At 47.2% G+C, this 61,945-nt stretch overlaps 2 protein-coding genes across 14 annotated transcripts; both read left to right on the forward strand.

Annotated features, from left to right (window-relative positions):
• The first annotated feature begins 10,529 nt into the window (after nucleotides 1–10,529).
• ZNF384 (zinc finger protein 384) lies at nucleotides 10,530–34,539 on the forward strand. 11 transcript variants are annotated; one of them, XM_063394219.1, is made up of 11 exons: nucleotides 10,530–12,227; nucleotides 12,558–12,606; nucleotides 13,505–13,694; nucleotides 16,348–16,418; nucleotides 16,561–16,801; nucleotides 17,139–17,460; nucleotides 29,402–29,626; nucleotides 30,269–30,451; nucleotides 31,247–31,325; nucleotides 32,153–32,311; nucleotides 32,477–34,539. In XM_063394219.1, exons 4-11 carry the CDS (start codon nucleotides 16,353–16,355, stop codon nucleotides 32,750–32,752), a joined length of 1,551 nt encoding a protein of 516 aa, XP_063250289.1. In that variant the 5' UTR covers nucleotides 10,530–12,227; nucleotides 12,558–12,606; nucleotides 13,505–13,694; nucleotides 16,348–16,352; the 3' UTR covers nucleotides 32,753–34,539. The 11 variants fall into 11 exon arrangements, with proteins under 11 accessions (XP_063250289.1, XP_063250283.1, XP_063250284.1 ...); XM_063394213.1 differs by having other exon boundaries at nucleotides 16,352–16,418; XM_063394214.1 differs by having other exon boundaries at nucleotides 10,530–12,171; nucleotides 16,352–16,418.
• A 7,428-nt stretch (nucleotides 34,540–41,967) lies between these two features.
• Nucleotides 41,968–56,350, forward strand: ING4 (inhibitor of growth family member 4). 3 transcript variants are annotated; one of them, XR_010079961.1, is made up of 9 exons: nucleotides 41,968–42,054; nucleotides 53,176–53,247; nucleotides 53,442–53,608; nucleotides 53,818–53,932; nucleotides 54,252–54,360; nucleotides 54,671–54,818; nucleotides 55,214–55,275; nucleotides 55,486–55,660; nucleotides 55,754–56,350. XR_010079961.1 is itself a non-coding variant. In XM_063394227.1 (9 exons), the coding sequence occupies exons 3-9, from the start codon at nucleotides 53,220–53,222 to the stop codon at nucleotides 55,523–55,525; spliced, it is 669 nt and encodes a 222-aa protein (XP_063250297.1). In that variant the 5' UTR covers nucleotides 41,998–42,054; nucleotides 43,757–43,813; nucleotides 53,176–53,219; the 3' UTR covers nucleotides 55,526–56,350. The 3 variants fall into 3 exon arrangements, 2 of the variants coding, with proteins under 2 accessions (XP_063250296.1, XP_063250297.1); XM_063394227.1 differs by adding an exon at nucleotides 43,757–43,813 and having other exon boundaries at nucleotides 41,998–42,054; nucleotides 55,486–56,350; XM_063394226.1 differs by having other exon boundaries at nucleotides 55,486–56,350.
• The last annotated feature ends 5,595 nt before the right edge of the window (nucleotides 56,351–61,945 follow it).

Here is a 61,945-nt window from a genome sequence, read left to right on the forward strand (position 1 = left end):
GAGCTGCTTTAAGGGCAAAGTCGTTACGAAAATGTGCTGCAATTGCATAAGAAGAGAGGACTGGCAGAGATCTCCTGGCCCGTGGCAGGCAGCCCCATTGCATTCGCTTGCTCAGAGACTTCCAGTCCCACAACAAGTTGTCTCCTGGCCTCACTGCTGCTGTCGAAAGGCTGTTCCAGATCCTTGCACTGGCAGGTGGGAAGCTCCTTCTAATCTCCATCTTCAGTGTACCCATGGCCCAGCCTGTGATAACTCATTCTTGTGCCAGCATTGTCCTCAGGCTTAAATTCAATGTCAAAACCCGTTGTTAACACAGAGTTAATGTTGCTTGGTGATAGCTCATTCATTCCCAGAACATTATGTTCATCAAAACGCAAACTTGTGGAAAAACAGGGCATTTAGAGCTAGAGCACATGCCCAGGCAACCTTACTTGTGCACCTTCTGAGCTGGCAGCTGCCAGAGGGACTGTCAGCTCTCTGTCTGCATTCACTGCGTCAAGTATACAGCGTTCTGTGATGATCAGTGGCAGCATTACCTGGGCTGGAAGGGGTGGGCAAGGAGGGGACAGCCAGTCCCTCGGGGGCAGGTAAGGGGGGGTTCTGGCTCTGGGATGAAAGGCAAAGTGCTTCTGCCCATGGGATACCCAGGTTCTTTCAGTGCACCACTTCCAAGGACAGAAGGAGATTACATGTGATTAGGACGTCCTGGGGTAAAGATTTCACCAGGCACTCCATTCTGCAACAGCACCGAAGGCAACAACTCTCTGGCAAGTGTCAGCTCGTAAAAATGCAGCTGGGTGGCATCAGTGCTTTGGGAAGAGCACGCCAGTGCTCCCCAAGAGAGCAGGTCCTGACCCACTGCACTGCAGAGTCTCTGGGGCAGGGGAAAACCATCTCCAGCAGCAAGTTTAGCTAGCACAGCAGGTGTGGCACAACCACAGCTGGGGAGGACTCCTGTGATTTTTGGCAGCATCAGGCTGTTTGCCCTTTTGTGCAGTTGAAGTCATGCTGTTTCTGCCACAGAGGCTGCTGTGTCTAAGGTGAAGGATGCTAGGAGGCTGCCATGAGCTTCAGCCCCATCCCAGGCTCCATATTAAGGGAGTTCAGACCAGGATTGCCAGCACGGCTACAGAGATGTACAGTGCACAAGAGCCAGGGCTGAAGGCTGAAGATTTTGGAAATTTAAATAAATGGTGATTGCATAAGCTTCAAGCACAGAGGGAAAGAATGGCCAGAGGGACTCTCTCTGTACACCACTTCCCTGTTACCCGTGCTGCTGCCATTTCCAGCTCACTTTTCTCACTGCATTAAAACATTAGTGCTTTAGAAACTGCTAATGTTTAAAACAAATTTTCTTACAGTGGTTGATGCTGGGTATTTTCTAAAGAGTGACTTATAAGAAGTTCAATATGAAGGACAGCCACAAATCCTGACATAGGATGCTCAGCATCCTTCTGTCAAGCCAGGCTTTGTGCTGGGCTCCTGATCTCCAGAAGTTTTGGGGGAGCAAGTAGCATTTCTCAAACTTATTCGCTACTTTCTGTAGTTTTTTGCATGTGTGGGGTAAGCAGTACCTGCCCTCTTGCTGAGCCAAAAGGGCAGCTGCCCGTACTTGCCATGGCAAGGATGTTCAGATGATGGGAGCTGATTTAGGGGGAGCAAAGGCTGTCAGCTGGCAGGCCTGGAGGGCTCCACTCCAGAAAAAGGAGACAGGGAATGAGCAAAGAGTGAATTCTCAGGTGGCAGCTGCTCCTCAGACAGAGCCAAGGCTTCTGCGACAGATGCTCCCTCTGCCTGCAAGGCTGGAGGAAGCGAAGCCCCAGGTGACCGTGGTGCTGAGGGAGTTCCTGGAAAACACAAGCAGCCTCGCTAAAATGAGGCCCAGCAATGATGCAAAAGATTTTCTAGGAACTCTTGAGTATCTAGGTGAGGCTGAGAACTGCCCTGAGGATGTGGAGATGATTATGCCAGTCTGTCTGGGAGGAGGAGCTCATCCAGCTGAGTGGGAAGGAAGCACTTGAACCTGCAGAATGCTACTTGCTGCATCCCTGGATTCACCTGCCCTGATCCAAGGATTTGCTGCTTCTGATGAGGCGCTGAGCAGGGAACATGTGCCCTTGAGTCCCACAGTCCTCCAGGCAGAACATCTGGCCACAGCTGTATTCCCTAAAGCTGTGTCTAGAGAAGCTTCCATGTGGAGAATCAATAAATAATCCAGGAGCTTTTGGGTTTAGTAAGAGGGAACAAGTTCGCAACCCTGGTGCGCTCAGCTTGAATAGTGGAAAACTACCCAGAAAGCAGACAGCAGTGTGGAGTGTGAGGAACATAAGGATGGAGAGTGCAAAATGAGAAAAGGACAGTGCTCAGTCAAACAGGCAGAACACACTTATGGATACAGACAGTTGGATCTGCTTGCCTCTGAAACACAAGAAATACACCAGATCCTGATGGGATGCACCCACAAGTGCTGAGTGAGCCAGCAGAAGTCATTGCAAGGCCACTCTCGATAACCCTTGATTGGTCATGGCACCTGGGAGAAGTACCTGAAGACCCGGGGAAAGCAAACATCTCTCCTGTCTTCAAGAAGGGCAAGAAAGAGAATCCAGGGTCAGTCAGCTTCACCTTAATCCCTGAGATGATGGAACAGGTAATCCTGGAAATCATTTCCAGGCAGATGGATGACAAGAAAATCATCAGGAATAGTCAGCATGGATTCACCCAGGAAAAGTCATGCTTGACCAACTTGACAACGTTCTATGATAAAATGCCTCACCTTGAACAGGGCCTTTGACACTGTCTCCCACAAAATCCTCTCAGACAAGTAGCTGATGTATGGGCTGGATGGGCAAACAGTGAGGTGGCTGAAACCTGGCTGAATGGCCAGGCACAGAGGGTGGTGAGCAGTGGCACAAAGTCTAGCGGGAGGCCAGCACCCAGCATTGACTCCTGGCTGATAGAGGCCCTCTGGGCGATTCCTCAGTAGGGGCAGGCTGGACCAGATGACCTCCAGAGCTCCCTTCCAACCTCAGCCACTCTGATTCTGTGAAACCACTTACTGGGAACGGCTTCTGAGGAGTGCCAGCCCAAGCCGTGCCTGGGCTTTGTCTCAGGCAGCAATAGCTGAACTGGGCTAAAACTGCAGCAGCTGTGTGACAGAACGGGTGACTGCAGGTCCCCAGTCTGCCCTGTGTCCCAGGGCTGAGTACTCTGGCATAAATACAGTCATGGCTTCAGGAGATGGCAGGCTTAGTCTCTAACAAGGACAGGATGACTTCTGCATCCCAGGAAGAGGTGGAATGAGGGAAGGACAAAGCTAGTGTGGGAGAAAAGGACATGATGGACAGGGGAACTGTCTGCAACTTTTGCTCTGCTTCTCATCAGGAGCTGCTCCCTCCTGCCATATGGCTATGTGCCTTGCCTGCTGGGGAAAAAGGAGTGTCCAGGTATGTGATATGAGAGAGAAACAGTGGCAAGCTTGCAAGATGTGCTGTGACTAGCTAAGACTACTGCTGCTGAGCTTAGCTCTTTGCGAACTACAGCACAAGGAGGACGATGAAGTAACCCTGGGAGATAAGCTGTCTGCAGTACAGTGAGAGGAAGCAAGGCAGCTGGTGAGTTCTCCCTGCTGATGTTGTAAACACATCTGAAAAAGTACTTCCCTGAACGTGATGTTTACCTGAAACTGGGGAGCCTTGCCCAGAGGGATCTGCTCCAGATGCTGTGAAAACTCTGGGATACAACAAAGGCGCAAGCGCTGCTGAAATCTGAAAAGCCACCCAGAGCGATGCAGCCCAAGCCTGTTAACTCTGAAAACCTCTCAGCATGTTCTGTCCATAATGAATTCCAGAGGGGTTCACGGTGCACAGACTTGATGCATCTTTGATGTTACACACTGTTAAAACACTTGTAGCAGACCGTCCTTCCACACTTTGCTTACCCACGGGGCTCCTGGCAGACTCTGTTACCCCTAGAACCCAAACAGCAGACTACTTGTCCAGCACTGTATTGTCTCCTGGCTGGATTTGCCTCCACCCCTTCAGCTGGCCACAGCCCCAGGCCCCTCTCCCCCAGCCTCTCTCTCATCCCTGTCAGGCAGCAGCTGCTCGTATGAATTAGCTTCCCCTCCAGTGTGCACTTCAAACCTGAAAAGCCCCTCCAACTTCAATTCATCAGGAAGATCACATTAAACCCATCTAACCTCGCTGTCTGACAGGGTAACTGCACTAGCAGACCGGGGGGGTGTAGTGGATGTGATACGTCTTGACTCCAAAGCTTTTGAGAGAGTGAAAGGCACAAACAGTGGGAAAAACACCCACAGCTGGAAGTGCCAAAAGATGCACACAATTGCCAAAAAGTATATACAGCTGGTTTGGGGAGATTGCACTGTCAGGGTGGAAAGGCACTTTTCAACGGGGCTGTGGAAATCGGTAGATTCATTTTCATCACTGAGAGCTTAAGCTGTGTGGTAGAAAAAGCTTTTTAACTATTGAGCAATAAAACGCTGGACTAGATTGGCCAGGGAGCCTTGTCACTGTAGGCTGTTGAGAACAGGTTCAACAAATATCTGTCAGGAATGAGTTGTGCTTACTTAATCTTGTCGTCGGGTCAGGAGGCTGAATTACATGATTGCCCCAGGTCTCGTCCCAATTTCATTTCCCCCAATTAAATTAAATAAACCTCAGAAATCATTGTCAGAAGCAAGCTGCAGCAAGCTGTACTTACTGCATCCCCCTCACCCTCAGTCAAGTGTTAGATCAGCACTAATCCCATCCAGGTGTAAACCAGGTTCAAGACCTACCACTCTTTCCCCAAAATGAAAACCGGCACAATGAAACCCTTTCAGTTCTGCTGTACAGGCATGTGGCACATTTAGTTCAGACTGGCTTTTGTGTATTTCTCCAAAGAACTGAGCCTTTTTTGAGGTGCTGGGTTTTAAACTTCCTTTCTGAGAGAGCTTATGGGAGCAGGCATTGTATAGGAGAAACACCAACAAGTCACCTGCATAAAGAGCTCAAGGCTTTGGACTGATCTCTTACCCTTGAAGGAAAAACTCTTTAGGGGATGGAGCAGAAAAATGTGGGCTTGTGGGCCTGTGTTCAGCACATCTTTTCTTATAATGCTGTGCTTGTCGTGCTAACCTGCTCTGCCTGCCAAGGAAGCACAGCAAATTGCAGGGAGAGGTAAATCTGTGCAGCCTTAAAAAGAGCCAAACTCTTGAGATGAGAAAGGGACTGCCCAACTAAATCATGGCTGAGCTCCTTCCCTTCTATAATGGCTCATTTCACTGTGCACATCCCTGTGTTTAAAATGGATTTTTAGAGAGACATTCATCCATTCCAGCCTTTTGCTAAGCTAAGGAAGGCTCCATGTCCGCTCATATGGAGAGCAGGGGTAGGCAGACTCTGTTATTCCAGCTCCCCCACACTGCTTCCAGCCCCAAGCCCACTTCTGAATACGAGTGACAAACTGTATATAGCATCCTAAATAAGATTAACGTAATGATCTCTTTAAGGCTGTTGTCTTTGTGATCACGTCACATCGGGGCTCATAATCATTTTGTGAATGATGAATGCACCCAGATCTGTCTCTTCTTCTGTCATTTCTAGCCAGTGAATCTCTGTGTGTAAAAGACATTCCTGTTAGCAGGAGCAAAGAAGGACCTCACACTTCTCTGCTTCAGACTGTGAGTAATTCTCCTAAATGCATTTAATCAGCAAACTTCCTTTTCATGCTGCTTTTTGCTGAGCTAGAGCCATTACTGCAAGCAGAATTATTCCCAAGGCCAATGACATTCCTCCATGGTGGCAGTTCCCTTTTGACTCCACACATCATCTGCTTCTCTCCAGCATTTTACCCATCTAAAATTCTCCTACTAATTCCTTTCACTTCAGCTTATCTAGCTGCCTTCCAGCCCTTACTGCATCAAATGCCCTACTGAAATTCAACTAGATTAGATTTACCAATTTCTTTTTTCACCCAGGTAAGGGAAAAGAGGTAAAGAAAAGGATCAAGTTAAGGGCACACAGTGCTTTTGTTGATAAACCCATTTTGTATTTGATTCCATTTTCCACTTACTGCTGTAGCTTTAATTCTGTTTTCCTTCTGTAATTTGTTCTTAACCTTATACTCTGTTGAGACTAGACTAATGGGTTTGCAGCTGCCCAGAGTACTTTGTTTTCTCTCTTCTTGAAATATAGCTCCTTTTTCTCAGCCCTGACATGCTTACTCTGAAGTTGATGGATATGCTGCAAATCTTTGCTCCCAAAACCGCTGCTTCCTCAGACAGCTTTGAAAAAAATACCTCACAAATATCAAGGTAAGGTGGTCAGCTCCAGCCTTGCTTCTACACAGCTTCTCGAGGTTTGCTTTTGCCTTAATACATCAAGTTACTGTTCTACACCCTTTCTTCTATCCTCTTCTCCCACCTGTTCCAGCATCATCCTTCTTATTGAGAAATGACAACAGGCAGCAGTAAAGACCCAGAGGTGTTTTAGCAGCCCTGTGGTGAGCACTGAAGGTGGTGTGAGGAGTGCATCAGCCAAGCACGCACCCCTCTGCTCTCCTGGTGAGCTGAAAGACACAGTTTAGGCTATCACAGAGGCACGTTTTTCAAAAAGAGGGGTGGGGCTGGGGGAGTGAGAAGTGACTGTTTAAATTCTGAAAGAGAACAGAGATCCCCTGAAACACATCACAGCTTCTCTGACTGCAAAGAAACACGCAGACACCTAAACCAAGAATTTAAAGGAGTTATTAAAGTCTCTCTGCTTCTGAAGGGGTGAAGGCTTTGTGTAGGGAGGGAATTCTTATATGCTGCAATATTGTTTTAAGTGACATTTCAGTGATTGCTGCTGTTCAGAAAAACACAGACGTCATAGCCTAAGGAGTCACCCCCAAACCAACCAGATCTTGCTGTTAGGAGATTCATCTGTAGTATAAAATGGGACAAGTTGTGCTACAGAGGGTGGCAAGCCAGCTGGAGAAGAGACATTCGTGCAGAAAGGCTTTACAGATGCTAATGCTGCTGTCTGCACAGATGCATTTCCACGGGGCGAGCAAGCATACTGCCCTTCTGGCTCCCAGCGTTGTGAAGACACTGAACATTGGCTCATGGCAGATCAGCAGCACGAAAAGTCTGACCCACACAAAATGTCAGGTGGGAAGGGATTTCTAGAAGTCTCTAGTCCAATTCCCTGCTTACAGCAGGGTAACTGCAAAGCTAGACCACCTTGCTTAGGACCTTGCTCACACAACTTCTGAACATCTCCAAGGACAGAGATACCCCGGTCTTTTCAGGCATCTCTTCCCCTACTGAACTGCTCTCAAGGGGAAGAAATTTTTTATTATACACATTTAGAATTTCTTTGCTTCAGCATTTGTCCCTTGTTTCTTGACCCTTGTTTGCTGCTTTCTCAGAGTCTGGCTTCATCTTCTCTGCAGCTTTCCTTTAGGTAGGAGCAGACAGCAACGAGACACCCCCTCGGTCTTTTCTGTTTAACAAACTCAGCTCTCCCAGTCTTTGCCTTGTGCATTGTGTGCTCTAGCCCTCCACCCCGGGGACCTTTTGCTGGCTGAGCTGCAGCTTGTTGACATCCCTCTTGTACTGAGGAGCCAGTCCTGGGTGCAATCCTCACACCGCTCAGGTGGATGGGAATAAGAATTTCCCTTGACCTGCTGACTACTCCTTTGCTAATGCAGCCTAGGCTTCAGGGAACCTTCACTGCTTGAAGGGCTCACTGCTGAGTCATGTTTAAAATGCTTCTTGATAACTCTTGTGGGGATCTAATAAAATACGGGGGTTATTGCCACAGAGAACTTATCTCCCTGCTGGAGTAGGCTTTGCCTGTGCATGTGTGGTGTGCTGTGCCCATTCAAGAGAGACCCTCTCAGGCACTTCTGATGTAACTGCGATTTTTGCCCTGTGCTGAAGGTCCTCAGCCACTCTTGCAGTCCTGACACATCCACTGATACTTTTTCCTCCCTCGAAATTATGGGATTTGTATTCATGGCACATTTGCCAGAAGTTTCAGTAACTAACTGCCCTTACTACACTACAGTGGCCTAATGAACTCAGCCTGGAGCCAAGGCTGATCCAATCTCAGGTTGTTCTATTCCTGCCCAGCGGGGACCCACCCCCAAGTCCCAGAGAAACCTTCTTCTTTCAGTGAAAAAAGATTGGATTGTTGCTGCATATGCTTCAAATTCCAGAGTGTATCCCAGGTGTGTGGTTTCTGCTTCTTGCCCTTAAGAGAGCAAGATGCCACTATAATGAAATGATTCAGGCAACCAAGCATGCGCAGGATAACACGCATCTATAACTCTCCATTACCATCTATTTCTAAAAGCTTAAACAACACTAAGCAGAAAAGTTACAAAGCAGGGGAAAATGCAATCTATTTCCATGCAGCAGAAAAAAAAACCCCAAACAACCCAACCAAAAAAACCGACCAAGAATGACGTGCTGAAATGCTCTCTGCTGTGTGCTGCCAGGGGATTTAATCAGCCAATTGCCAAAGAGATGTCAGTTCCCTGAAAAGAGTGAGGACAACACGCCTTGCTGAGAAATGTACTCTCAAGATTAAAATGCCAGCTGCAGGATAAACCAAATATTGTCCTACAAGCAGCTAAAAATTTGGATGAGAATGAACAGCCGCCATCCTTAAAATGTGTGTCACTACATCATCACACCTTCCAAGTCTATCTGTCCATCTCTGCCTACTGGTCAGTACCCCCAACAAATTAGGTGCCACTTGAGCCAGCTTAATGAACACATCAGGCCAGGTTTACCAGCTCTAGAAGCCAGCCAAGCAGGATCCTGTGACACAAAATACCACCTATATTACTGGTACAGCCACCATGAGCAGTGCAGTTTACACACCGACAGCAAACAAAAGGTGTTCAAGCACACAGACTACAGTGGCACCATGGGAGGATGGTCTGTAATCATAACTGAAGGGCCAGGGGTGGGTGCTTTGCATTGGGGTGGTGAAGAGAGAAATGGAGAAATCAGGAGAGCAGATAAAGAAGGAAAGCGCTGAGGTGGGAACGTGACAGTCAGATGTGATTGTGGAGGAGGCAACAAGGATGGGAGATGGAACAGGCAGCCAGCGTGGAGGTGTGTGTTTGCCACTCTCCCGGGCCAAAGCTGCACAGCAGAAGTTGTTCCAAAGGTTGTGAGAGAGCAACTGTTGTGGTAACCGGCTGGCTTTCTCCACACATTTTCTTTTCTGAGCTTGTCAGGAGCTGGTGCCCTCAGCAGGAGGTGGGAACCCGGCTGTGTTATTCACATGATTCTGTTCCCAGGAGGGAGGCCCCACTAACCTCCACCTACCACCTACCACCTGCTCCAGTGCTCCCTTACCTCCTGCAGTCACTCTGCATTGCTGCTGGCTTATTTCCCTGCTGCAGAGTTGTGAACCTCTCTGTCACCCCCCCCAGCTCCCAGTCTGGGCTGGCGGTGCCGCTGGGTGAACCCCACGGCTGGTGCAGCCTGGCCACCGCTCCTCACACGGCACGTTGGACAGATGGAGGCTGGACCAAAGCTGGCCTTTCTAAAGAAAGGAGCTGGGCTGGAGACTGGGCTGGGCCTGGGGGTCTCCACTACCCCATGTTACTTGCTGTGGGGCCAGCTCTCAGCCAAGCCTCTGTGCACGAGCACGGCGGAAGGAGGGCACCACTTCACCCCACACTGATTCTCCTGGCCCCAGCACCAGCAGTTTTACACAGGTTTTTATTCTCCACGCTCCTCAGCTGAGCCCAGCCGGGCAGTGTTATGAAATCCTGGAAGCCCTAAAAACACACACACACACACGTGTGACACGGGCATGGCTCACCAGGGAGAAACCCGCAGTGGCAACCAGGATGCTCTTCCCTGGTGGGGAAAGGAGCAAGGGCTGCCAGGATGAGTAAAGGGAGGCAAGTAAAGAGAGCTGGGAAAGAAGGTAAAGAGATCAGCCATACTCTCCAGAGACACACACCTGTGTTTCTCTGACTTTGCCTCCTCCGAAGGAAAGGAGATAAGACAAATCAAGTGTCTGTGGCAGATGTTAGTCACGCTGCCTCACGTGCTGCTGAAGGGTGCTCGGCAGTGCGGGGTGGGAGGGGGAGCACAAAACTCCAGGCACCCTAAGAAAAATTAACCACTTTGTCCCAGTCTTCAAGTGACAATTTCCCTTGCCAGGTATAGGGCATTCTGACAAGCAGTCCCAGTTATCAAGTCCAGGCCAGCCCTCTTCGAGGAGACTCAGTCCTGTTTCTTCCTAGGCTGCATGCAGGGAGGAAGGAGGCTATAAAGGACTCTCTGGCAAAGAAGGGAGAAGAAAAGAGATGTCAGTGCCAGGCTGGAGTTCCTCTTCCAAGGCATAAGATTGAATATATTTGCTGCGTTGCAGAACGAGAAATGTCACCTTCAGAGGTGATCTGACAATCACAAAAATAAATTACATAGAAGAAAAAAAAAAAAAAAACAAACCACAACACGATGAGAATTTGTGAATATTCATGAGCAAGTCAAAACCCCCAAATTAACAAGGAAATTAATTTCCAAACTGATTAGGCTGCCAACTCCTTTTATTTAAATAAATCAACAATTGCCTTCATGTGACTCCTGCTGAAGAACGCAGAGCCGATCCTGACTCGTCCCAGGAGGAAGTTTGGTGCCGCCTGCGAGGACCAATACCCCAGCGCGTTCTGGGCACAGGCAGGCGCTGTGGCTGCAGCCGCAGGGAAATTTCCCTCTGCCCACTGCTCCGGATGTTGCGGCTTCACCATCGCCCGAGCCAATCTCACCGCCGGCTGCTGTGCTTGTGCTCTCCCCGGCCCCACCCTCTTACTCATGCTGGCTCGGAAAAGCTGTTCCAGCATGCCAAGCTGGCAGAAAACTCACTCAACAATTAAAAAAAAAGGAGGTTTCTCTCGAGTCAGAGCACTGAAACAGCTCAGCCAAACGCAGGGCGTGCAACACCCCAGGTGAGGAAGGTGACCTAACCTGACCTGGCAGGTGGGCCCAGCGCCAAAGTTAACCCTGCCACGAGTAGCGGAACCGAGTGTATCTTATCCCAAAGTGTGTAAGACAGAGCAGAGCAGCAGCAGCCAGCGCGGGTTGGTGATTTTGGGGGTGTCTGCGGTTTGGTGTGGGGCCAGCCCGGCTGTGCGATGTGGCGGAGCCGTCGGGGATGTGCCCGAGGCCGGGGCAGTGAGCGCCCGCCGCTCCCCCCGCCGCAGGCACCGCCAGCGCCCGGGAGCCGGCGAGGAAACTGCCACACCAGCCCTGGGTGGGCTGAACCTGCGGAACTGAATCCTCGCTGACTGAGAACCAGGGTGAGCTGCAGCCCCCTCTGGGGTCAAGCTGTGCGCGGTGACAAATGCAGATAAACAGCTGGTGTTCGGGTGAGGTTACACGCAGGCTGCGGGAGCAGGGCTGCCCTGTCCGCTCCACGCCCGGCCTTGCCCTCCTGTTCCCGGCAGGGGATGAGATGGTCCGGTTTGCCCATTCTGGCACAAAACCAGCTCGCGGGAAGTCCTTTCTGTTGGCTTAGCAGGACAAACACGTTCAGCAGAGTGCCACGAAACGCTCGAGCCAGCGCGGGCTGGGACCATCCCAGGCGCTGGCAGACAAACTTTGGGACAGCTCCTGTGGATCACCGCGGCGGGACGCGGCCGTCCCGGGCGCTGCCAGGCACAGCGTTCGGGAAAGCGCCTCTGGGAAAGCGCCTTTGGGAAAGCGCCTCTGGACCGCCCCGTCCCGCGCAGACCCGAGGATCGCGATCGCTATTCACGGACCTCATGAATATTCATGAGGGCGCCCGCCTCCCCCCGCTGCCCGCCTCACGTGACGCCGCGAGGCCGGAAGCGGCCCTGCCGGCCGGGCTCGCGGACGCCGCGCGCCCGCCCGCCACAGCCACTTCCGCCCTTCCGCCAGCCCGGGCTTCCCCGCGCGCCGGCGCCCTCCGCGCTTCCGGTAACCGCGCGCGCTCCCGACCCCCGCCCCGACCTCCGGCCGCGGCCGCCTCGCCGGTGCCCCCGCCCCGGGGAACCTCCCCCGGGCCGCCGCCGCTCCGCCGCCCCGTTTTCCAGCGAAACCGCTGATGACGCCGTTCCGCTCTTCTCGGCGACCCGGAAGCGCCGAGGCGCGCCCCGCCCCCTGACCCGGAAGCGCCTCCCGCTGTCTTTCCGGTGAGGAGGCCGCCGCCGCCGGAGCCGGGCCGGGGCCGCCGCTGGGGGGGAGCCCGGTAATGTGCGGGGCGGCGGGACCGCGGGCGGGGGGCCGGGCAGCGGGACTTCCGGGGCCGGGGCGATCCGGAAGCGGAAATGGAGGAGGGCGGGCTGTCTGTCTGTCTGTCCGTTCGCCCGTCTGTCCCGGTGTCGGGGGCTCCACCGCCGGGGAGCCGCGCTCCGCGCCGGCCCCGCCCTCGGCCGCCGCGGGGGGAGGTGGGTCCGGGCCCCACGGGGAGCGCCTGCTCCGCGCACGGCCGGGGTGCCCCGGGCCGCGGCCCCGCGCAGCGCCGCCCGCTGCCATGCGGGCCCCCGGCGCCCCGGTAACGCAGGCGGTTTATTTGCAGAGCCGGCCCTGGAAGGAGGAGAAATGCAAGAGGAGGGAGAGTGAGAGGGGTAAGGAGCTCCCGGAGCTGCGTGAGTGACCCCCGCCCGTGCCCCGGGGGCTGCCGCGGGTGGGAGGAGACGCGATGGGCCGCGGGTCCCGCAGTGGAGGGCGCGAAGGCGTTCGAGCTCCAGGGAGCGGGAGAAGGGATTGACCGCCTGGAAGGAGCTGAGGCGCGGGGTACGCCTCCTGCCAGGCACCTGCTCCAACAGAGGCGCGCCCGGCCGGGGTGGAGGATACACAAGTGTCGGGGAACGGCACCAAAGTTCTGTCTCTAGTGTGCGGGTTTGGGATCCAGGACTTTGTCCGGCACATTTGGGATATTCCCGATGTGTGCTCAAACGCACTTGTTCTGAAGGTGTAGCAACGTTTGAACTTTCTGGTGCTTATGATTTCCATGGAAGCATTTTTGCTTTTGATCTGACAACCTTCGTGGCTTTCAGCATCCCTAGTATTTTGCAGCAATTAAGCCTAAAAGCTCCTTGTCATTGAACAAAGATCTTGGGCAGACATAAAACAACAGTCTAAATTGTTCCCGAGCATTACACTCAGGGCCTTTTGTTGACTGAAAACTCCGTGCCGAATGGGAACTAAAAGCCAGGCATCTGGAGAATAAAGAGACCCGTGTTAAAAGTCAACCCCCGAATAAATACCTTCATGTCCAACCTTGATTGTGCCTTCCAGAAACACAGCCTCTACCTCACCGTGTACTTGCACGTGCTTTTATCTATTTATGATTAAAGTGATGATCTGCCAAGAAGTATAAATCCAGCACGTTAAGTACGTGATTCTGTGAGATCTAAACTCCAGATCCCTTGTCCCCTGTGAGTTCTCTGGTTCACTCGGTTGTTTATTTGGTGTCTGTACATTTGTGGTCTGTACATAGAAAGTGTTTTTGGTTTGTATCAGGAGGGTACCTTGGCATCTGTCTGATACTAGACTGGTGAATAGGAAGAAGGTCCCATCTCTGGCCCGTTTGTGGAAGCTGGGATGATGAAGGCCCTGCAGTGGGAGCGTGCTGTGGTACAGGGTTGAAGCTCCAGCCCATGTCTGGTAGTTATAGAGCAATTGGAAGGGTTACGTGCAGAGTTCTGGTAAAGTAAGTGCGAGCAGCGTCTGAGTGGGGGCTGCCAATAGGGGTGCATGTTCTCAAAATACCCTTTTAGACTTAACAACGGGGTAGGGGAGGGGGACAGCTCTGGGCACTAGGACAGGAGGTTGGTGGAGGAATCTTACCTTTGTTTTCTGCCTTTGGAAGACTGGCTTGCTAGAGAAATTGCATGAAAGCTTCAACTTTTACACCATTTCTCCTTTTCCTCCACATTCTTATAACTCCATCACACTTCAGCCTTTCAAGCCAGAAGTTTGAGGCCTGATACATAATATACTCAAGTGTGAAGATTTTTGGATGGGGAGGTGGATTCTAAGGGAGGCTAATGAAATCAGTGTAGCTGTCCTTTGAGGAATCAGCGAGAGCTGTATTTGACTGGCACACTTTGTAAACCAAGCAAACAAAAGTTAGACTCTCTGTGAAGTTCTGGTAGAAGACAAGATGGAGACAAGCAGCCACTGAGTGCCCTGGCCTCTGCTAATCTGAGTTTTGGAATCTGGAAATAGATTTGCCTTTCATTAATTTGTAAATGAGAAAGCTGTTGTGAGTTTTTTTGCTTAAACTGGCATCTTCCTGTTTAACTCCTTAAGTTTGCAGTTGCATCCAAGGGAGTTTTGGACAACTGCGAAGCTTCTTTGAAAAATGCATCTGATTATTATATGAGACTTTATGTTTTTGGAGGGTCAGGCACACTTTGGTGTTTTTGATGCTTTTGATGGAAGCTAAGCAAATAAGCAATAATAATAGCAATAATAGCAATTTATTTATTTTGCAAATAAAACCGAACCTAAGCAAAAAACCCCAAACTTGGAAATTCCGAACAAAATACCCCTCTTGGTTCAGGTGGTGCTCACGTGCCAAGGATGTGTTATCTCCTCATGTGTGCCTATCCTGTGGAAGAAAAAAATCATGTAATTAGGTGTTACATGCGTATGGCTGTGCTGTGGGCAGTGTACTTAATAATTAATTTGGCTCAGAAAAGAAAGCAGAGGAAGGAAGGTAAGAGTCTTGCCCCATCAGCCTCTGATTGAATCACAGCAGTGTAAATCCAGAGTAATTCAGTCAGGCAGCGAGCAGTCTGACTGCATGCCACCAACGTAAGGTAAATAATTTATCCTTAAGTGTGTTTATGGGTTGATTTGCAGTGAGTGAGTGAGGCAGGAGTACTTGGCCTTGCTGTTGCATGAGCAATTCATAGAAACAAAATTATTGGGTAATTTGGTTCATTTAAATACTGCTTCTCCACATAGAGGAAAATTATCTTTGCATTTTGGCACAAACACAGCAATTCAACATGTATTTATGCTGTCCTGATATACTTCTGTAATGTAAGTGTTTCATGCTGCTGGGGGCATGCCTCTGAGCTCCCCTGATGATTGAGACAGACTCTTCAGAAACTCTACTGTTTGATTATTAGAGCAGACCATAACAGAAATACAAGTGGGACAGTCTGCAGGTAGCTGCGTGAAAAAAGTACAGTGGTTGTGCTCTCTGCCAGATGTATTCTGAGCATAGATCTTACCTACCACTTTTCCCACATTTGTTTAGGAGTAGATGTATCTTCTGCTTCAGAAAATACTGTTTTGTTAATTTCTTTAGGTTTTGAATAGTGTTTTTGGCAGTGTAACAAACCCTGTCACTAATGGGATGACACAGAGGAATGTAAGGATTAGAAATGAAAGTCCTTCTTCAGTCAGGTATTCCCAAAGAGATCGTACCCCTGTGTTCAGGAGACTCTCTCTGGGTGTCTAACTGGTCCTCCCTTGCAGCAGGGAGAGCTGAGGTGGAGCAGTGGGAGCCTGGCTGGAGACAGAGTCCTACAGAATCTTGTCCCAAAGATAGGAACGAAATGGGCAATGGAGAGCCATGACATGATCTTGTTTGGAAATAGGGTATCTCAGGAGCAGGGGAATCAGGTTATTTTCTTACTCCTTAGTCTCGTTGGAGGAGAGCAGGAATATTGAATGATATTTCTGTGTTTCTTTCAAGAGTGGGGCTGGGGTGGGCAGCAGGAACTTAGGAGCTCTGAATTTGACTTCTTGGTCTGCTGTGGCTGTCTGTTATCTTGGGCAAGTCTGTTTCCCTCTTTCTGCCTGTCTTTCTTCCTGTGTAACATAATGCTAATGTCCCTTTGCTGCATCTGGGTCCTTAGTGTTGAGCTGGGGTGGAGGGACAGGCAAGGTCCAAAATTTTCACTGCCTGTGGGGTCAGACTGTCTGTGGTGGTGAAAAACAGTTTTTGTCTGTATTTGCCTGGTTGCAGATGTACAGACTTCATTTATGCCATGTACTGGGGTGGATGATAATTGGGAAAATTTGGATGTGTTCTGGGTTTCTAGACAGTCCTGTTTCTTGCATGGAGGACTACCGGGCAAGGGGCATTTCAGATGGACCCAAGCCCATGGGAATAACAGGCACCTTTTTCCCCTGTAAATAATTTTTGTATTTGGGCAGATAGCTCAGAAGGGGGAACAAGTTGCTCAAGAAAGACAGGGAAGATTAAGGAACTGTCACAGCATTAGACTGAGTCAGTTCCATGTTGGAATCTCTTTGGGTTTAATGTTTTTTTTGTGTTTGTGTGTCTGTCTTCCTTATCCTCCATTCCTCTTCCCTCCCCCCTTCTTCCTGCCCCGTGTGCCCAGCTAGGATGGAAGAATCTCATTTCAACTCCTCCCCGTACTTCTGGCCAGCAGTGCCCACCGTCTCGGGACAGGTGAGATCTTCCAGCCTGTTATGCTGCTTTTGCTTCCTGTTAAAGTTTACGCACTGAGTGTTTCTGGTGCATTTCTTGCTCAGCCAAATGCTGGGCAAAGCTGTGCCAGGGTTTGCTAAAACCTGTCTTTCCCCCTGTTTAGATTGAGAACACCATGTTCATTAACAAGATGAAGGAGCAGCTATTGCCCACAGAGAAGGGCTGCAGCCTGGCTCCCCCCCACTACCCTGCCTTGCTGACAGTCCCCACCTCTGTGGCGCTGCCCACTGGTATCTCCATGGACTCGGACACCAAGCCAGAACAGCTGACACCACACAGCCAAGCCCCTGTGACTCAGAACATCACCGTGGTACCAGTGCAGTCTGCCGGGCTCATGACAGCAGGTAGGGCACTCCAAAGGCTTCGGCAGCCTACAAAGGGGGCTCTGGGATGGGCAAACACGAGGTCCTGAAGAATCCATTTCGGCCTGTAGATTATTCCTAGCCTTACTGGTGGTGTGAACTGCCTCGGTGTGGTTTCAGTGTGAATCTCTAGGCACTCCATGCACCCACCCTCTTTATGGAAGTTTGACTTCCAGTAGTGGAGACTGGGAATGCTTTGGGAAGGGAAGCTACCCATCTGTTTGTGTTGTAGTCAAAAGTAGGGGCTTCTGTGGGATAAGGAGGTTGGGCATAATTGGAAGTGTAATAACTGACTTCCTCCACCTTCCTTTGTTTGCAGGTCCTGGTCTGGTGATAACTTCCCCGTCAGGTTCTCTGGTGACCACAGCCGCCTCTGCCCAGACCTTTCCCATCTCAGCTCCCATGATTGTCTCTGCGCTACCCCCTGGCTCCCAGGCAGCCCTGCAGGTGGTCCCAGACCTGTCCAAGAAGGGGACAACCACCCTCACTGAGGGGGGCGCACCGGGGGGAGTTGCCCCCAAACCACCCCGGGGCCGGAAGAAGAAACGATTGCAGGAGTCAGGGCTGCCGGAGATGAGCGACCCCTTTGTGCTGACAAACGAGGATGATGAGGACCAGCACAAGGATGGCAAGACATACAGGTGGGGAGAGGGGTTGAACCTTGACTGTAACATTGCATGGGGATGGGGGCGTATTTAACCCTTCAGAGGGCTGCATGGGGAAGAAGAGATCTCTGCCTTGTACCTAGAGAGTCCCTGAGTAGAGAGTCTTTGAGCTGCAGAAAGAGTTGAGTTTTCTTTCTGGTCAGGAATATTTACAGGCTGATGGGTTGACCCAAAATGAAGGATTTCCTTTTAGTGGACAGTCTTGATTTCCTGAATATATAGTTGTAAACATTACTAGGTTAGTTAATCACCAGGATGTTATGGAGGCCAAACTATATCCTTGATGGCACAGCCAGGTAGTATGGCTGGTGTGCTGCGGTGTGCAGTGCTGGCTGGTGCAGCTGGAGCACTTCTGGTGTAGCTGAGAGCTCTGGAACACCTGGGTGCTCCTCAGTTGGGACTCCAGTCTGTCCAGTGTAAAGACTACAAACTGGAGACACACAGAGCAGGAAGTGTCTGCTCCTATGTGTATTGCCCCATTTGATTTCCTTCTATCTCAGCACTCCAAAGAAAACAAGGAGAGAAAAAATGTATTTCATAATTAAATATAAAGGTATTTCTGAACCCTGTGTATCAGATAAGAGAGACGAGAGTTCTGAGCCCTGAGGTTGGGTTTCTGAGCTTGGAGGGATGTGGCTTGAGTTTATGAGTGTTGGGGAGGAGAGAGGTAAGGTAGGGGGGAATAGTTGAACCAGAGGATAAGCGATGCGGGTGTTTTAGGAAAGTGGGAACAAGATAGAGCAGAAAGTGGTAGGGAGTAAATGTCTGTCTTAGGCAGGAAGCAGGAGCTCTTATGGTTGATTCAGTGATAGGTGTTTCTGAGGGATGATGAAGATAAATAAGAGGCAAAGTAGTAGCCAAATTGAAACAAATAGAAGATGGTCCCTAGGTCTTCTCACTTCCCCACAATGTGCCCATCTCAAACAGTTTTCCTTTTATCATCCTGGATGCTCTTTGTTTTGGTACAGATTTAGTTATCGTTCTGGAATTAAGCCATAGGGATATGAAGGCATCTACACAGAATCTGTGCACCCACCTCAGGCACTTTTTCACTTTTAACTACAGCATATTTTTAATGTTTACATTTTTAAATCAACATAGTTAAATGGGTGCAAAACTGGAGCTTGGATCAGCCTTCTTATCTTAGCCAATGTCCCAGTTCTTCACTTTGAAAATATAATCAGCGTATGGTGAGGAAGGGTGGGAGTGTTAGGTGGTTTGCTATTTGTAATCCCACCATTTATTTTGGGCCATAGCCACAGTTCCACACTACTCAAGCTGCTTACAGTCCGGGTTGCTAATTAGGTTGTTAAATATGTATTTACAGGGGACACAATTGGCAGTGAACACTAGAATTAAAGCTGAACCAGGGCTTTAATTATAGCTCCTTGTTTACTTGTAAGTTTGAAAAAAAAAGCCCAAGACCAGGTGGAGTGACTCAGCAGAAACTTTATGAACATGCACAGTCTGTGTAACAGCTCATGAAAAAGGCTATGCAGGGAAAAAATAGATGAGTATATATGTGGGAACATGTAATTCCTTTATGTTTAAGATTTCTTTATGTTTAGTCTGAATGTGGTGCCTCTTGCACCCGCCCCCACCCCAAGCAGGCCTTCCTCTGAGCAGTGCTTAGGTGTGAGAGAGCTAAACTGAGATTTATTGAAGACCACCAAAGAGTACTTCTGCCCTCCTTGAAATCTGCTCTTTGGGTAACGCGTTCCATGTGCAAGTTCGGAACTAAAAATGATTGTTGGAAAAATAAAGGAAAGCACTATCTTCTCTTGGAGCTGTGGGAGAGAAAACCTTTGTGAAACACAGTAAAATCGTTTCTCTATAATATGCATATGAATAGATTCACAAGTTAAAACTTTGATGAATACTGGGATCCTTCTGTATTCTAGAGGATGATTTCAGTAGTTCCCGTCACTACAGTATGCAGACATATGCTAGCTAAATTAAAACTGTGGGTGAGGTTCATCTACTCCTGCTTCTTTCTCAGGCTGGAGGAGGAGTTGGTTTTGGCATTCATATGACTACGTTTGTATGATTTCACTGATTCCCATGATGTACTCAGATTCTTGGAAGGAGTTGTACTACACTGATCAGTGTGGGTTTTTTTTTCTTTTTAATACCCAATTCCTAAAGCCTCGGATTATTTTGTCAAATTTATTTATTTTTTTAAGCTTTGTTTTTGAGCTCTGTGACACTCCCTTGTCATGAGTGTCTGGGCAGGTTGCTGATATTTGTAATTCCTGACTCCTAGTGTGGTGATAAAGACAGAGAAAGGCCTTGAAGGAGCAGCACAGCCAGGCAGATGTGGAAGGTGTTGGAGCATAAACCTTGATACATATACTGCAGCTCATCCCATTCTCTACTAAATGTAGAGATGCCTACTCCAGCAAATGGCAGCTGTTTTACTGCTCTATCATCTTTAGAAGTGAATTAGTAGGCTGCTGTGAAAGTGCTGCAAGAATCCCTATGACTAGGAGGTTTTTTGTAAGAAAAAGTGTGAGGCTTTTGCCAATGATGGCAATACCTGCAGATCTTCAACGTCTGTCCTTAGGATTAGTCTGGCAGAGTCCTTAGTGCTTTGCATTGTGCTACTGGAAGAATGCTTGCACCTGCAGGGGACAGCATCTAACCCAGTCCTGTGAAGCATTTTGCTTCATGAGTAATGTCCCTTCAGTCTTGTCTGGATTCATTGTCAGCTCTTTGTTAATCTTCCCTGCCATCTTTGTAGAATTTGCTTTTTCTTTGGAAAATCAGATCAGCATCAAGAGATGATGATCTTTCTAGAAAGATGCTGGCGCTGTGAAGCACATGGCGTCTTCACAGTGCTTTAAAAGGGGCTGAGGAAAAGGTAGCAAACAGGTCCTGGATACAGTAAGATTGGTTTTTAGTCCTGGTGTGGTGCCTGTACCTGTGCACTTCTAGGAGTCTGTGGTGTGACGTGATCAGTGAACAAGACTGATGGAGTGGTTCAGCTGCTCTGGGCCAGATCATCAATTCTCTTCCTCTTGATAGTTCTCTGAGTAGTTTCTTTATAAGAGGAAGAGAGCTCTGTATAGGCATTGCTAGGCTCTGGTATTAAGTAAAATCTAGGATTAATACCAGTTTATAGTCTGGAATGGTTTTGCAAGCTGTGCTCTGGAGCCTCAGATACCAACTGAAAGGCTGTCGGCTTGAGAAGGGCCTCACTGTCATAGTGTAATCAACAAGCTCTGTCCTCTCCACTTCTAGTTTTGAGTTTTCCTTACTTTCACTGGGGAACAGCAGGGAGGTTGGGAGACAGTAAGCAGCTCAGGGACGGAGGAGACTTCTGAGATAAGTCCAAGGTGCAAAAGTGTACAAAAGCTTAGTAAACTGAGCTGTAGAAGATGAGGAGGCTTGATGGAGACCCTCATTAGGGAGCAAATTATATACACAGGGAGAACCAATGGTTTTAATACAGCAGGTGGACATCTTCTCAGATATGTCTTGTTTCAAGCCTGTTTTTTTCTTCCCTGTATTGGATTTAGCATTACTGTTTGGTGAACTTCCCATAGTTTTGAATCAATTTGTAATGTGGTGGCTATAGGTTTGTAAGCCACATATGTCTGTGACAATATTGTTGAATTTGGCCAGTTTTAAGCTTGGAAAAAATCCATTAAGCATGCTCTGAGGTGATTTATAGTTTGGTGGTTGAAATATGTGAAGGTTATATTCTCTTTGCTGTTTCTTGAGGCTTGGACGACTCCAGGCACTCAGCAGACAGTCCATCTCCACAGAGGAGACAAATACAGCCTAACTGCTCTCAGTTTCTGTGTGAGGCCGGACATATCTCTACTCTTTCTGCAGCTCTAAGCATCTTCTGGAGTTGCACTGAAGGGCCAAACATGTTTATCCTTCAGGCACAGCTGCTCTTCCTTCTGCTTCAGAAGGAGTCTTTAGTGCCAGCGTGGACAGTAACCTCCCCCTCTGATGGGCACAAAGGCAAGGCGTGAGAAGACACTGCTTGATTCAAGCGTGGTAGGGATGAGAATGAAGTATGGTCAGGGACTGGAGCTGTTTGTGTTGAGGAAATCTGGAAACTTGGTGGAGATGGAATCAGAAGGGAGGAGAAAAAAGACAAGAGCCTACAAACTAGGGAATGCAACAAAGGATGTGATGGGGAGTCTCTTTGCAAGGGAGAAATGGGAGAGCTAGCACAGGAATAAGCTATAAACAGCCAAGACTGAGGGGTGGAAGAAGGAACCAGACCTGCTAGGTGCTGAAAATGAGATACCTAGAACTGTCAGAACAGAGAGGGACAAGAGTATGGGATGTGGACAGACAAACAGAAGCACGAGAGAGGGGAGATAAGTGTTAGGTAATTGAGGGAATGAAATAGGGAAGAGCCCCCTGCAGTAGAGGATCAAGATGTGGGTAAAGAGCCTGGGTCTGGGCCTTGGTGCAGGAGAGGGTATTGTTAAGGGCAAAGGGGGAATTAAGTTTCAGGCAGAAAGTTTGACCACATTCCCTCCAAAGCCTAGAAATATTAAACCCAGTATTTCTAAATTTTGCCATGTCTTTGATGTCAGCATAAGAACGTGACGTCCTCTGGCAAAGAACCTCATCTCCCTCATAGGCTAGAAAAAGGTGACAAAGTATTGTTGCTGTCATTTATCATCTTAGCTGCAGGCAGAGGTCTGTGCAATGGATTTTAAGATTGCTGATGACCAACGTGGGTGTCAGTATGATGCCACATGTTGGAATTTCTGTTTGCTTTTTTTAACAAGTAGTTCCGTGAGCAGCGGAACTAATGATGCCTGGTTTCCAGCGGCTCTCTCCTGTGTGGATTCTCTGATGTCTAATCAAGGGTGAGCTTATTAGCCTTTCCCTCAGCAGAGGACTCCAAGAGAGTCTCTCTTCTTTCCTCAGCTGCATATTTTTGAGACTTGTGTTGACTTTTAAGATCCTTACCCCTTTTCCAGATTGGTTGGAATTGGCTTATGATCTCACAACTCTAAGGAAGACTGTTGCACATGCACAACTACATGTACACATGCAGTTTGTACACATAATCCTTGCTTTGTATATAAATGCAGTGCTTGGAGCTTAGAAAATGACAGTTTGACTGGCCACATGCCTGAGGCTATAATGAGGTAAAACCTTGTATTATGGTAAGTTCTCTCCCTTCTGCTGAGATACTGTAACTGTGTGTGTGTGCACTTAGGTATGCGCTTTCCCTTGGCACTTCCTCATAGTGCCAAACAGAAGGAGTTGACGAGAAGTTCTGCAGTCACAAGTGCTAATTTTGGCATGTTACTTGTCAATGGAATGAGTGTGTGCAAGGGAATAAGGAGGACAGTCACAGTTTCAGCTTGGGAGAGAGGGAACTTTAAAACTGTATTTTGCACCTCTTATGTGATTACATGTTAATTTGGCCCTGTTGAGTCAAGGCACTTTGATACCACCCTTGATTAGTTATTGATGCATGATAGCCTGTCAGAGTCCTGCATATTTGCTCAACCTGAAAGGAATGTTCTGTTAAAAGAAAATAGAATGCACTGACATGGGATTGTGGAATTGAGGAGGATGATCTGGGGAAGGCGTTTGCTACTATGAAGAACTGTTGATCACACTTGCCTCTGCCACAGATTGCTGTGGTAGCCTACAACCCCACAGATAATCTTGCCTTGAAGTGTGTGCAAGTATGAGTTAGGTCCAATCTTCAGTGGATTCACATTTGTCTCAGGCTACAAATGATCATTGAGAGTTACCCTGAAGTAATTAACATTTGGTGCTCCCAAAACCATAATCTCAACTATCATTGAACACTCCTTTGTTACAGGGCAGACCCTGTTTTGCTTTGCAGAAGTATTGCATCTCATAGGAGTAGCATAGAAATCTGTGGGAGCAGTGATATGAACATATGTAATAGGAATTTCCCTTTAAAGGAAAAAAAGGGGTCAAATACCAGTTTGAGCACTTGGAATTAGTGGGTATGTCTCTCAAACTGTGCTTCACTGTGTCTTCTGTGATTCCCTTCCTTTACAAAAAATAAAACAGGGACATTGTGGGGATAGATGAGTGCTTATGGAGCACTGATATTTCTGTGGAGGAGATGAGTGACTGCTTCACGAGGTTGGAATTGCATGTGGTTGACGAGGCTTAAGGCTGTCCAGAGTGGTGATATAAAAAATCTGAATACTTATTTGTTAAATATCTGTCTGTGCAACATAACAGGAGTGCAGCTCCGTGGAAACAGTCAATAAGGCTGTATCAGAATGCACCTGCATTGCAGAGCCAAATTGTGGTGACATGGATGACTTTAATCTTGGTGTTTCCAAATTTCCTAGTGCTTTCTAATGGGCCTTTTGTATTCTTTTCCTTTTAGCTCTTGCATGCTATCTCTATACTAGGAAGCACTTTATTGTGTTTTATTGTTTTGTTGGTCTTTTATGCTAATGGTGACTGATTTCAAAAATTGGTAGATAGTGTCTTAGGCCCGATGTTCAATGATTTGGAGGTCAACAGAAAGTCATGGCTGATAACTTAAAGATAAAAGCAATGCTGGTGGATAGCTGTAAAAAAAAGGGATCTTTATGTGGTTGTTAATTGTTCAGACAAAATATATTTTAATACAGTCCCATGCAAGGCTTAGCTTTTTGGGACAGCATGATGTCTCCAGCAGCCAGGGATTGAAGTCCAGATGTTTGGACACAGTGGAAAACATTATCAGACAGAAGTGTCTTGTTGAATGTTGGACTATTGAATATCTCTGATGTAAAGATAAGGAATATGGAGGAACAGTATCCTGGAAAGCAATGACTGTGAGAAAGACTTCTAGGAATTAAGTGATATCATGAAAGCTCCCAGTGCAAGACTGTGACAGAAAAGGTTTAAGGTGCAATTGTTGAAAGCATAAATGATAGTCATTAAAAGAAGACAGGCAACTTGTGATGTATGCTGAATTACCACAAAATTCTGAATCAGGATTTTTTAAGGTCATTTGGAAAAATGGACAAAAGGCGGGAATGCTCTCAAATCTGAGAACTGGGAAAGTGCCATATGATGAGAGCATTTTAAACTACTCTCTGCCTTTGCCAGTATGAGGGCATGCTTTTCTGCAGCCTTACCAAGCTACCAGGTGACTGAAGGATGGTGGAAGTAAGTTGACCAAGGTCTCTGAGCACAGCTGACAGATTTGTTACACACACCAGTGGTGTAAAGTGCTCAGTGGAAGCACGGCGTTGGCGTTGGAACAGGAGCTGATGCTGGGTGTGCCAGTGGAAGCAGAGGTACAATTCCTGTGCCCTCATTTGGCATCTTCATACTCGCTGGCTTTATTTGAGTGTTGCCCAAGTGTACCTGTGTCTCTTGGATATTAGTTTTGTCTCCTTTTCCTGTCTCTTACAAAATACTAACAAGAAAGTGTTTAACTTCATCTTAAAAAAAAATGGGGGAATGTGAGGGTCAAGTTAGCATTTATCATGAACTGTGCATCCATTATTATGTTATGCTTGAATTAATTATTACTTCATTAACTCTGTGTTGGAAAGGCAGCATGTTTCCTTCCCTGTTAAATGAACTGCTGACTCTGACAGCCTAAACTTACTCTTATCATCTAGTCTAATTTCAGACTTCCCTGTTTCGATTTTTATTTTAACTGATGGTCTAACTTTTATTTGTAGCATAACAGAAGGAGCAAGGACTCAATTCACTTGGAAGGCTGCTCTAAGTAGATACTAGGAATTTGAATTCCCAGATCCATATAAAAGCTTACGTAGTGTTCACAACAGTGATACTGATTAATTAAGCACTTGATTGAAAAAGGCTGTTAATCCATGTCAGGCTCATAGTTTACTAGGAGCTGGTATTTCAGATGGTATTTTATCTCCTAACAGCATCTGATGAATGAGGCGGAACATTCCATGAAAAGTGGAAAAAAATACAGCGCGCCACAGAGTTGTAGTCTAGTTGCTATAAGCATAATTTTGTTTATGACTCACTGTGATGACTTTCATATGGGAGTAGAATTAGAATTGTACATCCACCTTTCACTGGCATTTCATGATTTTTGAGAGTGTCTCTGTCTAACGAGCATTTTCTGAATGTCTTTATTTCCTATAAAAAAGAAAGCATTGTAAACATTGGAAGGGGTTACTTTTGATCTCTGGCATATGGCTGAGTGCTAATTTAACTGTTGATATGAACCTCTGTGTTATTAAGGATATTTTCTCCAAGGCTGTCTGAATTTGCAGAGCCATAACAAGCAGCTGCAGGGGATGTTGTGTCACACCATCAATGGGAATGCTGCAGTCATTTCTGTTTCTTGCTGTCAGAAAGAATGCAGCCAAAGGAGGGGTAGTTTAGAAGCACAGTGGGGAGACTATTAAAAGTGGATATTAAACAGAGGGGGGGTAGAAATCAATTATTTCATATAGTGTTTCATATAGTGTTTCATTCATGCTTAGCAAGGAGCACTCCCTGTTTTTCCTCTCCCCAGCCAGAATCTCACTGAAGCTGCTAGTGTCAGATGGGATATTCTCATTATCCGTATAGATTTAACATTTTTTTGAATCCATATTTGCCCACTAGAGGGCTGATTGCATCTTCCCCTTTAATATTTGATGTTGTCTGAGGCAGAATGCAAAGCCCTTAATTAAATGGATCATTTGTTCCCTTGAAAAAGCCTGATGCCACACAATATAAAATTCTGAAATGCAGCTTTCTGTTATATTCCAGGGCTTTTCTTAACTCATAAGGCTCATGAATTTGTTAATGCTGTGTAACATTCTTGCTCTCTCAGGGTTGATGCTAATTAGATGATTAGAAAATGAGTTCTTGCAAGATTTTCATTCTAACTTTTGTTTGAAAAACAATATCAGAATGTCTATAGCTGCTAAATTCAAACAACAGGGGTTAGTTGATTCATTTGAGGGTTTTGCTTTGATTTTGGGGTTTTGGGGGAGGTGAGGGTTTTGGGGGGAGTTTGTTATTCTTGTTGAGGCCTATTTTTGCTGGTAACCAGGTTTATCATTGTCATGCAATTGCCAGTGAGGTTTTGAAACAACTTCTTTATAATTTTATTTTGAAATTAGAAAAGGACACGCAGTCTATTTCTCTCCATTAAAGTTTATTTTAGAGAATTTCTGACCTGAAGGCAGATACCTGGCAAAGCAAATAAGTAAAGGGTGCACAGAAGTTATGGAAGATAAAGTTGATGGCTTTATGGCACTATAGATTTAATGCATGGGACTACTTAGACTTGATGGCATAGTAAAGTTCATTAATTTTTCAGAACAGAATAGACTATTTAAAATATAGAGTCCTGTGTACAGCACAGAGGAGATTAGTGCCCAGCATCCTCTTTAAACTAGAGCAAAACCTTAAGAAGGGTATTCCTCTCAGAAAGGTACCTGAATTCTAAGAATACTGATTGTAGGGGCCAAGTGACTGAGACTGTGTTGAAGCCTCTGAGCCTTGTTCCAAAGATGCATTATTCTCACGGCTGGAAAAGGCCTGTTTCTTCTTTTTTTCACTTCTAAAGTCAGTTGTTGTTCCTCATTACATCTTACTTGTTCATAAAATAAGCCCCTAGTAACTGATATTTTTCTCTCTGTGTAGATTTATTTGAATATTGACCAAGTTAGCTTTTAAGCTCTATTCCAAACTTAGGTTGACTGGAGTCAGTGAAGCTTTCCTGCAAAGCCAATTTTCCACATGCCATCATTGCTTAAGTTTGCTGAGCCTGTGTGAGTTTTTCAGTAATTGTTGAGGACATGGACTTCAGCATTAGACATGTTATTGGCAAGAACAGTCGCTCCCCTCCTGTATGCAGAAAGGATACCTGCTATTTCCCTTTGTTTTGGTGAGCCATATTAGCACAGCATCACACTGGGAGCTTGTTCTCAGTTGAACGGTTCCTTATCGGAGGGCCAGTGCTCTGGAACGGGGTTCAATTGAGAGTAATGGAAGTCAGCATCTGCTGAGAAGGAGCCTGCTAAAAGTCAAGCAGGGGATTATGCTGTAATTGCCTGCATTAGCAGGGAACTGGACTTGGCCACTCAAAGGTATTCTCAGTTCAGTGTACACCTCAAAGTTATTTCTAACGTTGGTGCTTTCAAGGATACACAGTCCCCATCCTGTAAGTGTGACTTGATTACTGCAAAATACATATGCTCTATTCAAGTCTAGCATTTTGGGAAGTCTGGAACAAGCTCTACAATTTGAGATAGTTTGGTTTATAAACCAAGAGCTACTTCTTTAAAAAAGATCATGCTGATGTTCCTTTTTACCCCTTATATCTTCAATAGATGTAGGGATAAACAGCCAAATTGCTTCTATTTGTTGATTCCAGAAGGGATTGGGCGGTGTGTGTGTGTGAGGAGGGATTTATGTAAGGATGTACTTAGTTTGCATGTTCTGTTAGGGCTTGCAATTAAAATGGATTAAGAGAAGGATGGAGGTAGGACACGTGGGAACAAGTGTTAGAGACGGTAATGAATGTAAAAGAGCAAAAGTGGAGAGGAGGGAAATGTTACGACAGGCGTGTGTTAGAGTGCTTGCTAGGGAGGCATGGCTCCCAGCTAAATGGCTTGGAATCAAGCTGTGCCTCGGAAGGGCCTCTGGAAGTTCAGGTAGGTGCTGGATAAATACTGCTTACATGACATACGCTAATCAGACTGCACACGTCATAAAGCTTCTGGCTCCAGCAGAGTCACAACAGTAGATATGATGAAGTATCCTCCTCAGAGGAGGTGGATATGGGGAAGGGCAGGATCAGCTCTCTGTGGCTCGTAATACCTGCAGAGACTTTTGTTGCTGAGCAGATTTGTAAACACTATAAAACTCAAGGAAATTCCCAGACAAAACCACTGTGAAAGTTGAATTCATGTTAACCAGACTTCCTCTGGACTGCATTTCTTCTCTCAGATGTGACCCTGGACGTTACATGTGGAGATTCTATTTTGTCTTTAATGTAAATGAAAAATCTAAATTCAGATAAGCCTTAACTCTGCCCCTTGTTTGACACACATTGTAGGGGGTGGCGAAGAAATGAGTAACTTGGATGCAGCTTCCATCTCTCTGTCAAATTATCAACCACAAAAGCTTTTACCATCTTGAATTGTGAAACAGTGCGAGCTTCTCTTAACAGCCTGGTGTCGTGGTGGAGGAACAGTTTTTAACAGCAGCATCCGTAGCAGAGCGATGCCAACTGCTTCTTCTTGTTCAGAGTCTGTGTGTTAACAAATACATTCCTGATCATTATGAGAACAGATGGATCCAAACGCCTAGACAAAACATTTTGCATCACATCAGTAAGACTGAAATGATGAAAGCCCACTAGACCAATGAAATACCACATTTGATATCCAGAGGATCTTTGTGAGACCCACTAGGAAAGCAGCACTGCTGGTATTCTCAGCATTTTGTATCCTAAATATTTGAGTGTCTTCTCCAAAAATGGGAACAGAGTTAAGTGGATTTGGCCATTACTGCTCTCACAGACTTTGCAGTACATGGAATTAAGTTCTAATATGAACTATAACCTGGGATTTCCAGGTTTTCCAAGGGGGTTTTTTTGACTGAAATAAATCACAGATTACAAAGTGGGGGTTTTGTCTGAGAATTATTCCTATTGCCTTAGGATTGCCATTGGAAAATTTCCAAAGTGCTGCCCTGTCTCTCTTCCAAACCAGTTGGTTTCTTTGAGCACCTTTACTTGTCTGGCTGTGAAGTATTGTTTGGTCTGTTACACCAATTCCCAGCTTAAATTTGGTGACTGGAGCACCCACAGCCAAGCAGTGTCCCAGGTGAAACCTCCCCAGTACCACATAGTGGGAAAATGCCCCTTCTTCCCTCAGTGTGGAAGATCCCATCCAGTTAGAGCTGCTCCATATTGGGGCTTACCCCCATGTGACCCTGTCTCTTCCCCTCGCCCCGGTCCCAGGTGCCGGATGTGTTCGCTGACCTTCTACTCCAAGTCGGAGATGCAGATCCACTCCAAGTCCCATACGGAGACAAAGCCACACAAGTGTCCTCACTGCTCCAAGAGCTTCGCCAACAGCTCCTACCTGGCCCAGCACATTCGTATCCACTCAGGGGCCAAGCCCTACACGTGCAGCTACTGCCAGAAGGCCTTCCGCCAGCTCTCCCACCTGCAGCAGCACACACGGTAAGGGCCGGAGGAGGCTGCGGCCCTCCGCACTGCATGTTGCCGTCATCCCAGCATGCTGTGAGCACCTCAGTGGGCGGCTGCCTGGGCAGACCTGGCTGCTTGTCACGGGCTGCTCAGGCCTCACGCACGTCGGACCGGCGCTATCGGACACGTGAGGCTGGTCCCTGGCTGTGAGGGGCTGGGTGCGCTCAGGTTAGCGCTGCTCCGCCGGAGAGGCGGAGGCAGCGCAGTGACGCTTTCTGACAGGCTGTAGGGCTCGTTGTGTCAGTGTGAGAGTAGAGTGGGCTTAGGAGGACTGTTCCCTGTCACCCCAGCGTAGTTTTGCCAGACATCTCAAGTCCAGGCTTGCAGGCCCCCTGCTATTTCAGCCGTAGGCTTCCCACACACAGCTCTGCCAATGCCCCTCAGTCCAAGCTCTATAGTTCCTCTCTCTGGATCCTCCCCCGGTGCGGACAGACCATGGTCTCTTGAATCCAAGGGGAGCACAGTTTGAGACCACGAGAGCTCATGCTGTGTTTGGAGTTCCTTCATGTAGCAGATAGCGTGGTGCTGTCCCACCCCCTTTGTGCCCTCATTCCATCAGCACTAGCCAGATGGCGGTCATGTCCAACTGCTGCTGCTCCTCCTCCTCTTCGGCAGGATCCACTCCAAGCTCCACACGGCGATTGTCAAGCCGCACAAGTGTCCTCACTGCTCCAAGAGCTTCGCCAACACATCCTACCTGGCCCAGCACCTCCGCATCCACTCGGGGGCCAAGCCCTACACCTGCCGCTACTGCCAGAAGGCCTTCCGCCAGCTCTCCCACCTGCAGCAGCACACACGGTAAGGGCCAGAGGAGGCTGGGGGCCTGGCCCTGGTCCCCCCGCGCTGCCGGCATGCACCTCTGGAGCACGCGCGCCAAGCATGCGGGGGGCGGGCGGGGAACGCGGCCGGCTGCACCCCAGAAGGAGGTGACCCACCCGAGTGGACGGAGTGGAGGCTGCGCAGGAGACACTGACCACGACAGGGCTGAGGTGGGCACGTGCTGTCCCTGGGGATCCTTGGTCTTGCACCGCGGGCGGCACCGAGAGAGAGAGCGATAGAGAGAGAGGCATTGGCTGTAGGGGATCCCAGCCTGGCACTATGGGGGTTGGACTGAGTGTGTGGAAGCTGCTCCTGGCATTGCAGGGGGACAGGGACAGATTAACACTGTAGGTAAACTCAGTCTGTTACTTAAAAGGAAAAGTGTTGGTGTGTCTGTCCTGGAGAGAACAGAGCTGCTTTCTTGGTACTGTGGAAGCAAGAGAACAGATTCCTCTTGGTCATTTGGGACTCCTGAGCTTGGAGCAGGGAGCCTGGACCTTGGACCCCTTCCCCAATACATTTTTAGGTAGCTCACATGCTGAGCTGTCCAGGCATTCATGAGCTCTTGCTCCTCAATCCTAGTCACTTTGAAATCTGCTTGACTGCCTGTCTTCTCCAGCTTTTAACTGGACACGGGAGCTGGGCAGAGCTCTCTTTGTCCAGCTAGAACAGCATCTGGAGGCAACATCATCCCCTTCGCACAGCAGCAGGCCCTGGCAGTCTGCCCTGTCTGCCTGCTCACTGCCTCCCATTTGTGCTTTTCCTCCTCAACAGTATCCACACCGGGGACCGACCCTACAAATGTGCTCACCCTGGGTGTGAGAAGGCTTTCACCCAGCTTTCCAACTTGCAGGTAAGGGGCTGGGTGTGTCCTGCTCGCCAGAAGGGGTTGGCAGGGGTGCTTGTGGTAGAGGAGGTGGAAGAAGTGGGGAGCTGGAAGGACAGTAAGAGAATACAGAAAGCTATTGAAGCCCTGGGCAGGGAAGAGATTCTTGACTTGTGGCACTAGTGGCCCAAAGAAGTCGTGTGAACAGTCGCATCGTGTAGAATTGTTAACTTGACTTGAAAGCGGTGAGACCTTAGTGAAGTTCCTCCCATCTGTTTTGCAGTTTTCTAACTTAGCTGGGGCAAGACTTTTGCAAAATGATACACCCAGTAAAGTCTGGGTATCCAGGTGGGGTTTTTATTTGTCTTACAATGAAATGGAGGGCGTAAGGGTAGGGATATAGGGAAGCAGAGGTGGTGTGTCCAGTACGCTGCATGAGGGGGGACGAGGGGGACTGTAGAGTGTGCCAAAGAACTGTAAACACCTGCAAGCAGTTAAAGCAAATCCTGCCCTGAAGGTATTAGTGCAGGGAGCAGATGTATAGGGGGGCAGAAAAGGAAAGACCAGGAAAAGACTGAGAGTTGCATGCAAACTGAGAAGATGGGGGTTGTGGAGCATTAAGAGTCTCTGCTTTTCAAATGCCTGGTGTGCATGAGAGGAAAGGGCACGTGTGGGGAAGGTGTGGTGGGCTGGAGGAAGAAGTTCTGTCCCTATGCTAGGAGCCAGGTGTACGTTCCTCAGCAGCAGGAGCTTGGGGCCTGGCTGGCAGGGGGTGTTTGAGGTAAAGCCATCTCCTAATACTGGCTGCTTCCCTGATGCCTGCTTTCTCTTTCCTCCCTGCTGCCGCCCGCCAGTCCCACAGACGGCAGCACAACAAAGACAAACCTTTCAAGTGCCACAACTGCCACCGTGCATACACAGATGCCGCCTCGTTGGAGGTACACCTGGCCACACACACGGTGAAACACGCCAAGGTCTACTCCTGCTCCATCTGCAGCCGGGCCTACACCTCGGTGAGTGTTTGCTGCCCTGGGGAGCTGCAGGAGTGGTCAGACTTCCCAGGGAGCAGCTCCTCGAGATCCAACGGGAGCAGTCTCCTGAGTTGCCGTGTCCCTCCCTGTTGGCTTTGGCTTTTGCGAGCGCCGTTCCCTCCTCTCACACGGTTCTTCCCGTTGCAGGAGACGTACCTGATGAAGCACATGCGGAAACACAACATCCCTGACCCCCAGCAGCAGGTGGTTCAGGCACAAGCCCAGGCCTCGCAGCAGCAGCAGCACTTCCAGCCGCAGGGCGGGGGGGCAGCAGGGGGCCCTTCTGGAGACACTAACCAACCCAACCCTCCCCCCCAGTGCTCCTTTGACCTGACTCCTTACAAGACTTCAGAGCATCACAAGGACATCTGCCTCACTGTCAGCACCAGCGCCATCCAAGTGGAGCACCTCTCCAGCTCCTAGAGAGACCTCAGCCCAGGGAGCAGAACGCCTCTTGTGCATAGCCTGTGCCAGGGGCACCGCTTGTGCAGCGGCCCTCCTCGTGCAACAGTTTCCGGCCTCTCCTCCTGCAACAGCCTCTTCTGGCCGTTCAACCCTGTTCATGGCAGCCCCTTGAACAACAGCCTGTCTCAAGGGGGTGCTCCTTCTGTGCAACAGCCTGCCTGGTAGGAGGATGCTTCCTTGTGCAAGAGCCCCTTTCCTGTGCTGGGATCACTTCCTCATGCAAGAGCCCCTCCTTTGAAACCCAAAGAAAGGCCCCTGTTTTGCCTTCTCTCTCACTGTAGGATGTGTACGAAGCGGGGTTGCGTGTTGAGACACGCATGGTGGATGGGATGGAGAGACGGCCCTTGTATATACAGGGGCTTGGACATGTGTTTTTAGCAGGCCACAGAAGAATGTGGCAGGGTTGACAGCTTGATGGGGTTCTTTGAGGATTGCCTTGAGTGTCTAAGAGAGAAATATCCATTCCTGTCCCTCCTGCTTGTGAAAGGGAGGAGGGGTCGCTCGTCCTGCCCCAAGGACTGGATGGGAGAAGTCTTCTCCCCAGTGGAAGGTGAGACCAGTGGAGGGGGGAAGAGGTGAGGCGTGTTCTCTGGGATGGACAGGTGCCTGCACTGCCTAAGGGCTGTGGGGTATTGCATTCTTTCTCCCCCCACGCCGGTGGAGAGCAATAGAGAGGAGTCTGTCTGAACTGGCTGCTGCCTCTCTCTCCCAGCTGTCTGAGCAGCATGATGGCCCCGTAGGAATGTGGGTTCCTGCTCACTGCTCTTCCTGCCTGTTGTGGATGATATCCTAGCAGCTTGTACTCCTCCTCCTCTCTCTCCTGCTTTTCCCCCCACCTCCTCAGAAAAGCCTGCAGGCATCAACAACAAACCAAAAAGCAACTGGAGGGGAGGGTAAGAGACTGCCAAAATAATCTTCACCCTTCTCTCTACTCCCTTTCCTGAAAGGTGAAATGACAACAGTTCTGACACTCACATACCTGTCCTGCCCCCAGTTTCCCAAAGGGAAAGAGGAGGAGGAGGAGGAGGAAGATGAGGAGGAGGAATAGACCAGTCTTTTCAAGGAGCTGGCAGGAGGCAGGGAAAGGCTAGCTTCTCCTGCTCATCTCCTGCCAGAGTGCTCTCCCGGGCTCCCTCTTGCCAAGACGGGCTGGACTCATATGGCAGTGGTGGCCTCTTCTGGACCCTGGTAATGGGAGAGAATCCCCAAAAGGTGGACAGTGGAGAGAAGGGGATAAAGATCCCCACAGAGAGACCAATCTAATGAGAAGGGGGAGCCAACAAGAATAAACTGAAGGCCCCTTGAATTTATATATATATATATATATAAATATCTATTCCCCACCCCGGCCCGCTCTGTCCTTGCTGTAACTGTTTCTATCTCTGTGTTTATAAAACGCATTATCCTGGCGAATTTTTATTTTCAATCTTCGTTTGTTTTTCCCTTTCTCTTCGTCTTCAATTCTCCTTCTTCTTTTTTTTTTTTTTTTATTGGTCCACATGACTGCTAGTCTTGTGTGTTACTTGTTAGTTCCTTTGGATCATGGAGGCTGACTTGGAAGAGAATGAGAAGGCAAGGGAAAAAGCATGTGTTGTTGGGTTTTAAAATCAGTCACCCACCCAAAGCCTATAGAATCCCAGACTTCTGTATGAACAACCAATAGGGGCTTCTATTTTATTTTTTTTAACCACCCTGTATAGAAATAAATTGGTGTAAAAGGCTCCTTGAAGGTGCTGCTGCGAGCACCCTGCCCCTGTGACGTGTGTTCCTTCCCCCTGCACCCGACCCTGCAGGAGCCTCTGGCTGCCCGGAGTCCCGAGGGGCCATGCGGGCAGGCGCGAGGGTGGCACATCCCTGCCTTTGGCACTTTGCAGTTTGCACAAGGAAAGCGAGGAGCTCTGCACCTGGGCAGCCTGTGGCAGAAACCTTCTTCTGTCTTTAGTCACCAGGGTTGGCTGCAGACGGGTAGAGCGTTTGGTAGGTGCATAGGTTAGGCTGGAAGGAGCTGTCTGGTTTGACTCCTGCATTTTACAGGTGGCATTTTAATCCATTTAGGCTGTATTGAGCCCCGAGAACTAATGTGTATTTGAACTGTTGACAAAGTGCATTGGCTTAATTTGAGGCACTGGGACACAAAATTCATTGGTAGCCTGCTGCAAGGGCTTCATGTTTTCACTGTTTAAATATTTAAGCCAGATTTCTCCTTGCTTTGGCTTCTGGTTACTAGTTCTGGAAACATTCATCACTCTGATTCAGAGAGCCTGAAGGGGACCTTTCCCCCCCAGACTTGTATTTAAACACTCTAATGTCCCTTCTCAATCCACTTTTTGACAAGGTAAACAGATAGAACTCTGTAAATCTTCCACTGTAATGGATTTCTTCCAGCCCATGAATTATTCTTGACTTTTCTTTCTACATCTTGTCAAATTTTTCAGTATCTTATAAACATGTTCATTTTGGAATTGAGTGTTGAAGCCCCAGTGCCATGGATGAGGTGCCCTGGCCCTTTGCCTTAAGTCTGCAGAGGATTGTGTTTTCCCTCTTCTCACAGCATTATACAGGAGCTCACAGTAGCTACTTGTCTGGAAAAGTCCTATCATCCAAAGTCTCAGCTTTCCATGATAGTGTTTTCCCTTCTCTCCAGGCATACTCTGGATTCTTGTTTCCTGGACTCTCCTTGTGGGGCTGTGTCCAAGTCCAGCCTGTGTGAATGGACCTGGCTGACTGATGGACCAGATTACTCACAGCTTTCATAGTTCTGTCACCTGCAAACTGCATCAGTTGTTATTTTTACTTTCAGATCCAGGTTGAAATGCAATATTGCATCTGACCTACGCTAACTTGAAAAGCATCATTGAATGCAACTTCTCATTAGCTTCTTTTTGAGACTTGCAGGCTGGGCATTTCTTAATCTTCTGAGTATCTGATTATGTACAGTTTATCTTTCTGACTTATGGTGCTAGGTCAATGCCTTATAAAAATTTAAATATGTTGCACCTATGCAGTCCCCTTTCTTAAACCAAATGTATAATGATATCATCTAAGAATGAAATTAGGGTTTGGGTTTTCTTTTTTTTTTTTAACTGCAGAATCTGTGTTTTGTAAAACCTTAGTGTTACACGTTTTATTTTTTCATTCACTAATTCTTCATCTCTACAGTTTTTCCATATTTTTGTCATTGAGTCATTTAATTTGCCTTTTGGGAGTACTGTCATGAGTGTCATGGTCAAGGTATTTCTCTAATATCCCAAGTTTAATTAAGATCATAATCACTGGGCTAGAGAGCTGATTTCTGAACTCTTTCAGGACTCCTGTTTCTTTGCTGATTTCAAAATACGCATCCCTAGTAGGTGTTGTCTCATCTCCTACTTTGATACTATGGTACTAGATAGAAGTTGCTATTTTCATATGACTACTGCATTCTGTTCCTTTCTTTGGATGGAATTGGAAGTATTTGTTGACTGGTTTCTCCTGTACTGTGTCACTAGCATTTTCACCATTTTTATCTAGCATGGATCAGTACTGTTAGTATGGTTTCTTTGTTTATTTTGTAATTGAAAGGAATGAAATAGCAAAATATTCCTTTCCTTTTACCACTAGTTTTGCTAGTCACAAAGCTTTTCTTAAGAGTTTTCTCTATTTTTATAGTGTCTAATTTATGTTGGTTGCTGTCTGGCCTCACCTTTTCCATCTGTTACATTTCTCCTTACAGGAGAGTTTAATTCATATTCCTCAGCCTTCTTTCTTTTTTCCCATGGACAACTCAGTTCATAGTTTTGCTCCCCTTGGATGTTACCACACTCAGCACAGGTTTATTAGCATTTGTGGCTTTATTCTGCATGTCCATGCTCCACATGGATAGAACTTCCAGCTTGACTCCAGTTGTTCTCTCATCTTGAATGCATCATCTTGAAGTCTGAAAAATGACTTGGTTTGGGTGCAGTGTCTTGAATTAAGCTGGGAAGGCTTTAAAAGTCAGAATAATGCTTTGTTGACTGGTTAGTTGAATTCCTTGGGGAATGGCTCACAAGTTAAAATTCTTTGCAATGATTTTTTGTTTTATATGTTAAAGGTGCTTGAAATGGCCTTTCCTGGTTCCCGGATCGAGGTGTTGTTTTCTGATGTCTGCTACCCTTTCCCTTCTTGGAGTCTGCTACCATGGGCATCCATATGTATTAAGGCTGTACAATTCCTGTTACCAGTCATTTCAAACGTGTTACTGTTCGTGTTTGTGCAGTTTGCTGCTGAGCCTAAAGCTTTTACTGTTGCCCAGGAAGAAACTAATTATTTCTTACTAAGAGACTTTCCCATTGAGCTTCAGAAATGCCACTTTATTCCAGGCCTCCTTTTCTTTCTTATCAATGAGAATTCCTCTGTTTACCCAGTCCTGTTGCTGATGTGGAAATAATTGAAGATACCTTATACCCTCATGATCTTTGTCACTTATTTGAGTTTGAATTAGGTCATCCTCTTTGGATTCCCAAGGCTGTTTAAGATATTCAAAGTACTCCAGATGATTTAAAAAGTACAGTAGCTACCTGTAAGACACAAACTGTAACAACTTGTACAAAATTCTTCCCTCTTTAAATGAAGCCTGAAATTCTGCAGTCTGCAGCTTTGTGCACTTAAGCCAACAACGGTTCAGTTATTTACCTCCCACTCACAAGAGTGGGATATTCTCTTAATAAGATCCCATGGTCCTTCTTCTTCAGCTCCCTAAATTCTTTGACCCTGCATTTTCATTGTGCTGCAAATCCATTCATTTCTGTGTGTTTGTACCCAAGAAGACTTGACAATGACTCTGGAGTTCTGTGTTAGTTTGCATCTTGTATCTTTGCTGAAAGGCAATAGCACTTTTTCTTCTTGTCTTTTTCCAAGCTGATTTTCTGTTCTTAGTTGAATTTTACAAATTATCATTGCTTTAAAAGGAAACATCATGTAGGCTGGAAATCATTTAGAAAAGCCACCCACAAACAGTAACAGAATCTCAGCCATGACTAATGATAGTATTGCTGGTCTATAATTCAGTTAAATCTTCAAGAAAGATTTAAGACTTTTACAATTTGAAGCCTTATGTTTAATCAAGCATGTCCCTTATTACAGTTTTTTTTGTTAGTTATCATTGCCATTGAAACTGCCACTCTGTATTACTACTTTTTATTTTAATCCATAGGGTCTTGCTATGCCTTTGTTGAGTACATGAAAGTCTTCTGCTATAAGAAGTCTTTCTTCTTCGGTAATGAATAGCAGACCATGTATTCATCTTTCCAAACAGCTGAATTAAACTGAGCTGGTTTAGGTGTCTCACAGTAAGGCTTGGCTCCATCATGTAGTTCGTATCTGTTGCCTTTCTTTTCCCTTTCAGTGACCCAGCTGTTCAGTGTTCAGTCTTGCTACATTAGGCCCTGATGGCTATCTTGAGCCACCAAACCTAGACTGCCATACAAGGATATCCAGTTCTTTTAATTAGGTCTTTTTCTTCAAATTAAAACACACATGTTTCTTCCCTTAGCTGAGTGCAACCCCTGTCAATGCCACTGTGATTTTGCCACATCAGTGTTAGGTTAACTGCCTTACAGCAACCTGGATGAGCCCACTTGCTTTGCAAATACTTTTTAAGTAAAACTACTTGCTGGTCTTCTGGAACACATTCAGAACTTCAAAGTTGTTTGGAAAAGAAAGCCCGTTGCTTCCATCTGCTTGCCAGATAATTCTTTTCAAATTACTGATTGTCAGTTTCTAGCTATGCAACTTCTAGGATGTTTTATTTAATGGGTAAAACTAAACATCTTCTTAAATCTCATTGGCAATAGGTAATATTTTATTACCTCACAGATGTGTCTACATCATCCAACTTTCTTCCTAATGTAGAATATAATTATGAGATTCTGTCTGTCTTCTATATTTTTATTGATTATTTTATCATCTTTATATCAACTAAGGGATATATATATCATGTTTAGGATTTTCTTCTAATATTTTGCAGGTAATGTACCTGAAAGCTGCCCAAGTTTACTAGTGCAGTTTCAGAACATAGAATGAAATTGCTCTGTACACTTCCTTAACTACAAGATAGGTACCTGTTCAATCGTCCTTTCAGGTACAACAGATTAAATTTGTGTGCATGGTTTCTTGTTTCTGTATAGTAGAACACCAAAGTACTAGAGAGATGTAGTAACTTGGTCCAACAAACATTTCGATTTCATGTAGTGTCTGTGTAATGAATGGAAAAAAAACTGCAAGAAAAGAAATCCTGACACCAAAGAACTAGAGTCTACGCCTAGTTTTGCTGCTGAAGTAGGATATGGTTTTGAAACATGGACACAGCTGTAAGTTGTGCCCTTTGGCATCCTCTTCCATTTGTAAAGCTAATTAACCCCCTCGGGGCCAATGCTGCAGATCAATCATGTGCCATTTGTGAGGGTGAAGTGTGGGTACCTCTTGTGCACAGGAAATGGAAAGTTCAGGGGCCTCTGAACTGAGAATGTTAAAGAGTGAGAAGAGCTGAACAAACCTCAACAGCAAAAAGGTAACTGAACAAGAGTCTGAAGTTACAGCTGTCCTGCTGGGTTCTGCATGAGGATCCCCCTCAAGCACTGGCCTTCACCTCACAGTCCTTGGAAAACATTTCAGAAGTCTACAAGGTAACTAAAATCCGGAGGCTTGAATTTGGTATGCAGATGTTTACATTTCCAAGGGAAAACACAGGATCTGTAGCTCAATAAAGGTTGAGAACCACTCCTGCAGAGAGGTTCCGCAGGCCGTGCAGCCTCCCTGCGGGAGGTGCCGAGGCCTGGGCAGCACCGCTCATCCCGCAGCTCCTCTGGAACCAGGAGCCAGCAACAGGACTGACCTGCAGGATGGAGCTGCAGCAGCGAACCGGGCTGAGGGGAGGAGTGTGGTGAGCACAGGAGTTGGTGTGCGAGGCTTTGTTACCACAGCACTTGCCAGAGGATCGGCGAATGAGGCTGGTGAGGGTCAGACATAAACGGTGCTGGGTGTCTAGAGCTCGTTTCAGCTGGGGAGGCACCTCCTGCACAGTGATCTGCGCCCGTGCTCCGACCTCAGCGTGCACAAGCGTTTAAAAAATATTGCACCTCTCAGCAAATAACTACCGTGGTGACACTTCCTCTGTGGGTGAGCATGCTTCTGGAGCCCTGAGCAATGCGAACCCCTTGACTTTGTAAAGAAAGCAAAAATAACAAGCTTTCCCAGACTCAGAGCTCAGGAACTAGTTTTGGCTGGAATAGTACAGTTTCTACTGCTGTGAGATCACACAGGAACACAAAACTGCCTCTCCCCTTTATTTTGCAAATTTACAATGGCAGTTCATGTAGCTAGAGACACATTTGTACACTTTACTGAGATTTGCCATTTAGACTTCAGGCAAGTGCCTCTTCTTTGCCCTATCATTTTTATCTGCAGGCGCAAGGAGTCCAGAGGGAGATTGTTTCTGCATTTCATTGGTCTAGAATTCTGACATCTTCCTAGCCTTGGCTTGGAGGATAAGATGGGGTTCCCAGGTGGTCTCTTAAGCGAATTACTGATGTCTAAGAATGTCTGATTTTTAACATCGGCTCCACTCAGCTTGGTAGCCCCAAGCAGGAGATTCTGGTTTAGGACTGTGACATGGCATAGGGAGATTTTTTTTTTTTTAATGTAACAGCCACAGCCTTCCCCTTAATTAAGAGTGTAAGGCAATTTATACAAGAATTTTGAAGTACTTTAAAGAGGCTTAACAATAATGTTCAGCTAACTGAAGCCAGCTGCTCCACATGGGAACTGAAAAGACTAAGAAATGTGTTTTGAATAATTAAAAATATGTCATAAATAACTTAAATGACTGTAGGAAGAGGAATGGAAAACTCCATCATCAGAACACAGAGGATCTCTGAATTAACCAAGTAGTTTAACAGCAAGATGGTTCATAGTTCAAACAGCTGCAGTTCCTTTATATAACAGCTCCTCAATCTTGCAGTGCAGGCTGCTCAAAGACTTAATCCCAGTATATCCATATAAATAAAGGGATGGTATCTTGGAAGATCTCTGAGAGGAAAAGAGAGAAAAAGAAATCTAATCACTTCTCCTTGTGGCCAGAATCTGGGAGCATTCAGTCCTGAGCAAAGGCTGTCATACAGACTGTCGGGGAAAAAGCAGGATGGTGTAGGTGAGTAGGCAGGAGAAAAAGTGAATGTAGTATTTACCAAACCCAGTGCCTCCTAAACTGTATAGCATGCTAAATGAACGCTGACCTCTTGAAAAACAATCCTGCATGTCTTGGAACCTAAGGATCAACAGAAGTTAGATGATTTTGTCTCAGTTCCTCCATAATAGCATGTGACTTCACAGCACCACACCGTGCATGCAGCAAAGGACGGCTGGGGAAAGGCTCCTCCACTCCGCAGCACGAGGGGCTCTAAACCTGCAAGAGGCTCGTGGTGTGTGGTCACAAAAGTGGTTCTGGCACGATGAAGAAAAAGGGCACGGTCACGGCTTTAACTTCATTCCTTTGTTAGTCTATTAGGAGTGTTACGTTGTACCAGTCCTGTTGCAGCAGAGATCACCCATCTCCCTTCATGACCCAGCAGCACTGCTTGGCGCTGGTGCATTATGAGGTGATGGAAAACCAGAGTAAGAAGAAAACAGATCTCGCCCAGATCACAGGATGGGCCAGGCCTGAAGGGACCGCAGCGGGTCCGTGCTCCAACCTCCCTGCTCATGCGGGGTCATCCCTGGATGGCCTGCATTGCCTCCAGATGGTTCTGGAATATCTCCACTGAGGGAGATTCCACACTCTCTGGGTAGTCTGTCCCAGTGCTCAGCCACCCGCACAGTAAGGAAGTTCTTCTTGTTCAGGTGAAACTTCCTGAATATCAGTTTCTGTCCCTTGCCTCTTGTCCTAGCGCTTGGCACCACCGAGCAGAGTGTCACGTTCTCCTTTCACATATATGGGTTCCCCTCCCAGTCGTCTGAGCCTCTCGGGCTGAAGAGGCCCGGCTCCCTCAGCCTCTCCCCGTACGAGCGATCCCCCAGGGGCCCGGTCCCCCTCGCTGCCCTGCGCGGGGACCGCCCGGGGCGGCCCCGCAGAGCCCGAAATGGCGGCGGGAGCGGGGCGGAAGTGCCGGCCCAGGCGGGCGGAAGCGGCTTCGCAGCCGGGCAGCGCCGCTTCCGGGAGGCGCGCGCCGCCGCTCCCCGCCGGAAGCGCCGCTGTGTGGGGCCCAAGATGGCGGCCGGGATGTACCTGGAGCACTACCTGGACAGTAAGAGCCGCCGGGGCGGGGCCGAGGCCGCGGCTGAGCCGGCCCGGGGGGCACGGACGGGCCGAGGGGCAGGGCCCCGCGGGGACAGAACGCTACACAAGGCGCCTGCGGGCTCTCCCGGCCCCTCGGGCGCAGCCCGGCCCGGCTGTCGGGCGCCCGGTCCCCGGGCCGTGCGGAGAGGCCCCGTCCGTGGGGCAAGGTTCGGCTGCAGCTGCTGCGGGAGCCCTGACACCGTGGCCCCGCGACTGGTTTGTCCCATGAAAAAGGAGCCCGGTGCTGCTCCGGCCGCCTCTCGGGAGCGGGAGCTTGGCTGTCAGTGGTTTCCCGGGATAGACATCGAGCCAGAGATAACTCGTGGATCTCTGGGGTGGTGGTTACGGTAGTTTCCTATGCTGTCAATTTACTAATGCAGCTCTGCTTTTCTGGCCGAAGAGGAGCTCTGTAAATGCTAACGGAGTTGGTGACGTTATCAGAGCCCTCCTATGGTACCTCCCATTTTACCATCCTGCCTTAAGGTGCTTAAAAATTTGTCAAACTTTGCCCTTTGGGGACGAGACTTTGAGTGCATGTTTTACCCACACATTCTTAAAGCAGCCGAGCAGATCCATCAGAGGAGCTGTTTCTCAGTGAATGGCCGAATGGGTTAAGATTGGATAACCTGTTCTTAGAGGAATGCTGTTCTCACGTTTCCCTGCTGGTGCGGTGTTGGCACTAGAGCTGGGGGAGGATGTTCATGGGGTGCTGTGTTTAAAGCTGGGTGGTCTCTTGCCTTGTGTCTTCAGTGCTTTCTTTGTCATGAGGAAAGGAAATGTCTCTCAGAACGTTCAAGAACCATAACAAATTTCAGTGGAAGCTGAAAAGAAGCTGCAGTTGAATAGGCAAGGATCCAAGTGCTGGAAGGAAGGAGGATGCAAAAGCCAGGAAGGAGAGTTGAACGAGGAGGCAGGTTGGAGAGGAGCAAAGATTTCTGTTCTTGGGCGGTTCTCACTCCTCTGTAGAGGGCTGCAGTTGACTGAGGCTCCTCAGTTGGGAGGACAAGGGCTGGGAGAGAGGAGAAGGAAACAGATGGACAAGGACTGGGTGCACAGGGAGGATGCAGGGTTTTCCTGCTGGGAGGGCAGAGGTGTGTTTTGGGTAAGAGTGGCAGAGCAAAGAAAAAGGTGCAAAAGTCTGGGATCTGCAGTTGGAAGCAGAGACAAGCAGGATGCAGCACTGAGTGCAGAGAGGCACGGTGGGCACCCAGATGGAAAGAAGGGAAGGTTGGTGCTGGAGAATGCTCCTGCCAAGTCAAACACCTCTGGATCGTGTCATCACATCAATTAAAATCAGCCAGCCTGGGAGCTCTTCCTCTCTAGTACAGGCATGCAGAGGAAATGCCAAACTCTTCTCTCTCAGCTGAGGTTTTGGTGCAGTGATTGGATTAGAGAGTCTCTGTTGAAGGTGGATATTGTTACAGTAGAGTATTGTTGAGGTGTCTTGCTTTAAAAAATGATTAAAGTGACGTGCACAGTCTAAAAGTCCTTAAAAGTATCTGGTTACAAAGATTTTAGGAAGAACAAAACATTCTTTGCTGTGATGGTTTAGCCTTTTTTGCTTACTCCTAGATCTCTAAGGCCTTTTTCAGTTTTGTCTGGTGCAATGTTACTTGATGTTGTTAGCTGATCATGAGACACCTGCTGTGTTTATTCTGGATTTCTTTCAGGAAAGCATAGATGAATTCTAATACCTGAGAGTCAAAGAGCACCCATCACAGTCTTCAGTAAGTTGGGCTGCTGATAGGTAACAGCACATATTTCTGATTACCCATATTGTTCTTCTCTAAGCCTGCTCTCCTCTCTGGCATTCTGCCTGAACTCCTCACTCTGTGAAAATGCATTCAGTATTTTAGACACGGGTCTTCTTCTTGATACTGATTGACAGCATTCAGTTCCCTCCTTGCTGTTCCCCTTTTTTTCCCCACATTATTTCGGTGTTTTTAAAACATTTGGTTCCATTTTAAAGTAGTTCACTAATATCCTAGAACTTCCTGAAATTTGATAGAAATAAATAAATAGTCCAGAACTTTTGGTCATCTTTTATAAAAAGTGTCTAATTCTTAATTTGCATCTTGGAATGTTTAGTAGTGTAGTGCTCTTGCAAACACAGTTTTCAATTGAATGTGTCTTTTCCTCCCACAGAGATTCTCTTTATGGTTTTCTGTCTGGATGTGCTCAGGGAATGAATGAGTAACGTGTGATGAAAGGGCAGGTATTTGTAGCATCCCCTTTGTTCTTTATCTTTGAATAAAGGAAGGTGTGTAAGGAATAAAGTGAAAATTGTGGGAAGAAAAAAGGTGGCCTCCTGTTTGAAGCAACTGAATATCACTCTGACAACGTGAGTTTGATGGTTTTATTTGTGTGGTGAGTCCCACTTTACACAGGTTTTCCTTGCGTGGATTGTGCTCCACTCAATTATGGGTGGAAATTTTTAGTGAGAGGAGCAGATGTGCAGAATGCTCATAGCTGCAGCTGGAGCCTGCCTTGAACAGATCATTCTGAATAGTCATGCTAGGAAGCCTTTTTGCACATTTCAAGAGGAGAGTTTGTAATTAGCTGGCTTTCTTGGCTTTAGTCTCGTGGCCTCAGTAAATCTCTTGGCCTTCATTGTGGTGGTGAGGGAAACCCACTCCGCTGCAGCATTGTGCAAACGCTTCAGTGTCACGATGGTGAGCACCTTGAAAAGCTGATTACAAAGTCAGTGTTCAGACTGAGCTCTGGGTCTGGGCATGTGACTCTGGATCGAGCAAAGAGAATAAAATAAAGCTTTGAATCAGTGCTTAGTCACTGGGAATGAGAAACACCTTGTGTGAAACATCATGTCAATAAGTAATTAAAAACTGTGTGTTAAAATGTATGAGGAGGCTGAAAGCTAGGCATACAGCCCCAGTTGCTTCATATATTCCCCAGTTTATATATTGATATATCTTTTATATATTCATATACAGCCTCAGTTCATATATTTTGAGCCCTCTACTTTAGACATCTAAAGTTCTTTTCCATCATTTTTGTGGAATAGCTAAGTTAAGAAGGGTTCTCTTAGTAAAAGGTGTCTAGAAGCTTCTTAGGTCAGGTGTTTCAGCAGCTTTCAAGTCCTTGCTGTAATTTGAAGCTGGGTTTAGACCTAGGATTAGGCATGCCCTTTCCTTGGCTTTAAGCTGATAATTTTAAAGCAGATCTGTCTGAAATGTGTTGTGCTCTTGGCAGATGTTTTTGCAGCAGAAAATTACGCTGTGCTGAGCATCCTGACAGAGAAACTCCATATCTTGTCTACTCTAATCACCTTCATTCCTTCATCCTACTTACCGAGCCAAAGGATTCAGGGAATGGAAGAGGAATGTGTCTTGTTCCACTTTTCTTCCTGAGTGCTTTTCTCCAGTGGCTGAATTTAAACATACAAAGATTTCCATCACTTCAGATATTATCCTCCTGGTTTCTAAACCATTTTATGCCTGGTTTTGAGGGGAGAAAACAAGTTATAAAAAAATGCTTTCCCTCGAGCAGTACCACAGTGCAGCTTTGGTAAGGGAAAACCTATGGGTGCAAAGGAGTTAGAGTTATAGAAAGGATGGAGGGAAAAAAAGGAAGAAAACAGTGTTTTGTGATTAAAAGATGGAATGTGCATACAGACTCACGGAAAGTTTGTGCTTGCTTGAGCTTGAGTTACTGTGCTAGGGTCAGTGTTGGCCCTCATACAGGGTTAGAAATACACTTGTGGAGGCTTTGAGGGGCAGAAAGGGATTATGTGATCAGTACAGGTTTTCCAGAAGGTGGGATGCTAACCCTGAGTTTTCTTCATGTTTGGAAGTTTCAAGAGGATTGTAGAGCTCCTTTGTGAAAGACATCATTGAAGCAGACATACTGAGAAAACAGTCCCAAATCAAGTCTCTGTTTAAATGTGAATGTGCCACAAGTGTAGGGATTGTCTTTATAGCAGAGGGAGCTGCTGTGCAGCCACCTGTGTTTTGTGTCATCAGTGCTTCCCTGCTTACCCACCTAGTGGGTGCCAGAATAAAGTACGTGTACTTAGAGACAACACATGAATAATCTTTTATGGCAACATACCAAGGCGTGTGCCTCCCCTCAACAACAAGAAAACTGTTTCCATCTTCCCTGAGGAGCTAAAGCCAGCATTTCATCCAAACTAGACCTAAACATTTGGGAGAGTCACCGATGTCCCAGGCTGGGCTGCTCAGAGGGCTGCTTTCTGTTAATTCTGGTGCCTCGGAGGCCACAGTCAGGGCCTGTCCCAGGAGCAGGCACTAGGACATCCCTGCCTCAGCACAGAGGGAATGCAGACAACACACTTAGATGAGGAGACCTCAGCTGGTAAGTTAACGTGTTACTGTGCAGTCAGTTTACCCTGGGTTTTTCCCCTTCTTTGTGCTGGTTAGGGAGGCATTGAGTTTCCTTTGCTCCTTCTCTTTGCGTTTGTCAGCAGGCACATAGAGATCTCCAGTTCAGGGCTTGTCACTGCTGGAAAACTTAAGCCAGCATAAGCACGGAGCAACAGAAGCAGCACATGTCCTCATGGAGTCCTCTTCTTTCTCCTACAACTGACATGGGAATGTCCTTTCGTTCTTGATAACATTAGCTAACCTAGTAAAACAGGATTATTCTTTTGGAATGTCTGCATCAGCCTGGATTTCCGCTGTATGGATTCATCAAACAAGGGTGTGCTGAGTATCGTTATCTTAAAGCTCTTAGAGGACTTGGGTGCGATGTCAGAAATTGCTGTAGGTAAGCCCTTGATTCCTTCCCAGACCTGGCTGTGTTCCAGTTTCCCAACAGTTCTTTTATCTCTGGCATTCCCTACCTTCATTGCTCTTCTCCCCTCCCCAGTGCAGCCTGCAGCCATACCCCCTGTCCCTGCCTCTGCGGTTTCCCACATCACTCTTCAGATACATGAGTCTCTTAATAAATCATTTCTCCACTTGTCGCTGTTTAGTGTAGTGAAAGATGCCTTTCATCTTTCTGAGACTTTGGATTAGTTACACCTGTGATGCACCACACGTGATCTATGGAAAATTACAAAAGATTTCGTGCAGGGGAGAGAATTTGGTGATTCATAGGCATCATTTGTTTCTGTGTGAAAGCTACTGGCACAGCCCACACTGAGCTGATATATTTAATGACCAATTCATTTAGAATTGATTTTGTTGTTGGCTGATATTTTTATTGGAGCTGATACAAGATGGCTTTACATGGCAAAGCATGCTGTGTTTTTCTGTAGTTCTTCACTTACCAACTGCAAATCTGATGTCATTGTTTTGGCAAACAGCCCTGTGATCTCTTTGATGGTTGTCCCTGCCTTTGGAGGTCTGTGGCAGGCTGGAAATGCCAGGAGTTGTGCAAGTCTCATTTATTGTGTCAGTCTTCCAAGCCCTCCAAGCTTTTCAGTTCAAGGTTGATCTTTAGCAATAAAGATCCCTTTTCTGACTTAACAACACTGCCTGCTGTCTTGGCTGTGGATGCTGTAGCATTGAGCCACTGTAATAAGACAACAAAAAGAGCCCTTCCTTCCTGAGAAATGGGCCCACACTTTGGGGGAGTGTTGGGTGTCCATGGCTGGCTGTCCCTGACGGGGACTGTCACTGCAGCCTGGTGCCCATTTCTTTGGACAGTGTCTGAAGCAGATGTGCCTGGGAGGACTGGTGTGCAGTGCATTGGCCCAAAGCTTGGGATATGTGAGATGGCCACGGAATTCCTGGGTGGCTGTGGCTGAACCAGTCTGCCGTGCACCTGAGCCCTTCTTTGTGAAACTGTAGGTAGGGTTATCCCTTACCAGGGCGGTGTGAGGATAATGGGACACGTCAGGATTTTGTGAGGCAGCAGGGTTGAGCCATCTCAACCCTGTAGTAGAGTAGAGGGAAAGGGATATCTTGTGCTGGAGCACCAACTTCAATAAACTGCACAGGAAGGTGATTACATGAGAATGCAGGACAGAGTAGAAGCAGTAGTTTGAAAGGATGATGCACTCTGAAAGGAGGGGTATAAAAGACCCCCTGCCCCCTAATGAGGGAGCAAGGAGGCTCCTGAAGATTTCTGCAAGCCAGTTGTCCTGCAGTGTACTTCAAGTGCTACAAAATTACGAGAATCGTGGAGGACCAAAAAGTCCAATGTGCTTCCCCAGCAAGATCCCAGCCAGTCTGCAGTCTTGGGGGCCAAGAACTTACCCTCTCATTGTGGCAGTCCCTGGCACAAGCAGGATTTTTTTAAATTGCCTTCAGCAATGTGATGTCTAAAGCGTTTGCTGAAATCTACGCTGTTCAATAAAGAACTGTGGTTATGTTTCAAAAAATGTATTTTCCCATTTTTTAATAAAATTTAAGCCTGCATCTAAACATGGTGGGTGAACAGATCTCCTGGGAGAGGCACTGTGTGTTTGGATGATGCTTGGTGCTATTGATCTGTTTTTAGGACTTAGAGCAGCACAGATCCATTGTTTGGCACAGCACAGACGTGCTGCAGAGGATTGAAGCACAATTGAAGTTACCAGGCTGTGTAGGCTTGCTCTCTGCGTTTGTGTGTCACAGTTAACATCTGAGTTAAGCAGCTGAAGTTTAAATATCAGCTCCCTGCACCTGACACCCCACGTGTGTTTCTAAAAAGAAGTAAATAAAATAATTATTGGAGAGGAAAATAAGTGGTGTCGTATTCTGACTTTTGGAGAGAGTGTGTGGTTCTTAAGGGAGAAGACAGCATGGTTATGGATGCCTGTGGAAGAATGAATGGGCGAAAGAATGACAAGGAAAGAGGAGAATAAAAGAAAGAAGAATGAGCTTAGTGAAGGGCTAACATTTGAGGAAAGACGAAGGTAGGTAGAAAGACTTCAGCTTGTGATCAGAAATGAAAACAAGGTAAGGAAAGGAAGGGGTGAAAAAAATTCACTGAGAGAGCCGCACCAGTGATTTTCAGGATAATCATACCATGAGAGGGATCAGTGGGGCTGCACAAGGCGTCTGTATGGATCTGTGCAGTGAGTCCATTAGGAAAAGCATTGCCAGCAGGTCGAGGGAGGGATCCTGCCCATCTGCTCAGCCCTGGTGAGGCACATCTGGAGTGCTGTGTCCAGTTCTGGGCTCCTCGTTAAAGAGACGGAGCTCCTGGGGCATGTCCAGCAGAGGGGAATGAGGATGGTGTGGAGACTGGAGCCTCTCTCCTGTGAGGAAAGGCTGAGAGAGCTGGGCTGTTTAGCCTTCAGAAGAGATGTCTGAGAGGGGGCTCAGCAGTGCCTGTGTCTGCAGGGAGGTGTCGAGGGTGGATCCAGGCTCTTCTCGGTGGTGCCAGGCACTAGGACAGGAGGCAACAGGTGGAAACCGCAGCACAGGAAGCTTCACCTGAACATGAGGAGGAACTTCTTTAGTATGTGGGCAACCAAGCACTAGAGGAGATTCCCCACTGAGGTGGTAGTATCTCCCTCTCTGGACATATTCCAGAACAGGAGGCAATCCTGTGCCAGGTGCTGTTGGGTGACCTTGCTTGAGCAGGGAGTTGGACCGGACGAGCCCCGCTGTGGTTCCTTCCAGGCCTACCCATTCTGTGATTCTGTGACAGGGCTGTTCTGATGCCAGCCCCTGCTTTGGGCCAAGCTGCTGGCCTTGCTTGCCCTGTACATTTTCACCATCCTCCTGTTCCTCTCTTGCTGCTGTGCCTTTTGGAAAGAGGCCCTTGCTTTTCCTTATTTTTCTGTCTGTTGTGTATCATCACTCTCCTCTAGTGATCAAAGATGCCTCTAGGGTGTTTTTTTCTTTACAACTATCAATTTCATAATCTGAGAATCACGTGGGTGTTTTATGATAGATAGTATTTAGTCATGATAGTTTTAGGTGAATCTTACTAAGATGAAAGTGCAAAATTAATTGTAGAGGAAAAAAAAGGAGAAAAGCAGGAGGAAATGAAATTACATAAATTACATGAATATTTTTAGAAAGAGTGAGGGGAAGTGTGGTGGTAGGAATGAGGAAATGGAGACTCAAATCTAGATTTTTTTTTTTTAATGGGACTTAGAGAGTGATAATGTCTGATAGCCAGCACAGCACAGGTCAAGCAATTTCAGCAAGTGTTCTGGTGCCTGTGATAAATTCTGTGATGCAGAGAATCACTTCTGTTTAAGGCTATGCAAGAGCTTTGGAGTTAAGCTGCAGATAGTAGAAAGCATCCTCACAGCTAGATTAAGTTATGTACCATACAAATAATTTGTTGCTCAGTTATAACTCGCTTATCTGCAGCTTTATCTTGTTATGCTTTTTGTTATTGCCAGACTCTCTCTGGATCATAATTTGTAATGGTCTGCTCAGCTTCCTTCCACGTTCAGTTGAACAGATAAAGTATCTTTGTAGCAGTTCTGATTATAGAGTCACTGTGCTGTCACTCATTCCATTTTCTCCACTTATTGACGAAGCAGCGGCAGAACATTTGTCCAATAATAGATTTTCAGAGAGAAATATTTTGCTGTGGTTTTAGGAAATCGTTTTGCTGGTTTTAGCAGGGAAGCAATTCAGCTGACAGGGGTTTGTCTCGTCAGCCCCAGTGGAAGCTTGCCCAGCTAATGAGCCTCTGGAAGATCACGGCTCAGACGTGCTGAAAAGATCCGCCCGTGGTGCCTGTGCTGAGCATTTCCCCAGCCAGAGCCGGGTGACGCCTCTCGGCGCACCGCGGAGGGCTCTGCACACCTGGGGGCAGGAAACGAGGCAGGAAACGGGGCAGGGGAGCCACTGCCCTGGCCCAGGGGCACAGGGGCCGGCACCGAGCGAAGCAGGCTCTGGGCACACAGGGGCTCTCCCACAGGCTGAACAGACAAGGCCAGGCACGTAGAGGCAGAAGACAGGCAGATGCTGTCCAGACAAGAGCATGTGCTGGCAGCAGTGATGGTGGCAGATTTTTACAGTGATGGCTGTAAAAGCTGGAGCACAGTTCCTTTCAGGTTGTGTAGCAGAATCCAACTCCTGCCTGAGTTTCTCCTGATGCAAGAACATCGCTGTGAAATGTGACCGTAACCTCGTGTGGGGTTGTTCTGCCCGCAGAGCAGCATCCTACTGGTTTTTGTGCTGGCTCAGGTGCTTGCTCTGTCAAAGAGTTTCTCACCCTGCTGAGGGAAAGCTGACAGTACCTGGTGGAATTTGTGCTTTTACCATCTGTCCTTTTCAGAAGCGAAAAAGAAATTACATTAATCTTTTCTAAAAACCACAAAGTCCAGAATTTAGAAGCTATGATCTTCCAGGATTAATAAACTCAATATAAATTTGACATATTGTGTGCAGTGCAGGAACAGCTTCTGTTTTCCTCTAGAGGATACCTGTCTTGTCTCCTGCAGCGGATGCTTTGGAGAGGAATGAAAAGCAGCGTGCTGCAGTATGACCCATGTTTCATTTGCTGTATAAATTGAAAGGTTTACAGTTGATGAGGCTGGGGATTGCAGGAAAGAAAAACGCATGGTCTCTAGATTCCCAAGCTGGATTTCATCCCTGCCACAAGCTCCCTCTATAAGCAATAATAATGTTCAGCATTGTGTCCCTGTCGTGTTCTGAGATGCTTTTTCGCACCGTAGGGATGTAATCCAGGAGTCAGCTGCTTAAACCTTGTGTGAAGTCTGTCATGCTGAACAAACATGGAAGTATCAAAGTCAGGATGTGCCCTCACACTGAATTTTGCCGCTTCGTAATTTTTCAGAATTTGAATTTGCGCTGTTAACTGTCCTTGAATGCAGAGGGGTGATGTGTATGTGCTGTGGGTACTTAAGGACACCTATTACCTGAGCATTTCTCAGGTAATTAAATCAAAAACGGCAGCAGAAATCTGTTGAAGCAGCAGCTTGATTGCTCCTCAGGATTCTGTGTGTAACTTCTTATTGTGCTGCCTGGGCAAAAATCTAAGTTAAAGGAACAACTTCCGTGCTCAGCAAGGTCCACAGCTGGTTTTACCTCTTACAGGAATTAATTTCTGGTCCTGTTATGCAGTACTTGTTAAAAGTTGTTAAAACCTTCCCCTTGCATACAGAACCTTCCCTGTCAACTGGTTGCTCTTCAGGGAAGTGGAAAAGCATTCATTGCTGTAGAAATATGTTCAGTGAAAATAGAGGTCGCTGCCTGGACTGATGTGTTGGGCAGCTTTGGTGATGGCCAGACACACCTTCAGCTGCACTCCCTGTGAGCTGCAGAGCTAGTTCAGGAAGCTCAGACATGCTTCTGTTGTGTTTGTGAAGAGTTTTTCCCAACACCTTCTTTTTTTAAACCTTCAAGAGAGATTTATTATTTCTATTAGTTATAAAGGTGACAGTAATCAAGCTTAGACTTCAGGTTAATGCAGTGACACTAGATCTCATTTTGATTAGACAGGCATGGAAAAACGAGAATTGTTTTTATCAGCTTTGCCAGTTGAGCATCTGGTGATGCCTGGGGGGTGAGTAGCATAGTGCATTGAAAATTAATTGACTATCAACTTCACATTGCTCATTCAGAGCCCTACAGACGTTTATTATTCACAATGTGTGGCATCCTTCCAGGTGTTGGACAGGCCACACTGAGATGACAGTGCAGAAGGCACAACAAGTTACAAGTCACGAGGGGTTAAGACTACTCTCTGTTCCACATCCCATCTCACACTTGCTCTTTGCTCTGCCCAAAGTGTCTACTGTCCCCTGTATGTTAAATGAATGCATTAAACACACTCACTTTTCAGTGAATTAGCATTTGAACAACTTTAATTTTTACATCCTTGTGTAGAAATAACTAAATGTCTTTATTTACCAGCTGTTGTGCTGGTTTTTTCATTACTGAGTGGAGGTTTTGGATGGAGACTCATTATAATGACTGACACTCATTACAGATTTTGGGTTTCTGCTTTCTTAGTGTGAGCCTTTCTGCATAGCAGCAGTTTTCTGCTAACTGCTAATACGTGCTCTAGAAGGATGCTTCTGCATTAAATGTATCACATTTTTCCAGTCTGTCTCCTGTGGGGCCGGCAACAAACGGAAGCAGCTGATGTGCACCAGAGGGGGGTGTGTGTTGTTACTGGTTAGTTTTGTTCTTGCCTTAGCACCGTGGACAGGAGCCTGATTTCTCCCTGTATTCTCCTTTCTCTGCAGGTATTGAGAACCTCCCGTTTGAGTTACAGAGAAACTTCCAGCTCATGCGAGATCTGGATCAGAGGACAGAAGGTGAGGATTAGAGACGGTTCTGTTGCCAAGACAAGGAGTAGGCAGCTTGACCAGCTTTGCTTTGCTTTGCCTTTGCCATGGGGGTCTCCAGGCAGGGGAGGAGGCCTGGAGCTGCTCCAGTCATTCAGTCTCTCCTCATGGAGGGCACTGTGGTGTGTGTGGTGTTTGTGTATTTAATGGTTCCCTTGTTTCAGACCTCAAGTCAGAGATCGATAAGTTGGCCACGGAGTATATCAGCAATGCACGGACTTTGTCTTCGGAGGAAAAACTGGGGCTCCTCAAGCAGATCCAGGAGGCCTATGGGAAGTGCAAGGAATTTGGGGACGACAAGGTCCAGCTGGCTATGCAGACCTACGAGATGGTATGAAGGGAAGTGTCTCGTGCTTATCGTGTGAACGCCCTAACCAAAGCTGCCTGTCTCGGAAGGCCCTGAGCTTTCATTTTTAGGCCATGCCCACTCCTGCTCCTCGGCTCTTTAGTGCAGGCCCCCTGCCCCTGTGTCCCCTCTTTGTGCTGTCCTTTCCTTCCTGGCTCTGTCCTTGGTGACCCTGGGCACTGCTGTCTTTGCAGGTGGACAAGCACATCCGGCGGCTGGACACAGACCTGGCTCGCTTTGAAGCAGACCTGAAGGAGAAGCAGATAGAGTCGAGCGACTACGACAGTTCTTCCAGCAAGGGCAAGAAGAGTGAGTCCAACCACGGGGCTGCAGATTGATTCAGGGGGCAGCCGAGGCACTGTGGAAGTGGTGGGGATGGAGGCAGGCACTGGAGTGGTGCAGATCAAAGACTGTTGTGCTGCAGGCTGAAGGACAGGTGAAAAGATGGTGACCTGGGCTCTTCTTGTGTGAGTGTATTCAGGGCCGCCAGATGAACTAGGATGGGGTGCACGGCCCAGAGCCAATATACATTCCACAGCAGGAGTGTATTTAGTGCTGCAGAGGTTGTCACTGTCAGGTGTCTGCTTTGGTGGGTGACAGATGCAACACCTTTTTCTCTTCTTACCAGAGGGCCGAGCCCAGAAAGAGAAAAAAGCTGCCCGTGCTCGCTCTAAAGGGAAAAATTCTGATGAGGAAGCACCAAAAACTGCCCAAAAGAAATTGAAACTCGTCCGCACGTAAGTGTTTAAGGGACTTGAGGGAATGAGAAGCAGTGCTAGAAATCAGACCAAGGCAGGCCTAGCCAGGCTTCCCTGAGATCCTCAGACTGGAACTGTGTGTCCTCTGTCCCTTCTTGGGAAGCAAGAGGAAGGAAACTTTTTTATTCTCTCAGGGGAGTGCAGGTTGAAGGGGAAAGCAGGTCCCCTTGGATGTATGTACTTAAAGAAGAGAAGTATCTGTCTCTGGCAAACCAAGGCACTGTCTTGGGACACATGAGGGTACTCAAAGCCAGTTACTTTGCTGACTTACTTTATTCCTGTCCTGCAGTAGCACAGAATATGGGATGCCTTCAGTCACCTTTGGAAATGTGCACCCCTCGGATGTCCTGGATATGCCCGTGGACCCCAACGAGCCCACGTACTGCCTGTGCCACCAGGTCTCCTATGGGGAGATGATTGGCTGTGACAACCCAGACGTAAGAGCCTGCACGTGGTGGAAATGGGGGAACGCAGTGGAGATGGGAATTGCATGGAAACTCTCGTCCTGCTTGGGTGGGGCCTGGACAGCACGCAGTGACAAAGAGAGGACTTACCTCAGATGGGTGGGAAGGGCAGAGGTGTGGCTGGCAGTGACCTCTGAAGTGCCTCTTTCTTCAGTGTTTTCCTTAAATGTTTTCTTGTCCCTAAACTTAGCAAGGGAGAAGGGGAGTTCTCCTTGCTAACAGTGTGTAGGTTGGGTTTGCGTATTCAATCCACAATCACTGCTAGGGATTTAAGAGTTTGTGATTAAATGCCGGGAAACTCTGGTAGCCCAAAAGCAACAATTTCAAAAGGAAACTGCTCTTTAACTGGCTGCTCTTCATCCCCACAGTGTTCCATTGAATGGTTTCATTTTGCCTGTGTGGGTCTGACAACAAAACCAAGAGGAAAATGGTGAGTGAAGCAACCTGGGGGGCCCATTGGCCTTGGGAGAGGGGAGGTCCTAGATGGCAGGGGGGATATATATACACGTTTAGAAGATATCATTAAAAGGAAAATTTGAATGAAGGCTTTGTCAGGACCTTGGAAAAGGTCTTTTGGAACCAGGCACTTGAGGCTCATATCATGCCCTAAATGTTGGGTTTGTACTTCCCTTTCTAACAGGTTCTGCCCTCGCTGTTCCCAAGAGAGGAAGAAGAAGTAAATTCACATGAGACCTCAGTACTGCTGCAAGAGCTCTCTTCCCCCTGCCAGGGCCTCGTGCCAGTTCCCCCAGCCCTTGGGGCCTTGGCTGAAGGGAAGTCTTGCCCTGTTTGTGGTTTGGGCCATCCCTGGAATGGTGTGTACCCTCACGGTGGTTCCTGTGTGTTCTGTGTCCCTGGTTGCTTCTGAGTCCTTAAGGGAGGCCCTCTCTGTGTACTATTCCAAACAGGTCTCTGAACCTCAAAGGGAATGAATGAGGGCACCAGGGTAGCCACCAGATTCCCAGGGATTCAGGTAGCCCCTGATTTTCCTTGGCTTTCCTTCAGCCTCCTCAGAGTTCATTGCCTATTCTCTGCTTAGAGAACAAGGCTATGGGATGGGGGAAGGAAAGGAGGTAAGTCTTCAGCATTTTAGATCATTCATTTTCCTGGATCTTTTTCAGGAGAGAGGGAGTAACCAAGCTACTTCTTAATCTAGTGGGCTGGTTGAGAGACTGAAAACCTGATGTGCTCCCTGTCTTTAACCATTCCACTGCTGGCACTGAGCAGCCTCTTTTGTTGGGGACAGGAGGAGGCAGAGGGAATGTTTAGAGCTAGCTTTGTCTCTCTTATTCCTGGGGTAAACCTGCTGGTCTGGGAAGCACACTGTGTGAAGGAGGAAGAATTTCTGACCACGTGGGGAGAAACAGCTTGGGCCAGTCTTCCGGCTACAAAATTCTGCCTTCCTCTTGTGTAGTGGTGCTTCTCCATTATGTTCATGGTGGGAAGTCTGGGGATTCAGATCCCACTTGTATAATACAGAATTAAATAAAATTCATTGAAACAAATACTCTGTTTGCCTTGGTGTCACCTCCAAAATAAACTGCGGCAATTGGTCTCTCTAGTTTTCCTTTCTCTCTTAGCTCTGCTTTTACTGTAGGTGGTGAATGTGGTACAGCTTTTTCATGTAGCAACCCTGTCACTAAAAAGTGACATTCTGCATAAGGCAGGCTTGAAAATGTACCTAATGTTCTTGCAGAAAACTACTGAGCTTCCTGGTGGCTGTGAAAAATACCTGCCCCTGCAGTGGTGCCCTCACAAGAAGGTGGACATTTATTCCCACTATTCTTTGACCATTTACTTCATCCGTTGCCTTCTCGTAAATGAGGAGGAGCGGAGGTGGCAAAGGCCAACCCTCACTGTCTGTTGGGCAGCACAGCTGAGAAAAGAAGCCATCAGGACCAACAATGTTTCTCCAAGAAGCTGGATAGGTTTTCCAGACACACTGATGGCTTCCCAGGAGGTCACAATCACCTTGTTGCCAGGAACTCCGGCTGCTGTTACTAACACAACATTAGGCTCCAAAACAATTCCTGGAGATGGGCAGTCTGAAGGCCTGCAGTGTCTGCAGACAACTGAGGAGATGGCCTGTACTGAAGCTCCTCTTCATCAATTCCATTGGCACAGCCTGGAGACTGACAACCCTCCTTCCTCCTTGTGCTCTGCTCATCAGGAAGGTTTAAGCCTGAAAACATGGCACGTTTTCCCCACCCAGATAACTTGTGTGAGGATCCATGGAGGATTTGGCTCCTTCAGTCATGAAGCCAGAGCTCTGCTCAGGCTCACAGGACAGTGTGTGTTAAGATCAGTGCTGCTCCCGCCTTGTCATTGCACGGGGGCCCTGGCAGAAGCTGGTGTTTTGTGTTCAAGTGAGTTAGCACTGAGTCAGTCTTTGCTTTTGCCTCGAGAAGGGATGTTCAGTCTGTTTTTCTGTTCAGTCTGCACAGAAAAAAAGGATGAGTTCTTGCCCAGGCTGTGGCTTATATGGTTTGTGGTACCCTTGCCACAGTCTGAATCTTGATCCCCAGATTGTATTACACCACTTCCTGGAGCTTCCTTTCTTAAACAGAGGTGGAGCAAGTTCTGGAAGGTGTTGGCTGTGTCTCTGGTGTGGTTCTAGTAGCAGGGAGACTCTGCCATGATCCAGTGGGTGAGCAGGCTGTGGCAGGAGAACTGATCTCTCCAGCTGGGGGTTACTCAGGCATCAAGTGGTGCTCAGCTGACAGAAGAAATGGTGGATGTGGCCTGAACTGGGAAATGGGCTTGGGCAGAGTGCAGGGTAATGAAGAATGGAAGCTGCTCCAAGCAGCTTGGTTTTGATGGATAGAACACAGGATTTAATGGCCAGCATCAGCAGCAAGCTCTGTAGGAACGGTGGGCCAGAGAGGTGTTTGAAGCACTAGCCAGCAGCAAGGAGCATTCCAGGAACTCCTGCTGCCACTGAGGGAATGCTCTGACGTGCACAATGAGACAGTTTAGACCAAAATTTGGATAAAACCTGGGCATTTTTAAATGGCTTGCAAATACAAATGCAAATGAAAGCACATTAAAAGCTAACCTTGGAAGAGGGAATAAGGGCAATAGCTGTGCAATACTGAATCTCCAGAGGAGAAAAAGTACCAGTAGAAGCTAGGAAATACAAAGTACAAAAATGAAGCCAGTGGGAACAAAGCCTGCAAGTGACAAGGCTGGAAACATGAGCAGCTTTTTTTAGAATGCCTTTTGTTTTTGATATAATTGAACATGGCACTTGTCCATTACTGACTGCAGATAGCAGAATTGTTTGTAATGAGAGGAGGGGAAGTGTTCTGTAAATATTTATTCTGTGTTGGTGCTGGTGTCATATGGGGATGGTGTACTTCCTAGGCAAACAGTAAAGAAGGGTTTTAAATGGCACCTCTTGGGGCAAAGACTTTTGATCATCAGTCCTCAATAAATAGTGTTTGTCATCCTGTGAGAGCCACCCAGAGGCATCTGTGGGTTGATCTCTGTCAGACTCTGGACTGCTTGGGAAAACCTACAAGGCTGGAAATGAGCCAGCTCTGTTCTGGTTCTTAATGATGTCAAGAAGGCTGCCACAACTGTCCAGATGTGAAATACTGGAACAGCAGGGAAATAAATTTCTTCTCTCTAAAACAAGCAAGAAATCCAGGTCAACAAAATAAAATCAGTTTGATGGGAAGTAGCCAAAAAATCTATCAAAAATTACTTGAATTTTTTTTTTAAGATCCTTGTTAATAGTTACCTGGGTCGCTGTAGTGGTAATGGGATCTGAGAAGTTCACTTCTCCTAGAATTGAAGTGCTTAAAGCAGGGATATTCTCAGTTAAAGTAATCATGAACTCCGTTACAGAACTGGCTAGCTTGCAGATTTCCTGGAACAGCTGTCAGTGCAACATAAACACTTTCTAAAATGGTGCTGGAGAAATTGCCCTTTTAGAGTGATTGGAAATATCCTAGTTGATGAGTGAAGTCAAGTCTGAGTTTCAGGAGGCTGGAGCCATAGAGCGTGACAAGAGGGAAGAATTTTGCAGCCTTGTTAAGCCCATTTATTAATAATAATTGGTCATGCACACAAAGGGCCAATTTATCATTCCCAGTTTGATTGCCCCATCTGTGGGCATCATTCCTGAGTAGCTGGGCAAATGTGCTGACGAGGATGTTCAGCAAAGTATTCCCCTTTCCAAGGAGCAGATGTGCTCCCCAGGCTCCCCTCCCTCAGGCTCTGCCATGTCCATTGCATGACGTGCATGGAAACCACCCTAGCCACAAGTGTCACCTCCCACCAGTGGGACCACCTTCCTCTCCTGCTTTTGAATGCACTCACCCCACAGGTCAGCAACACCCAGCCTTTCTATAAGCACTCTTGGGGTATTCCTTACCTAACCAATGCTCAGAGCTCTGTGGGGGACACTCCCTCACCATCACGTTTATTCAATTCAGTGTTGCCCAAATCGTTCCAGAGGTCTCAAGCTGGCAGTGGAAGGCATTCCCAAGAGACACCTTCCTCATACAGACTGAAAATAAACCCATCTCCTCCCAGACCTGCCTGGTTTGAAAATTTCTGAGTTGTTCTGCTTTGTATAATCAAGCACAGCTCTACTTTCTCCCTGACAATGTGAAGACATTGAAAGCCTGAGTGGCAACATCTGCTCTAAAGATCCGGCCGTAGGCAAGGGAGACTGCAGCACTGAAAGAGTTAAAGACTAATAGAAGGAAATTAAATGTCCTACCTTTCTTTCCAAAGACAACTGAAGGAAGTTTCTCCAACTCTGCTTCCTATTAGTTACAGTATCAGAAGAAATATAGCTGTTTTTATCCAATAAAATGAATTTCATTTATAAAAATAGTCAAACATCTTGATTAATTTATGCTAATTTATGTTTATTTTTCTGAATACATAAAAGAAACTAGGAGTGTTAGTTTTAAATAAGCCCAAGGCTTATTTAAATAAGCCCAAGGCTTAAGGACAGGCAAAGCTGTGACAAACACTAAGCTCCTACATCTTGGTGTGAAAGAAATGTTCAGCAAGGTGTCCACTTCGGTCTGTTTTTGCAGGTGTGCAATTTAATTTCAGTGGGCTGGGTTGCTGCCATTGAAGAAACAACTCATTCAAAACTGAAACCCCATCTGGGAGCAGGAAAGGAATTATTTTTTACACATTGACAAGAAGCAAGAAAAAGAAGTGTGAGACCCTGAGATTTCCTTGTTTGGAAAGCCTGAATGGTGCAGTCATTGGAAGAACTCATTTACTCACCACAGAAAGCCTGAGGTGGGAAGAAGCCTCTCTGGAGCTTTGGAGGCCAAGCCCCTGCTCACATTAGGGATAAAGTTGTGGTTGGGTCGGGTTGTTCTTGCACGAAACAAACCTGCCTAAAAAGACTACAGCAGTTTGTTCAAGCAGGCTTTTATGTATCCACTCCATTTTAGTTTGCATTAATAATTCAAGAAACCATTTTTAAATGCTGTTTTTGCAATCAATTAAATATTCCATTTTCTAAATGTCAAGTTAAAAAATGCTTCATTCACAATTTCCTAACAAAATAAAATGTAAATTAAGTATTTGAATTAATGCACGTTATAACGGTGCGGTGCTTGTACAAATGTGAATAGATTAACATATCTACCAGGTTAAAAAGAGTGCCAATTTTAATGTAAAGTCTATATTTATCAGCATATTCGCATAGCTCTCAGCCAATGACAGTAAACCCACTGAAATAAAGTACAAAGGCAGAAGGAAGATGATTTGTCCTGTGAATAAAGTCAGCAATTCAGAGAATTTTGGATTTAATCAGAACACTCGCAGGTGCTTTTGTCTGTGGAGATGAGCATCTGCACCCTGCTCTGCATGGGCTGGTACCTACAGCCCTTCCCAGGGGGTGAAGGTGTCCAGCACTGGGATCTTGGAGTAAGTTGGAAAGTTAGTGATGAACTAGAAGGGGATTTTTGCTTGTCTGCTGTGTGATGGCTCTGAGGAGTCTTGGCAGCCCTGTCCCCTCTGCAGAGAGCCTCCTCTGGACTGTCCTTGTGTGAACAGAGCGAGTGTCCCTCTTCCCTACCCCCTCCTTCAGGTGTGTGTTTCACTGAATGGAGGTACCACACCTTCCTCTGGGGCACTGCAAGGAATGCACAACCTGGCTCTGTCAGCCCCTTCCTGAGACCACCCCAACATCCACACCAGCAGAACTGCTCACAGACTCCTCCCTAAGCACCCTGCTGTTTCATTTCTAGCAACACACATACAGGTGGGTTTGGAAGCATCTTTTTATCATCTCTGCTTACATTTCAAATTACTTAAGACACGTGCTCCCTGGGGAAGATGTGCTTTCTGGGATGCTGCTTGACAAGCCACTGGAATTCACACCTAATCTTTGTGGCTTCCATCCCTATGGGGTTTTGAGCTGACCAGATATCCTCTCCCTGCCCCAAACGCCCCAGTTTAACTCACTGTGCTGACACAGGGCCTGTGAGCCACAGCCTCTGAGCTTCCGAGAGGTTTTCAGTCATTGCTGCTGCCGGTGGTGTTTGTGGTGGAACATGCAGCATGGAAAATGCTGACAAGCAGCTGAAGTATTTGAGACAACAACAAGGAAGAGGAGCTCATCTGCTGAAGGGTGGCCCCTCACAAAGCAGACAGGCTCCTACCAAGCTTGGGGTTGACATGCAATTGGATAGCAACATGGAAAACATCCCTCCAGTGAGTTCCTGTCCTGCTGTTACACCTCGCTGCTGCTGCTGGCTCAGGCTCTCTGCAGGCCTGGGGGTCACAGCTGTGTCCCTCAGCCCTCCGGGTCCCAGCTGGCACAGGAATGCTGCCTGCAGGAAACTGCTGTGGCAGCCCTGAAAGCAAGGGTGCAAATCTGCTTCACTGCAAAAATTACACTTGTAACGGGTCATCAAGGGTACAGCCTTAAAGGTGCCAAGTGAACCCCCAGAAATCAGAAAATACTGGAATTAACATCACCCCCGTTCTCTGCATTGCTGACAACTATAATTGCTTGATGCAGCAGTAGGGAGTAGACTTCCCCCAGCCTGCAGCACTGATGCATCGTGTACAAGTTACTGCTCCTCCCCTCCTCCTCCCTCCCCCGGAGATGACTTTTG

This window comes from Prinia subflava, chromosome 3 (assembly GCF_021018805.1).
Source record: "Prinia subflava isolate CZ2003 ecotype Zambia chromosome 3, Cam_Psub_1.2, whole genome shotgun sequence".
Lineage (NCBI taxonomy): Eukaryota > Metazoa > Chordata > Aves > Passeriformes > Cisticolidae > Prinia > Prinia subflava.

Coding starts and splice junctions, on each gene's coding strand:
- ZNF384 (XM_063394213.1), top strand. CDS start 13,642: ATGTCTGGTAGTTATAGAGCAATTGGAAGGGTTACGTGCAGAGTTCTG. Junction 16,419..16,560: donor TGCCCACCGTCTCGGGACAG/GTGAGATCTTCC, acceptor CCCCCTGTTTAG/ATTGAGAACACCATGTTCAT. Junction 30,452..31,246: donor CACCTGCAGCAGCACACACG/GTAAGGGCCAGA, acceptor CCTCCTCAACAG/TATCCACACCGGGGACCGAC.
- ING4 (XM_063394226.1), top strand. CDS start 42,018: ATGGCGGCCGGGATGTACCTGGAGCACTACCTGGACA. Junction 53,609..53,817: donor CTATGCAGACCTACGAGATG/GTATGAAGGGAA, acceptor CTGTCTTTGCAG/GTGGACAAGCACATCCGGCG. Junction 54,361..54,670: donor AAATTGAAACTCGTCCGCAC/GTAAGTGTTTAA, acceptor CCTGTCCTGCAG/TAGCACAGAATATGGGATGC.